At 37.9% G+C, this 72,089-nt stretch overlaps 4 protein-coding genes, 1 non-coding gene and 1 pseudogene across 10 annotated transcripts; 4 read left to right on the top strand and 2 right to left on the bottom strand.

The window, feature by feature from the left end:
- Positions 1–3,470: 3,470 nt before the first annotated feature.
- On the top strand, positions 3,471–9,082 carry LOC112195098 (malonyl-CoA decarboxylase, mitochondrial). Of its 3 annotated transcripts, none has more exons than XM_024335454.2 (8): positions 3,471–4,081; positions 4,148–4,218; positions 4,692–4,873; positions 4,944–5,072; positions 5,273–5,346; positions 8,351–8,435; positions 8,543–8,595; positions 8,670–9,082. In XM_024335454.2, the coding sequence occupies exons 2-7, from the start codon at positions 4,204–4,206 to the stop codon at positions 8,547–8,549; spliced, it is 492 nt and encodes a 163-aa protein (XP_024191222.1). In that variant the 5' UTR covers positions 3,471–4,081; positions 4,148–4,203; the 3' UTR covers positions 8,550–8,595; positions 8,670–9,082. The 3 variants fall into 3 exon arrangements, with proteins under 3 accessions (XP_024191222.1, XP_024191220.1, XP_024191223.1); XM_024335452.2 differs by having other exon boundaries at positions 3,472–3,705; positions 3,867–4,081; positions 8,543–9,080; XM_024335455.2 differs by lacking the exons at positions 8,351–8,435; positions 8,543–8,595; positions 8,670–9,082 and adding an exon at positions 6,926–7,685 and having other exon boundaries at positions 3,472–4,081.
- Positions 9,083–14,350: 5,268 nt separating this feature from the next.
- On the top strand, positions 14,351–20,789 carry LOC112194940. 4 transcript variants are annotated; one of them, XM_024335206.2, is made up of 5 exons: positions 14,351–14,669; positions 14,832–14,886; positions 14,980–15,744; positions 16,556–16,682; positions 16,806–17,234. In XM_024335206.2, the coding sequence occupies exons 3-5, from the start codon at positions 15,210–15,212 to the stop codon at positions 16,861–16,863; spliced, it is 720 nt and encodes a 239-aa protein (XP_024190974.1). In that variant the 5' UTR covers positions 14,351–14,669; positions 14,832–14,886; positions 14,980–15,209; the 3' UTR covers positions 16,864–17,234. The 4 variants fall into 4 exon arrangements, with proteins under 4 accessions (XP_024190974.1, XP_040372758.1, XP_040372759.1 ...); XM_040516824.1 differs by lacking the exons at positions 14,832–14,886; positions 16,806–17,234 and adding an exon at positions 20,747–20,789; XM_040516825.1 differs by lacking the exon at positions 14,832–14,886 and having other exon boundaries at positions 16,835–17,234.
- On the bottom strand, positions 14,425–14,497 carry TRNAA-AGC. Its single transcript has one exon. It is a non-coding gene; the product is annotated as a tRNA-Ala (tRNA).
- On the bottom strand, positions 17,412–19,279 carry LOC112192618 (aspartic proteinase nepenthesin-1-like). The gene is given in 2 exon segments (XM_024332419.2): positions 17,412–18,241; positions 18,244–19,279. Coding segments are annotated over 2 exon segments (1,392 nt in total). The 5' UTR covers positions 19,061–19,279; the 3' UTR covers positions 17,412–17,666.
- A 21,486-nt stretch (positions 20,790–42,275) lies between the features above and the next one.
- On the top strand, positions 42,276–45,468 carry LOC112194479 (annotated as a pseudogene).
- Positions 45,469–48,559: 3,091 nt separating this feature from the next.
- Positions 48,560–50,519, top strand: LOC112193531 (probable glycerol-3-phosphate acyltransferase 2). Its single transcript, XM_024333712.2, has 2 exons — positions 48,560–49,326; positions 49,516–50,519. The coding sequence occupies exons 1-2, from the start codon at positions 48,610–48,612 to the stop codon at positions 50,416–50,418; spliced, it is 1,620 nt and encodes a 539-aa protein (XP_024189480.1). The 5' UTR covers positions 48,560–48,609; the 3' UTR covers positions 50,419–50,519.
- The last annotated feature ends 21,570 nt before the right edge of the window (positions 50,520–72,089 follow it).

Here is a 72,089-nt window from a genome sequence, read left to right as displayed (position 1 = left end):
TAAAATGAGAATTGGAATTGGTCTATTCATTTCATTTCATAGTCTCTTTATATAGGGAGGGAGTTACAACGAAAATATCAATTATAATGATGACATTAAATGTTAATTGATCTGTAATCGATGCTAATTGATCGGTAATCGCTAATTCCTTAATTCCCTTTTCGTCAGTTACTTTGACGAAGACACATAATGTGTTTTTCCTTTAACACTTTCCCTTGTGCTAAGTCAAAGACGAAATGGTGCATGAGTTGTTGCCTAACTAAAAACCTTGCCAAATAACAATACAAACCTTGTGGGACAAAAAAATACACCTTGGTCGAAGGAAAAGAGCACAACGCACCCATTACATTGGAGAATAACATGTGTGTGTTAGACTCTCTCTGACGTCTACACCTCCCCCTGATCCTTACATTGATCAAGGGAGCTTGGAAAGTCTTCGCATTCCTATGCTTTTCACATGTTTCTCAAATATGGCCTTAGGCAATGATTTGGTGAATAAATCTGCAACATTCTCCTCAGACCTTACTTGATTCACTTGAATCTTAAGAAGAGCATGTTGTTGCTGATTGTAGAAAAACTTGGCAATATGTGTTTTGTATTATTTCACTTGATATATCCTAGCTTCATCTGTTCGATGCAAGCTGCATTATCTTTATAAATGCAAGTAGGCTATTCAATGGTAGAACTCAAATCACTAGTCCCTTGAATATGTGTAATGATAGCTCTTAACCATATACACTCACGAATCGCCTCATGTAGACCAATGATCTCTGAGTGGCTCGAGGAGGTAGCCATAAGGGTTTGCTTGGTTGATCTCCAAGATATCGTTGTGTTCCCAATGGTAAATATATAACCATTTTGGGAACGACCTTTATGTGGGTCAAAGAGGGACCCAGCATCAGCAAAACCAACCAAAACGTCATTTGACGTTTTGGTGTAGTGAGTGGCGCTTTCGCCATCAACATTTTCTTTAGGGATTGCAGTTCCATCTGCGGTCCCTCTTGTCTCTCTGTAGGGAAAGAACAATCCCTAGTCAATAGTTCTTTTTAGGTATTGGAAAATGTTTTTCATACCATTCCAGTGACGCTGCATTGGTGCTGAGCTAAATCTAGCTAACAAGTTCACTGAGAATGCAATGTCTGGTAGAATACATTAGGCTAAGTACAATAATGCGCCTATTGCACTTAGATAGGGAATTTCAGCTCCCAACACCTCTTCATAATCTTCCTTTGGACGAAATGGATATTTCTTTGCATCCAAACTTCGATCGATCATGGGAGTGCTAGCAGGATGCGCTTTGTCCATGTTAAATCGCCTGACTTTTAGACATACGCAGACTGGTGGATTAGTATTCCACAAACTCGGTGTTCTAGTTCAAGGCCTAGACAGAATCGAGTTTTCCCAAGATCCTTCATCTCAAATTTGGATTTCAAGTAGCTCACAGTTTCTCTTATTTCATCAAGAGTACCTATTATGTTCATATCATCGACATATACAACAACAATTGCAAATTCGGAACTTGTTTTCTTTATGAATACGCAGGGGTACAATTCATTGTTCTTATATCCCTTCCCAATCAAGTAGTCACTTAGACGGGTATACCATATCCTCCCGGATTGTTTCAATCCGTAAAGTGAGCGTTTCAATCTAATTGCAAACGCACTCCATGGTTTAGAGTCACTTGATTTGGGTAATGTAAGGCCATCAGACACTTTCATATATATATATATATATATATATATATCTCTCTCTCTCTCTCTCTCTCTCTCTCTCTCTTAATCAAGATCCCCATAGAAATATGTAGTAACAACATCTATAAGCTGCATTTCCAGTCATTCGGAAACTACCAAGCTAACTAAGTAGCAGAACGTTATAACGTCAATTACGGGAGAGTATGTCTCCTCGTAGTCAATTCCAGGGCGTTGTGAGAAACCTTGCGCTACAAGGTGAACTTTGTACCTCAGGACTTCATTCTTCTCATTACACTTTCTGACAAAGACCCATTTATGTCCTATAGGCTTTACACTTGGTGGGGTTAGCACTACAGGACCAAATACCTGTCTCTTTGCCAGAGAATCTAGTTCTGCCTGGATTGCTTCTTTCCATTTAGGAAAATCTGCTCTTTGTTGATATTCTGCAACAGAGCGTGGTTCGATATCATCGTGCTCTATGATTTCTTGAGCAACCGTATATGCAAATATATCATCAATGTGTATGGAAGATCTTTCCATCAACTCATACGCACTCTCATAATCCATTGAGATTTCTTTGTTCTCTGGAATCATTTCAAACATCGGAGCGTCCTCCAGTATTGATTCATGGACATAACTATAATCAAAGACAATCTTATGAGAGGGATTCTCTACATTGATGATTAATGGATCGGGTTTGTGCCTTACTCGCCCTCGTCTTCCTTGGGTAAGTGTCAATCGAACCAAGTGGCCTCCTCCTCTTCTTTTAGGGAGCCACTACCTCAACCACACCTCCACTAGGTGTGGTTGCAGCGTCTCTGTCTGCAACACCGTGCCCTTTGTTGGGGACTTCTAACCTTGCAGGCACATTTGCAACTGGTATATGTGATCTCGTCACTTTTGCGATATCAGTAAACACATCAGGCATCGAATCTGCTATGCTCTGAAGATCAATTATTCTTTTCACTTCACTTTCACATTGTGAAGTGTGGGGATCAAAATGAAACAGAGTGGGGACAAACTTCGACAATTCCCATCATTCCCTTGGAAAATCATTTTTCCTATCTCCCTCTAACGATGAGAAGACTGTCTTATCAAAGTGACAATCCGCAAATCTAGCAGTAAAGAGATCGCCTGTCAAGGGTTCCAAATAGCGGGTAATTGTTGGGGATTTGTATCCAACCACTACTACAAAAAGTTAATCACACAACACCAATCACACAACGGAACAGAAATCATCTGTTGTGTGTTTAAGTAAACTCTATTGTACAACGGTATTAGTGATGTTCCGTTGTATGAATGTCAACAAAGTGATAAATTTTTTATCAGAACTACATTGCACAACGGAATTAAGTATTGTCCGTTGTCTGAGTCTTAAAATATTTAGCGGCAGATTTTCCATCACTCTGGAGTCTTGGTTGCCTCTTGAAACACTAAAATTTGGGCTACCACGTACAACGGTATAACTATTTCTGTTGTGTGATTGAAAAATTGAGCACAAAATTTTGAGGAAGCTTGCTTGAATGTCTTCCACTAGGTACGCCAAGTGCAAGTTGTAGAAATTAGACAACAGATTTAAATTATTCTGTTGTGTGAAGTAGGAACATAGGCGACAACATTTTAAGCCAAATTGTTGTAGGCGGCATGTTTCCCTCCATGTTTTCACATTTTAATTTTACGTAGTGCACTCATACGACAGTTGGTGAGGTTTCTGTTGTGTGAGTAACTTTGAATCTTTTACTAGGTTTAATTGCCATGCCACAGCGTAAACAAAGAAAACAAAACCTAGCCTCTCAACCCTCTCGACCGGTCGACCCTCTCTTTCGACATCAATTTTACAACCGATAGCCTTCGTGAAACCTAGCCTCTCTCTCTCTCTCTCTCTCTCCATTGAGTCTAGCCATCTACAAGCATTTAACGATGGCCAGCAAGATCGGACTCTGTGACTCTACTAGTTCTCCAACTCATTCCAGGGGATCTCGAGCCTCTCGTCATCGCCGTCGAAGACCTCGAGGTGCAACAACAGATTCATTTTATCCGGTCATCGTCCAGGCTCCAACAGTTTGGGCTAAATGACAAGGCTCGCCGATGAAGGACGGCGAGAACGAGGCCTATTCTGGCTGTTGAGATCGGAGCTTTTTGGGTCTGATTTCGATTCTTTTTCTGCTCCTGCAGGTGGCGTTACCAATATGGACGACGGGAACATTCCGGGCCCAACTACCCAAACCCTAGCGCTCCCAATTCTTCTACCATAGATGGCGTAGCTGGCCTGGGCTACTTTGATTTGGCCAAGGAGGAGATCGCCAAGGCTGTTAGGGCTGAAGAATGGGGCTTAAGATCGGCGTTGACAACACATTTAAGATTAGTTTCTGCACTTCTTGCTCTTACAGGTAATTCTCTAATTTCTTCTCTGTTTTAGTGGGTTTGTTTTTGATTTTGACAGCCTGGCTTATCAGGGATCGACCTGGGAAAGTTTCTAATCAAACGTGTGATAACGCTGGTGAGGAAAGACATGCAACATATTTCTGTAAGTTCTGTCCTGTTCCTTTTACAAATTTGAAGAGTCAGACGCCCAGACTCGCAACGTAATCTCCCTACTTCACGGGCTTCATAAATTGTTTCATATTTAGACTTTTTGTTGGTGATACTAGCTTGTTGGTTAACTTCTGTTAGTGAAAATAATTACTTTAGTGGATGTTGATTAACTTATAGCTAAACATGTATAGGTGTATAGGTTGTGGTCACTGGTAATGCTTGGATTTGGTGTTTTTAATTTTAACTTGCCTACTGCCCTTAAAAATTGAAACTAACTCGAGAGCTTTTGACATTGCTTTTTCTTTTTGCCAACTTTCAAATTGATCTGTTTTTGTTTTACTAAATTCATCTTTTAACTACTCTTATTGAAGATGTCAAAGCAATAAATAGATAAGAGTTTTGAACATGTTTGGAAAACCAGTCATCATGGCTTTACTTTCTGACACATGCCGTCTTTAAAATCAGACATTTGCGACTCTCAGTCCCATTCCAGGGTACATGCAATGGCTCCTATCAAAATTGGCATCCCAGTCAAAACTTGCTAAAGGTGAAGACATGCCAAACTCGTTAGCTGATAGATCTGGTTCCACATTTTGGGAGAACATACTTGAACCAGAAGAGGAAAGAGCACTTATGGATGCTTCTATGTAAGCTTCTTATTCGCTTTGGTACATTGTGTTAGCATTTGGAATGCTTAATTACATTTTAATTGTGCAGGGAATTCACCACTGGGAAAAACAACATGGAAGTGATGCTCAATTTACTGACTTCAGCAAACCATGAATGGACAAAGTCTGATATATTGCTTTCAGTTCTAAAACCCCCTCTAATGCGATTGTGTGCCAGGTCTTAACTCTAGTTTCCTTCTCTTTTTTGTTGCTAAGCTAGTAAAGATGATGAGTCTGCTAAAATGAAATGGTTAACATTAAATATTATGTAATTGCTGATGACATCACCGAAATTACTTTTAAGAGTCTTGCACAATATTGTGATCTATGTTCTTTTGTGTAACACACTATTGACATATCTTTGTTTCTCTTACTAAGGGTACCTTCTGCAAGAGAAAAAGAGAGGCAAAGCTCTGGATTCTGTTGCAAATTTTCACTTACAGAAGGGAGCGGTATGTCATTTAACTCTAGTTTGCGCAACAGTCCTTATAGGAGCATATGTATATGTTTTATAGTTGGATGGACTGATTGAATTTTATATTAGATGCATAAATGATATATGTAGAACTAGGCAGTTCTCTGACCAATGCGAAGGGTCTGCTACCATAAAATGAACATGCAGAATATGTTTCCATGACAAGCTGTGATGCATATGTATGCATATTCCCCTTATATGTATTGTTTTGTTTTGGCCAGGCTGTGTTTGTATGTGTATAAATACATACATTCAGGGGTTATATTACTTATGATTTTAATTTGGGTTAATTACATATAAGTGCATATTTTAATGTTTTTTTTGCCATAAGGCCACCAACTGTTTTTTTCCCTCATAAGGCCACTAGATTAAAAAATGTGTTAAATTTTGGATATAAAAACCAACATATATACATAAATGCCACTAGAGTAAAAAGTCAACAATCATCCTCCCTCTCTTCTCCGGCGAGGTCTCCGGCCAACTCCGGCGGGTCTCCGGCCAACTCCGGCTAGTCTCCGGCCAACCCCTGTGAGTCTCCGGCTGACCTCCGGCGACCACAAAAGCTACTATCACTAACATCAAAAGCTACTGTCGCTGGCAACAAAAACTACTCTGGTGAAATTTCCGGCAACCTCCAGTGAGGTAGCAAAAGCTATTGTCATCAGCAACAAAAGCTACTGGCAACTTCCGGCGAGGTAACAAAAGCTACTATCATCAGCAACCAAAGCTACTATTACCAAAAAAAACTTTTCTCCCCAAAACCATAATCTACTATCCCCACCAACAAAAACTACTGTTACTAACACTAAAAGCTACTCTAACCAACAACAAATGTTACTCTCACAAATACCAGAAAACAACTCTCACCAGCACCAAAAGATACTCTCACAAACACCAAAAGTTACTGTCACCAATAACCAAAGCTACTATCACCAACACCAGTGAGCTACTCTTAAAGAGCTACTCCAGTAACAGAAGCTACTTTGACCATCAACAAAAGCTACCATCACAACACAAAAAGCTATTGTCACCAATAAGAAAAACAACTATCACTAATACTAAAAGCTATTATTAAAGACTTGCAATGCTCAAACCGAAGCTACGGTTAATGTGTTAAAAAAACACTACTCCAGTATAACAAAAACTACTGTTAATGTGTTAAAAAACTACTCCACTATAACACACTAAAACCAAAAGAAATCAAAACAATACAAACGAACAAAACCATCCCCCCATCATACAAGAGCACAACTCTGTGTCTCTCCCCTGCAAAATTCCACAACAGATGAATTCAAACAAATCCAAACCGATTCATTCCAATAAATCACAATCAAATCAAACCAAACACCGTCTAATTTTTTTCCGATAACAAAAATCAAGCTAGATGCCAGAAATACAAAATGAAAATCAAGCACCTGAAAACGTAAATAGAAAGAGAGAGCAACGGGTCAACAGATTGAGAAGAAGATTGGATTTAGATCTGAGAGCAATTTGCAGCTTCTGCTACTTCCATGGAGTTCCAGATGTACTTAACCACTCCGTTTTTGCCTTGCTAGGATTCAATGGAGCCGAGGCTTGGAGACGATAGAGTTGTGCCTTGGAGACGACGGAGCAGAGCTCATCATGACTCAATTTCGACGCCCGCCGCTCGCCGCCACAGGTTAAATTCTTCGATTAACCGGTAGAGAGAGATTCGTTTTCGATCGGAGCTTTGGGGTCGCCGCTGAGGAGTTTGGAGGCTTGACGATCGGAGCTTTACTCCCGAATCGATGACGGAGTTTTCGCGCACGGGAGGTTCTGTACTGCCGGAGCCGAACGAGTTGGTGTCGGAGGAAGGGTTTGCTGGAGAGAGAGAGATTTCTTTTCGATCGGAGCTTCGGGGCCGCCGCTGAGGAGTTTGGAGGCTTGACGATCGGAGCTTTACTCCGGAATCGATGACGGCGTTTTCGCGCAGGGAGGTTGTGTACTGCCGGAGCCGAACGAGTTGGTGTTGGAGAAAGGGTTTGCTAAGAGAGAGAGAGAGTAGAGAGAGAGAGAGAGATCTGTAGTCAAAGCAAGGGTTTGCTGGAGAGAGAGAGAGATATGTAATTTTCTAAAGCGATCCAATTGATTGATTTCGTTCGGTGAAAGGGCAATATGGTCAGATACGAAATATTTTGAAGAAGCAAGTGGCCTTATGTGTACAAGAACATATAGATGGCCTTATCACAAATTAAAGTTTCAAATTGACACTTGTGTGTAATTTTCTATTTTAATTTTTACTCTTTTACATGCTCTCAGCTGAAAAATAAAACCAAAGTCTGGTTGATGCGTGTCTCTATCTTACGCCTAAAAGTTTTTAATTTATGACATATTTGGCCAGCAAATGGGTATAACGAATACAAATTCTAGGCTCATGAAGTTTATAATATGTCATGTGTATGTGTCTGTTATTGGATACACATATGTTATTGTGCGATGCATAAGTTGGGCTTACACAGTTCAAATCATTATGCATCTATAGTTTCCTTCAATGCATATCCTCTGGTTTTTCCTTCTAAGAATTGTTATGATCAGCTGAAGGATGCATATGACTAATCATATGAATGAGTTTATTTTCATGGAATTATATTTGAAGACTATTTTTGACAATATGAAGTCCTTTAACGAAATTATATCATGAACTTGGATAAAGATATGTTCTATTCATTTTCCACTGTGCAGTAAATCAAGTTTAACCAAAAACTTCTCTCTACTATCATATGATTAATTCCTTCATGAAAACCTGTTCATTTACGAACATGATGCAATTTTGAATCATACACCTGTCAAGCTTTTGTTGTGAATTGCTTTTAATCTTGCATTGCCAGCATCCATCTGAGTTGATACCAGATCAACAATTGTGAAGCTCATAGTTCATAGAATTGTGATTTTCAGTTTCACTATATTATTACAGTATCAATTATCATCTACTAAATACTAATATTGAACAATCATTGCAGATTGGGCAAAATTGAAGATTATTCTCAGTCAAATTTCAGTACAGGGCATATCCATACTTCTACTGAACTTTCCCGATATGTTGAGGTAATTAGTTGTGTACTGAAGTGACACCTTACATGTACCATGAAAGATGCTTGGCATTTTCATTCAAACCAAAACTTACATGTTCCTGAATGTCTTTTTGCTTGCAGCCATTGAAGGAACCTCAAAATACAACCGAATAGCAGGATAGCAATGTATTAATGTATGTGTCCATGCTTTTAATTTCGTTGTTAATTTTCTGTAGTGGAAATTGATTTGTTTTAAATTGATGTACAGTTGTCACTGATTTTGTGCATGTGTATCTCGGAGAGGATGAAAAAGCATTAAAAATGAGGTTTTTAGGTGTCTAGGATCACTTTGAATTGGTATTGTAATGGATCATCTGCCAAAAGTTACAAACTGCATGGACCTAACTTTCTTTGTCTGTGCTTCTGTCATTTTTTTATACGCAAAAATATGATGCTGACCCAGCAGCAAAGTCAGTTGCTGCAACTATCCTTGGCATCTAAGTTGGGTGTGGATTCAGGTCTAAGATTCCATGTAGGAGATGAATCTTTAGTGGCAAGTATGAGAGAACTTTAGCAGCAAATATTTTTCTCTTGCGACGATTTGATTGTATCATCTTTTGCTATCTTTCAATATAATTAGTTAGAATGCAGCAGCCATCAAGCTAGCTGGAATGCTTTCTATTTTGGTTTTATGGTATGAATGGATACATGAATGCTACCTCTTTTCGTACATTAGATGGTTGAAATAGAGTATTTCAATGCCTAAATCTTATATTGTGCATTATTTTTGTGCAAATATCTCAGGTAAATAATTGAAAATAATCAAACAACAGGCAATTACATTATATTGTATGAATACGCATAAATCGTTAATCACACAACAAATCAATTTTAATCACACAACTGTACCTATAAAATTTCGTTGTCTCATTAATACTCACACAACAGAACAAATAGGTATCAGTTGTCCAATGTTAAATCACACAACGGTCCCTATAAAATTTTGTTGTCTCATTAGTACTCACACAACAATTGCCATATTTTTCTGTTGTGTGAGAAGTTAATGAACAATGGTCCTTACTTATTTCTGTTGTCTGACCACCATCGAAACAACAATTGAATGCGCCGCATCCAATTTCTGGCATTGGTATCCGCAGAATCAGTGCAACGATTATAATTGAAGCATTGTGTCTATGATATTCACACAACGGTGTTTCACCGTTGTGTGAGTGTGCTCATCACACAACATCGAGATAGACGACAGACATGGTCCAAATCACACAACAGATTTCCACCGTTGTGTGATGCAGTTTTTGTAGTAGTGAACATAAATACTTAATCATCTCTGAGGACCCATTTTGGTGCGTTGTGGGGGCGCAATAGGCACATATACTGCGCAACCAAATATGCGTAAGTTTGAAATGTCAGGCTCATATCCAGTTACCAACTGGTATGCAGAAAATGGTTGGCTAGCTGTGGGTATGAAATAAATAAGTAAACCTGCGTGCGATATTGCATAACCCCAGGTAGATATAGGCAAGTTGGTGCGCATAACCAATGCCCTAGCCACCATTTGTAGCCTTTTGATGGTGGCTTCTGCGAGACCATTTTATGTATGCACATGGGGTATAGGATGCTCTACATCGATCCCAATAGACATGCAATAATCATCAAATGCTTTTGATGTAAACTCTCCAGCGTTATCAAGCCTTATAGACTTGATCAGGGTGGTGAGCCCTTAAACGTATAATCTGTGCTAGGAGTTTTGCAAATGTAACATTTCTTGTTGACAATAAAACGACATGTGACCAGCATGTCGAATAGGTCCACAGATATCTCCTTATATCCTTTGTAAAAATGAAATGTTTTGTTTTGTGTCTTTAGCATAGGAAGGTCTCAATTCAGTTTTTGCTAAAGAGCAGGCTTTGCAAAACGAGTAATGTGCCTTTGAAATAGTCAATGAGGCATAATGGGAGGGAGGTAGTGCTTCTGGTACTTCAGAAGACAATGGCTGCTTTTGAGAAGTACTAGGACCGACACCTTGCAGTGTGGCGGATTTTTGTCCCATTTTATTTTTCACTCGAAAGAAGGGATGTCCGTGTGAGTTCTTTAAAATACAGATCATCATGTCACGACCAGGGTGCCCTAGGCGGTCATGTCAAAGCCTGTATGAGTCAGTGTCCCACATTTCATTGTTGGTGACAGCATAGGATTCAATGATCCGAATAGTAGTGAGGTACAGTCCACTAGATTGATTCATTAGTTTCTCTAAAATGCGTTTCCTTCCACATTCATTAGAGGTAATATAAAACTATTTAGTTCCATTCTCACAGTGTGTTTCTACATGATAACCGTTGGCACGAATATCTTTAAAACTTATCAAGGTTCGATTAGCTCTTGGTGCATACAGAGCGTCTGTGACATTAAACATTGTGCCATTAGGCAGTAAAAATTTGGCAATTTCTCGCCCTTTTATTACTTGTGATGATCCAATCATCGTAGTCATAGAGCAATTATAGGCTATTAATTCAATGAATAATTGCCTATTCCTTAATATGGTGTGGGTAGTCACACTATCAACTAAGCACTCAAGTTCTCCTCGATTCATTCTTTCAAATAAATGGGAGGTATTATTAATTAATTTAGAAAATATAACTCATATTTTTTAGAGTATTTCTATTTTAGTAGAATGATAATCTTTTCATTCTAATAATTTTTTCTCTAGATGTATTGCTTTACATCTTTATAGTGCTATTTCGAACCATGTAAGTATGTGTAGTAAGTAAAAATCAAATAAATTCAATGCTTTAGAATAAAATCTGAAATTTATTAATAAGCCAACGATAATCAAATCAAGGTCTTGTTCAGAAATCTAATTCATCAAACCATTCTTTAAGACCAAACAATAGTCTAATTAAAAATGAGGCATTATGCCTTCACAACTATCTTTGGAAAATAAAATAAATAAAGCAGATCAGTCAAAATCTAGTGCATCCATTGACTGAGCAAGTTTCTTGTTGCCATTAAAGTCTGCAATTGTGAGGTTGACTTCTAGGTCATGGCCTCCTTCTTCCATATAGTAGGCCTCTTGTTCTTTAGACTCCCTATACCTCTTGTAATTGGCTGCTACTCTATTGCTTGCTTGACAGTTCCTGTACCAATGCCTAATGACTCCACACCTATAGCATGGTTCATTGTCAACTCTTTCCTTTTTGACAGAAGGATTCTTAGGTGCCTTTTGCACCTTGTTTCCACGACCCCCACGTCCCTTTCCACGTGGTGCATTATTGCCACGTGGGTAGGGATCAACACGTCCAAACCCCTTTGCATTGGGTAACTTTCGTTGACTATAACTTTCACTACGAACTCCGATTTAAGCGTGCCACGTGTCCACAGACTCATTTTAACGTCATCTACAGCTCTCAATAAGAAAAATTTCCCGAATTTTCATTCTATAAAAAGCCAACTCCTCGGGCCCCGCAATAGCTAAATAGAAATTGAGAAAAATAAAACTTACAGTAAATGACTTGAATACAGTAAGGAGGTGAACTAAATACGTGGCATATGTTAAAGTAAAATGACAATTGGAATTGGTCTGCTCATTTCATTTCATAGCCCCTTTATATAGGGAGAGAATTACAACGGAAAGATCAATTACAATAATGATATTAATTACTGATTGGTCCGTAATCCATGCTGATTGATGGTGATTGCTAATTACTTGATTCCCTCTCCGTCTATCACTTTAACGAAGGCACATAATGTGTTTTTCCCTTAACAGCATATCAGTATTAGTGGGTTATAACCACAAAATTTTAGTTTATTTACTAAACTACTATTTGGTATACAGAAAAAAAAACTACATTAGTTTTGTACTATAATTTTCTTAAATTGTGACCTCTTCCCAATAGGTCTTTTCCATTTCAACTTTTCCTCAAACTTCCTCTTTTTCACATCAGTCACCTGGCCTCCACGGCTCCACATTTTGTTAAAATATTTAAAACCACCATCAAATATACTAGCAGCTCCATCGCCACCAACATCCACGGACGCCAACCATCGTTGATGGGCGATTCACCACATGCATGGAGATGATTCAATAACGACTCATGCATAATTCAATGTCTTTTTTTCCTTTGAATTATTCAATCATGTTAACATAATCTTTTAGTAATTTTTTTTCCCCTAAAAAAAAAAAATCTTTTATGTTAAAGGAAAAACATATTATGTGCCTTCGTCAAAGCGACTGAAGGAGATGGAATTAAGGAATGAACGATTACCATCAATCAGCACAATTACGGATCAATCAATATTTAATGTCATAATTATAATTGATATTTCCGTTGTAATTCTCTCCCTATATAAAGGGACTATGAAATGAAATGAGTAGACCAATTCCATCTCAATTTTACTTTTACACGTTATCAGCACGTTCAGAGCCAATAGCCAAGAAGAAAAAACTCTAGTTTTCTAGTTTCTTTCCGTCGAAAAAAAAAACCAAAACCCTAAGAAGAAAAAGTTTTTCTTCTTTTCTGCCGCCACCAAAAAAAAAAAAAAAATTTCCCTTGCCTCAGCCTTGCCCGGCGCTGCACACCCAGCCTCCCACCAGCAGCACATCCCGCTCCGTACCCTTGCAGCCCAGCGCAACGCAGAGCCGCGCAACCAACCCGCGCATCAGCCTGCAAGCCAGGCCACCTCCCAGCGCTGCATCATCGCGTCCTCCCACCTGCAGATCCCAGCTTGCAGCAGATCTTGCCTTGCAGTAGTCCCACGCGGCCCCAACCCCGTCTGCAGCAGCCCGAGCATCCGACAGCAAAATCTTGAGTTTATTTTGGATTTTTCCTTATCCAGTTGGTTATACAAACATATATTATTTTTGTGGGCATATTCAGTACCATGCAAGTGGTTGGGTGATTTTGACTTTCAATTGCATGTGTCCAGACGTGGGTTCGAGTCACCCAAATTGCAAAATCTTAAGTTTATTTTAGATTTTTCCATTTCAGTTGGCCAGGGTCATTTTGGGAATTTGACTTCCATGTGAGCCCCACTTTTGCTGAGTTGGAATGCCACATCAGCAGTTAACGGCAGAATTGACGGAATCCCGACGGAATGACTTATTAGATTAGAAATTGATATTGTAGGGGTGTTTTTGATGAAATTAAAAGTTGAGGGACTGAATCGATGTTGGACCCATACCACAGGGTACTAAATAGTATTTAGCCATTTTATTTTTTATTTTTGATTTTTTTGTTAATTTTTTGTTTTTGTTTTTCTTTTATTTGCGAATTGACCATTTTGTCTTTCTCAAATATTTCAGTTCAAATGTTTTTTAATTTTTGAGGGATATTTTGGTAAAATTTTTTCTGTTTTGGCTGACAAACTCTCTTCTCTTAATAATAGTATAGATATATAATATATATATATATATATATGTATGAGTAGTGTTCACCTGGTCAGTTGCTGACCAAAGAATTTATACTCAATAACCCTTAGATTTACATCTAAGGGTGGAAAACAAAACACCTAAACTTAATAATAATTCTCTCTGTCATTGGATTTACATCCAAGGGTGGTTGAGCATTATTTTCTTGGTCAATAACTGACCAGGTGAACATTTTTGTATATATATATATATATATATATATCTATTATATAAAACAAATTGTTGGGAATGATGGTTAAATTTTTGATACTCTTATTATACCCTTTATTGATTGAATTGTTTAAAAAATAAAAATGATATTACAAGGCTAAAATAGTAAATAAACAAAATTAGTTTATTCTTTTCAAGAAATTGCAAACATAAAATAAAGAAAAAAAAATGCAATGAAACTTTTGAGGGGTTTTTATTATAGGCCAAAAAGAAGAGGTTAGTTTTTTTTATTAACGGGGAATTATCTGTTTATTAATATAAGAAAACAGGAGATGCAGTAGTGGAGTCCAATTTGCGCCCCTCGTAGCCTAATTGGGTGATTGCTTACCACGTCCTTCCTCTTCAAACAAGAAGAATTAAAACAAAAAAATGGAGATGCGGGGTATCGATCCCCGTACCTCTCGCATGCTAAGCGAGCGCTCTACCATCTGAGCTACATCCCCATGATCGGTTACTTGAGTCATATGATTATTAATGGGTCAGAAATTAACTTTTAAACATCTCTGCTCTTTTCAAATTTTTGTTTTCCATTTGAGGAATATCGATCGATCATTGCGACTCTGTCCGAGAGTCTGAGATTACACACCGTTTTGGGATTCTTGACTTTGATCCAAGGTACCCAACTTCCTCCAAGTTTTCATTTCATGCTTTCTCTGGCTTTTTTTGTTTGTTCATTTTCTGCCGGCAAAAATTTATGCTTATATATTTCGACTTTGACGGTTGTATTATGCAATCTTCACCGGTTTTACGTACTGTTTCTCTTGTCGTTTTATATAGCCTTGTGGTTTATGGCATTGGTAACTACAACACTGTGTCAGCGGCATTTAGACTTGTGAGCATACATTAGCTCGGTTCTATACTTCTATAAAACCTATACGCTGTTTGTTTTTCCATTACCTTGAGCATTTCCATAAATTACTTGCAGATTTCCAAGGAAGAACACGTTTCTGGGTTCTTTGTACTAATTACATTGGGTCCTTGGGTTATGCTGGAAAAGGAGCCAAGTCTGTTTTACTTTGCAGCTCTTGATGGTTCAATGTGGTTCCTTCACAATTCTGGGCTTGTTATGATCAAAGACCTACATATTAAGGGATAGCCTAAAAGGGTTTTCTTAAGAGGTCATTTAAGATCAGTTGGTTTCTTTGAAAGATTCATATGGCTGCAGTTGAAAATTTAGACATTGAAAGTGGAGGCCATACTAGTCAAGAAGATGCAGGCTTGGAGCTTCTTTGGAGCAAGAGACTCAAAAACAAATTCTTGAATAGTAATTTGGGGGTGTATTTGAGTTCCAGTGAGTCAATTATGTGCAAATATGGCATTCAATCATCTAGGAGTTTGGAAAGATATGGCCAAGTTATGATTGAAAGTGGGGAGGTAAAGGTAGTAATGAATTCAGAAGAGAGTCGAGGGCATTTGAACCTTGCAGAGAAAACATATGAGAATGAGAGGCACAGGAATACCAACTCTAGGAATGCCCTGAAGCCACCGCGACCTCCTAAAGGTCCATCACTCGATGCTGCTGATCAGAAGTTGGTTTGGGAGATCGTGGAGCTTGCTAGGAGAAAGCGTGCAAGAATCCAACAAATTAAGGCAGCAAAGAAGACGAAAGCAACCAAGTCATCATCTGTGCAAAGTGGCATATCTGCCATGATCATCACACTATTGTTCTTCTGTGTCATAATATTTCAAGGTAGACTTTTCCCTTCTCTTTTCATCTTTTGTATGTGATGCCTTAATTGATCATCATTGCATTTGCATGTCTATGCCAGTTGGATCTGTTGATTAAGCTAATATATAGAATAGGACTTCCAAACAGTTTTTCCTGATTGATAAAATGGAAACATAATAATTGGTTTATAGTTTGGTTCCTGTTCATGAACATTGCATTGACAATATAGAACTCTCCATATGTCATCTACAATGTCAAAAATGAGGACATTTCATTCCAGGACTCTGTTCTGCAAACCAAAACAACCAAATTGGCCCTCCAACAAATAGGTGGTTAGTGGTCACTGTGAAGTTAGATATGGTTCCTTTGAACCAACTGCCCATCAATGACTAATAGACGTGTATTGAAAACTTTTAGGATTGGATTTTGATCAAGATATTTTGTTAGCAAGCTTTCGTATCAAGTAAGTGACTTGATCCAAACTCCAACTGAAATAGGTAAACTAAATGACAATTGGAACATCATTACTTGCTGAACGAAAACATTGAAAAAGATATCAAACCTACTGAAATGATATTGGTATTTGTTTATTGCCATGTCTATTGCTGGCTGAAAATTCCAATTTATTTATATCTAAAACAGTTTGTTTAGTTCATTATTTACAATATTATTTAGAGTGACAATTGTATCATGTATCATTTCTTGCTTGTGATAACTTCTGAGCTTCATTTTGTGGAACATTAATATTTTGCAGCTGCTGCACTTGATAACCTAATTTTAACACACTGCATGTCTGTAAATACATCTGAATGTTGTTGAAGTTTTGTTATAGGTGTAAGCTCCACAACTGTTCCAAATATGAATACACAAGGGTCTCCAGAGCCAGCAGTTGCAACAGCTGGAGATTTAATTTTTCTTCATTACTCCCAAAGCACGATACCTCGTTCTAGCTTTCAGAAGTGAGTATTACACTTCCCTACCTATCATGTTTTACCTTTATCTTGTCTTTCCTTGCTTCGTAACAAGATCTTGAAAAATGGTACCACTCTCTCTCAACCCCCCCCCCCCGGTGGGTGTTTCAGTTCTGTCAAAGACCTGGTTTCTCGTTCAGGTCCGGGTGAAAAGGTGATGAAGATGTAGGAGTTGCTGGCATTTTATTGTCATGTAAAATCATATTCTGTTCTCCATTTGGTAATACCGCATCACCATATGGCTGTCACTCTTTTGTACATTGAACAGCCCAAAACTCGAAGAGATTTTTGACATAGTTATCATGTACGGTAGCTTAGTTCAATTGGTTGATGAATGATTTTACCAAAGGAGAAGAGAGGCAAATCAAAAGGTGAAGAACAACAACATGGTGATTGTGCAACCGTCTAGAGGAGTCTAGTAAGAAATAGCTGAGATCAGAGCTATTCATGTCGGTTGTAAGTTCATACTCGTTCACATTCACTTAGTTAACTGCTTTGGACTTGCCCTTCAGGAGTTAAATTCCACAGTTGTTTACCTCAGTTGACGGTTCCCTGCATTAACAAATTATTTGTGTTCATGCTCTTTATCTCTTCGTTACGTCTATTGAATGGTCTATGAATTTCATCGAGTCTAATTTGAAAGATTTAAAAAATCAGCAATTCTGAAATGGCTAACACTCTGCAATCGTCTTGAGACACGTGAGATGGACACTCGCGGAGAAAGAGAGTAAAAATAAATATATATAGAGGTTCAGGTCGAACCAAAACAAATTGTATACATACGTGGTTGATTTACAAATTTATGTAATTAAGAGTTCAAGTCCTTAACCATATATGGATTCCGTACATGTTTATCCTAGATGTATAGATCAACCTTGCTTTTCTCCCCTACCAAAATAAAGAGAGGAATAAAATGATCGAAATTCATGACAATATAGCAAAACAACATGTATACACACACCAACAACTTCATCACAACTGGTCGCATTTTGTAGGAACAAACGAGATTGTTTCCTTGACTAGATCATGCAGAACCAACATATTCTGCTGCTGATAATTCCCAAACACAGACATATCCCCGGCGCTCCCAGCAGCCAAGCAAATGACTCCAACGTCCGAATCCGCAATCATATAATTCTCACTAGGCAGTTCCAAATCTGCATCCTTGAAATGAAATACCAGCTTGGGCACCTCTACTTTGGTAGCATCCTCTGGCAATTCGAAACACAGGTCTAGCCCTACCGTGTCGATCGCATCTTTCTCCCGAAGTTCCATCTGGGAAGTGAATTCTTTCACAACAGCATCGTAAGCATCCTCTGCAAGATAAGTAAGGGTTGTCCCAGAGTCTATGATTAGGCCACCGCCACCATCATCTCCTAGGGTGAATGTGTCTTTTGCGATAGGCAAGCGAGTGCCCCCTACGGTGATTCCTTCAAGGGAAAGATAGTAAAAGGTAGGCTGTGATGGGTTTTTGATCAAAGGGGTGGTTTTGATGTTTGCAACATCAGATGATGATGTACTGCTGTTCAAGCTTGCTAATGACCCATCAAAAGTGTGCTCGTACTTTGCGTGTCGTCTACGGAAGGAAGGCAATAGGAGAACTTGGGTTCCTTGAGCTGCGAAACCAAGGACAAGGTTCCGCGGCCCAACCCCACGAGCCCCGCGCCTTGGTTGAACCCGCCACCCTCGTTATCTCCCCCACATCCAAAACTAATTTTGGGAATGGAAACGTCGCTGGAGTCTTCGTCTCCGAAAGAGAACGTTTCGGTTGCGAGAATCCCATCCGTTGATGAAGAATCGCCGTAAGTGTAGTAATACTCACAGCTTTTGTTAGTGCATTTCGAGGAGGGCAGTGCATCACATAGCTCGCTTGTACATGACACCTTTGAGAAAGTAGAAGACTCTTTCGGGTTGAAAATCGGGGTTGGCTGCTTATAACATTGCTTGCATGGCTCGCACTGAGTCCATATAAGATCGCTCCCCGTGTCCACAATTGCTGAAAAGCTCTTTGCCGGAGTACCAACTGATAACGTCATCAAAAACTCTCCCAGGCCTGCATGAACCGGAGTTTCAACTTGGGTATGACTATCTGGTGATGTAGAGCTCTTGAGCTTCATTGCATTCAGCCTTTGCAGCCTCTTTCGTCCTCGCTTGATTCGGCGTTGAAGACGTTCGAGTCTGGTTAGGTTCTTTCCAGAATCCACGTGTTTGAGAGTCACCTTGAACCCACTTTGCACCTGTAAGCCATGGTCGTGGAGATCTAGAGCTCTTCTTGAAGTGGAACATGAAGGGTTAACAAACAGTGCACCCAGTACTCCCAGTGTTATTAATAGGAAACTCAACCATGAGAGAATCGCTGAAGCCATATCTCAATTGATTGAGAGAAATGAGACCGATCAATTAATCAGTAAGGTGCTGGTCGAAAATATAAGTAATGTGTTGTGGTTGAGATATCATTGATGTTGCGTCGTAGCTAATGCCGGGTCTTGCGTCTTGTTTTTTTATGGAAAGAAATATATGTGCAAAGCAGCACCAATATGAGCGAGAGAGATGGAGACAGATCAGGTGACTTCTCACCCTTTGGAGTTTGGACATATTTATTGTTAATTGTATTGGAGTACTCTCTTATATATGTTGGCCACCTATTTCGATGACTCTTGATCTCTTACCTCAGCAAGTATGGAGTATGATGATTGTGTTTCTGAAGATGATTACTAAAGCGCACACACTATCTGCTGGGACCCTAAAGTAGATGATCGATCTCTGAAGAATACAACTATGGACTTGCCGAAGCCGTACTCAAATATAGATCATTGTATGTACATGTCATTGCTTTCAATTTCTTCAAGTAATAATTACAGAGACGATAAATTGGTATAGAAGTGAAGAAACTAGGAATGATGTACTAGAGGGTTGGTGGGCTAACTCGTTTCGTATTGACTTGCAAAGAACTTGGAGAGTTGGGGCTGGTATGATTTGCACGCATGGGCAGAGAATGAAGAACAAGGTGGTTTTGATGTCTCATTATTGTTAGGTACGAAGGTTTTATCATTACTATCCGTCTCTCTCAATTATTTTTTTTGATTCCTTCTCTTCTTTTGTGTGTCCACTTACGTACCTAAGACCTAAGTAGTACCCAGTGTTCCGCTTTCTTTCCTCTCGCTCTGGGTAGTTTTCTCTCTTCTCCCGTGAGAGTCGGTTGAGAGAGACCGATATATGGACCAAATTCTTGCAACTTTGAGTCAAGAGAGTCAAACGTGTTGGGCAAAAGCAGGAAGCACCCATAGAGCAAGAGCCGATCAGGGCCTCACCTCAACCTCATAATATATTCCATGATTCAATTTGATGAGGATGAAACCATGGATTTAAGATATTCGAATGATGTTAAGGGTTGCTCTACTAGAGCATAATCTCTTACATCATTCTAATGCTCTACTAAAGCATATTGTAGCGCATTGTATTACCCTAGCTCGCAATTAAACCCTGTAAGCTTAATTGATTAATCGTTAATAGCAATGACAAGTAGGGGTTAGCAATGACAAGTAGGGGTTTCCTGCAGAGGATTGTATCTAAACGCAAGTCTTGACTCGATTTTATACTAAACTCTAAACTACACACCAAACTGAATGACATTAATTATTAAGCTAGAGTAAACAAAAAATTACGAAAATATATAGGCATAAAGTCGACACACTAAAATATATATGCACAAAACTTGGAGTTGATCGGGGATTTGAGCAGTTTTACGTACGTTCATTTTCAATTAGTTTACAACCTTCACATTATTTATGAAGTTGTAAATAACTTCTCTGCAATTGAAATTGGAAAAGGACTCCATCGGAGACTTGGAGTAAACTAGAAGAACATTCACCATCGAAGTAAATTCTAAGAAAAAGGTCACAAAAGTTGTCCAAACTTGGAAGCAAAAATAATGGTTGTAGTACCGGTTTCACACACTGGTTTTCCTCATCTTTAATTTGTATTGTAATAATAACCAAAAAATCAATTGTGATACAAGTGCATAAAGAAAACAATTTGTGGACGTCTTGCAGGCTGAAGACCAATACCAGCTTGCGATGAAAAGGAGGCCATTGCTGAAGAACAAGAATTTCTGGAATAACAAGAGCTTCTGTGATTCTCTCAATAACTCGCAACTATCTATGAGGCTAGATTACTTGAATGCTCGTAACAAGAGAGGTCACAAGGACCTTGTTTATATAGTGAACAGAGTAAGTAGAGTCCTCCCCATAAGAGGCTTATGTATTCCACTCAAACTGCTACACTATATATTTATCTGATGATATTTACTTGGTTACCAAGTTATTTGGACTTCTTCTTATGTTTGTGTGATTCTCATCACAAACACAATTATACAAAGACTAGGAATCATAGTTCATCTCGGAAAACTCATGCTGCAAGTTATAACACGTTGTCATATCCTAAGGAGAATTATATTCATGTTCAAATTTGTTCTTACAATCTCCCACTTGAACATTTATACAATTCACAATGACAAGAATGTTATCTAAATCAGTTTCAGTAATCCCTGAAGTGTGCACAGAGATGAAAAATGCTCCAAGAATCCAATCAAATCTCAGTCAATGCAAATACATGATGACAAACTGCAGGAAAAATAAAGTTTGGAAAACTTAAAGACCCTGCAATTACAGACACCATGTACCTACACCACATGAGACACAAATCATCACTTAATATATATATGATGCTAACATACAGAATCATCAATTGATGCATCAAAATATGGTCCTCACTATGGTTCAATGTGCCAGAACCTTATCGATCAGTCATTTAACACTTTAAATAACTCAACATAAACATTTGATTCAAGTTATACAATTTCCAGAATGTATACATAAATTGTAAGTATCACAAGAATCAAAACAGCAAACAAAAATACTGCAGTACGTAATTAATAATCTGATCAAAAAAGCAAATTAATAAAATTTTATTGCTGATAAAATTCAAATGATAACTAAAACAAAATCAGTTCTCAAGTACAAAATTAAACTAAAGAAAATCATAAACTCAGAATTTTGAAAACAAAATTTCCATGTCAAGAACTCCCACTCAAAAATGTAATACTCCCACTAAGTCTCTGCATCCAAAGTTGGTAGAATGCCAATGTTCTTGGCATGAGTATGAAAAGCCACAATGGTTAGAGGCTTAGTGAAGGGATCTGCCAACTGTTTTAAGGTATGTATTTTCACTATCTCCAGCTCCTTATGTTTGACTCTTTCTCTGACACTGTAGTACTTTAGGTCTATATGCTTAGAGTTGGTAGCCTCTTATTATTCTTCATAAAATACACTACAACAGAGTTGTCACAATAAATTCTCAAGGGCCTATCAATTATAGAGCTAACTAGTTTAGTCTGTTCCAGAAAATTTTTCAGCCATAAATCTTGACAAGTTGCCTCATAAATGGCAATATATTCTGCCATCATAGTTGAGGTGGCTGTCTGAGTTTGTTTGACACTTTTCCAGGCTATAGCACCACCAGCTAACATAAACACATATCATGAGGTTGACTTTCCAGAATCAGAGTATTGACCTGCAAAGTCTACATCCGAGTACCCTTCTACTTCAGGCTCATTAACTCTTCTATAAACCAAACAATAATTTTTGGTTTTCTGTAAATATCTCAAGACTTTCTTTCCTGCAATCCAGTGCTCATGGATTGGACTGAAACCTTGCTAAAATGCCTAGTACATAGGCTAAGTCTGTCCTTGTACAAACTTGAGCATACATGAGGCTACCTACAAGTCTGGAATACGGTTTATTCTTCATATCTTCTAACTCGAGTTCATTTCTAGGACAGTAACTCTTATTTAACTTGTCACCTTTAGACATTGGAACATGTCCTGAAGAACAATTTTGCATATCAAATCTCTTCAACAATTTGGAGATGTAACTTTGCTGAGATAGTCCCAGAAGATGTTTAGTTCTATCTCTGTGTATTTGTATTCCCAAGACATATGACGCTTCCCCCAAATCTTTCTATCAAACTTACAACTTCCACATAGATCGATTCATTTATCTATCCATATTGTGTGTGAGCAAAAAGGAGGAACACCTTACCTGCATAAAAGAACCATTATTCGCTGAATTTCCAAGGTCTGAACCTTTTATACCATAACTTGTCATCATTTAATCTACTCATAGTTGGAAATTTCTTTTAGTTAGCTAGATATGTCATTTACTTACTTAGGCTAGGGTTCCAATGTTTAGCGGAAGTCACAAATGGGTTTAGAGCTATTTTGTACAAATGTTTACGAGTATGGATTGACTCTTGTTGTAAAACAATAGTGAAAGAATTTGAGAGAGAGAGAGTTTAGACATAGAGAATAGAATGTGTATATTATTCATGTCACAATGAGGGTTATATAGGGCTACATCTTGTGTACAAAAGGTAGAACTTAATAGTTACACCAATCACTTATACAATTACGAGTCTGTTAATCACCAATTAGAAGTATGTCAATACCCAATCAATAGTGATCGCACACATCAAGCAATACCAATTGCATGAATAGCCATTATCATTTACAACACTCCTCCTTGGATATTCCATGTCAATAGTGTTTCCTCTGTTGTGCGCTTCAAAGTTGCCTCGTCAAAAACCTTGCCAAGTAATAAAAACCTTGTGGGAAAAAAAACAACCTCGGTCGAAGGAGAAAAAGAGCACAATGCGCGTGAGTGTGGAGTAGTCGTATCAGAACTTCAGAGATGAATGAAGTCTTCTCATCGAGATCATAAGTAGGTAGTATGTCTATGAGAGGGATGCATTAGATAGAGTTGCTACACCAAAACCTTACCCGGTAAACCCAGTGGGAGAAACCCGTGGTCGAAGGAAAAAGATGAGCAAATGCATATATATGTCGAATCAAAGCATCTTCAGGATGCAGTAAGTGGGGTGACCATGTCAAAGATGAGCCTCGTCAAAACCTTGCCAGGTAACAAAACTCAGTGGGACAAAATAATCCTTGATAAAGGACAAAAAGAGTACACGATGGTCAAGTGGGTATGCTTCAGGATACTCCCCCTGATTTCGACTCCCCCTGAAAATTACATGTTAGGTAATTCAGATAGTTTACGTAGACCAATACCTTGGACATGCTTCTGGAATGTAGACTTTGGTAGTGACTTGGTGAAGAGGTCTGCATGATTGTCTTCAGATCAAATATGCTTAACTTCAATCTTCTGATGCTCGTGTTGTTGCTGATTGAAAGGGAACTTTAGTGTAATCTGTTTGGTGTTGTATCTTTTGATGAAACCCATGTTTATCTACTCAATGTAAGCAACATTATCCTTGTAGATAATGGTCAGTTCATCAATGGTGGAATACAGTCCATATGTGCTACGAACATGCTTTTATGATGACTCTCAACCATATACAATCACGTACTACTTCGTGAAGGGCTAGAATCTCAGCATGATTCGAAGAGGTAGCAACAAGGGTCTGTTTCGTAGACCTCCAAGAAATTGCAGTATTCCCAATGGTAAAGATATAACCAGTTTGGAAACGCACCTTGTGTGGGTCTGTATCAGCATATCCAATAAGGCGATCATCATTTTGAGGATCAAGGGGGTTTGGTCCATTCCTTGATGCATAGGGAATAGAAGAAGCCCATGTCCACCGTACCTCTAAGGTGGCGAAAAATGTCTTTTATGCCATTCCAGTGGCAGCGTGTTGGTGCAGAGCTATGTCTATCTAACAAGTTCACATCGAATGAGATGTCCTATCTAGGGCATTAAGCCAAGTACAATAATGCGCCTATTGCACTTAGATATGAGACTTCTGGCACCAATATCTCTTCGTTATCATCTGCAGAATGATACGGTTCTCTCTAGACTTCGGATGACAATGGGTGTGCTTGCTTTTATCCTCATTAAAGCATCTTAACATCTTCTGGATGTAATTTGGTTGATGGACCAAAATTTTATCTGCACTGTCCTCGAGCTCCAGGTCGAGACAATAATTTGTTTTCCCAGGGCCATTCATCTCAAATTCCGACTTTAGGTGCTTTGCAATTTCCTTGATCTCTTCAGGAGTATCAATCAAATTCATGTCATTGACATAGACCGCTACAGTTCCAAACTAGGAATTTTTTCCTTAATAAACACGCATGGGCATAGTTTATTATTTACATATCCCATCCCGATTAAATATTCACTTAGACGGTTATACCACATCCGTCTAGATTATTTCAATCTATAAAGTGAAGGCCTCAAAACTAATGGAGCGTGTTCGGTGGTCTAGAACTATTTGCATTGGGTATATTAAGTCATTTAGGAACTTTTATGTATATCTCTGTATCGTGATCCCCATAGAGATAAGCTGTGACCACATTCATAAGCTGCATATTCAGTTTTTTTTAGAAACTACCAAACTAATAAGGTAGCAGAACGTTATGACGTTCATTACTGGAGAATACGTCTCCTCGTAATCAATCACAGGGCGTTGAGAAAATCTTTGCGCCATTAGATGAGGCTTGTGTATCACAATCTCGTTTTTCTCATTACGCTTCCTACAAATACCCATTTAAATTCTACAGGTTTAACATGGGGAGGCGTAGGAACAACAGGTCCAAACACCTTTCTCTTTGTCAAGGAATCTGATTTGCCATGGATTGCTTATTTCCTTTTTGGCCAGTCATCTCTTCGTTGATATTGATCAACAAAGTAATGTTCGAGATCATCGCGTATTATAATTTTGGTGGCCACCGCAAATACTAATATATCATCAATAATAATCTCATTCCGATTCCAAATCACACTAAATTTACTGCGATTTCTCTATTCTTTGGGAGTGGGTTCAAATGTTGGAGTGTCCCCCAACATCGTCTCTTCTAGGACATACCCATAATCCGGATTTATCTCATGAGATGAATCGGTTTGAGATTGCGATGTCAAAAGGATTCGTTTGTGCCGAGTTTACCCTCTTCTGGGGATAAGAATTCTTCGAACCTAATGGTCTACCTCACTTCTGGGCAGGGACATATGACTAGTTAGCCGCCATGGTTGTACCTCGTCCATCTGGGACGACACATCCTACAAGGACGTCTATCCTTGTAGGCACATTTGCAGTAGGTATATATGATCTCGTCACTTTAGCTAGATCAGAGAAAGTGTCTGGCATATTGTATTCTATACTTTATAGATCTAGAATTGTCCGCACTTCACTATTTCCGTGCGATTTAGGGATCAAGATGAGACATAGTGAGGACATGTCATGTTAATTCATGCCGTTCTTATCTCCCTATAGCGGCGAGAAGATTGTCTCATCAAAGTGACATTCAGTAAATCTAGCGGTAAAGAGATTGCCTGTCAAGGGCTCTAAAGAGCACATAATGGATGAGACTTATAATCGACCTGTATGCCCATCCTTTGTTGAGGACCCAATTTTGTAAGTTATGGCGGTACAATTGGCACGAGGACTGCATACCCAAATACGCGTAAGTGCGAAATGTCAGGTTCGTACCCAGTCATTAGCTGTAATGCGGAGTAAGGTTGGGTAGCAGTGGGCCTCAACGGGACCAACATGCCTACATGCAAGATTTCATAACCCCACGCAACTAGAAGCTTGGTGTACATTAGCAAAACTCTATCTGCGCGACCATCTTGGGTGTGAACATAGGGATCTATATGTTCAACATCAATCCCAAGGGATATGCAATAACCATTGAAAGACTTTGATGTAAACTCTCCAGCATTATCAAGTCTTATGGACTTTATGGGATAATCCTAGTGGTGAGCCCTCAATTTCATGATATGGGCGAGAGTTTAGCAAAAGTAGCATTTTCTTATGGACAGTAGTGTAATATGTGATCACTTTGTTGATACATCAACTAAAACCATTAATATTTAAGTGGTCCACATGGTGGTTGGATATGTCCACAAATTTCCCTTGTATTATGTGTAGAAAAATGGTGGTGTAGGTACTAGTCTTTGCATATGATAGTCTAGTATTAAATATTCTTAAGGAGTATGGAATAGTGTGTCATTATATACAAGACCCCTATTCAGAAGAGGATGCACCTACAATGAGTTGAGGACACAGTGCATCATACTTTGACCTGAGTGTCTCAAACGGTCATGCCATAGCAAATAGTTGCTTGAATTAGTTAGCTTCTAGCTAACAGATTTCAATTTCTCCAGTGTACGCTTCTGGCCACATACTTGGAGATTATGCAAAGATATTACACTCATTTTTCTCAGTGGTTTCAATGTGATAACAGTTGGTTCGAATATCCTTAATACTCAATAACGTTCTTCTGGAACGTGGAGATTATAAGGCCTCATTAATGGTAGATTCAGCACCATTGGACAACATACAGTGGGTTTTGCCATAACCCTTTATCAAGTTGGATTGGCCTAATACGGTTGTCACAGAGGTATGAATAGACAATAAGTTTGAAAAATATCTCCGATCTGGGAGTATGGTGTGCGTAATAGCACTTTTAACCAGATAACAAACTTCACCACAGAATATGCCTATTCATTTATTTAATTCAATGGATCACATGTATAAGTAAGTTTATTGAATTAAATATATTCGAACATAACCACATTTCCATAATCCAAAATGATTGAAAACATAAATCACCAAAATCTGAAGACTGAAACATCATTCATTAGATATGGCACATGGGGCCAATCATACCTATGTCTTCGAGTTTCTAATCCTCAGTATGTCTAGTAGTTGCTTGGAAGTCCATAATCTCTAGTGTGGTTTCCATAGGGATTGATCCTTCGATAAAGTTAGTCTCGAGTTTAGCAACTGGCGTGATACTCATTTACAACATGTGCTTCGAGACCAGTGGTCAATTCCTTCAGTGATAGCAAAGATCATGCTGATTCTGGTGGCAACTTTAGATAGTTTCTTCTGGAAACCTCCAACGCACCAAAGTCAAGCTTGTTGAGATTTGACATTTCTTACAGAAAATGAAGAAATAATCTTAGTGCTTTGGGTAATATCGTCCATAAGCAACTAATACGAACTTCAGGTTCTATAACATAGTATAAAAAATCAGATTAGACATGTTAAATGTACTGGTTTGATCATGTCTGGTGAATTTATGAAGGAAACTTCAAGTTTCTTAAATGGCATTATCGAAACTACGAGTTCGATATATGTATGAACTACTGGTTCATTTAGAACTTCTAGTTCATTAGGTACCTACATTTTCTACACATATATTCTAGTGAAAAAATTTAGACAAGTAACACAATAATATTGAATAGAGCAAATTGTAATAATATCTCACAAATTGGATAAATGGAAATCACAAATCAATTGAGATATTAATATAATAAATTAATTATCACACAATTATGTGAATAAATGCTTCTGGCAATTAATTACACATATTAGATATGGTAAATCTATTTACAATATCAAATCATTTTCCTTTTATTTTGGTTATACTGGACCAAAGAAAGAGTGGGCTTGATAGTGAAACCTACGGGGCTTAGTATGCGAGCTTGTGACCTAGGCTTTCACGCACTAGTCAAAGAGTATGTGAGGCCTGTTGGGCTGCTAGGTCCTGAAGAGGGAGAGTGGGCCTGCTGGGCTCAAACTGGTCTGCCAAGGAATGAAAAGTTATTACTCAACCCTTTCGGTAACTCCAATTAAATACGACCAGGTAAGGAAGGATGATGTTTAGGTGGAGCGAGGCTCACTTAAGTACACAGTCTCATCTGAACCTTACCTAGCCATCGCATCCAACTCGATGAGCCTAGTTTGAGAAGATTCATAACCTTTATCATGGAAACAAGTGGCGAGCTTCTATTCTGGCCTTGTAGCTTGGGCCTGAGCTTCTGGCTTGGGTTTGTTGTTGTGACTTTTGGGCTTGATTTTAGATTCTGACTCAGCCTCATTTAATATTCACAATTATAACATAACTAAATTCAATATATGTTATTAAATCGTAACGTAAATAAATTAATGCAGTAGTTATGTATCTAAGGAAATGGGTTCAAATCCCATTAATGCTTTTGGCATCTCGTATAGGTAATAAATTAGGTAAATGCTTCTAGCATAACGTTTATGTAATAATCGCATAATAAAAGCTTAGAATGCTTCTAGCATAAGGAATTATAATGGCATAATTCAAATTTGTGTAACTGAAAATTAAGACCATAATTATTTTATCATAATTCATGCAATAATTTAGCCCATAATACTTCTATCATAATGAATTATAATGGCATAATTCAACCCTAAATTACATACCATTAAATGTCATAATGAATTATAATAGACATAATTTCGATGATTATGCATGGATGTAACATTTGGTATAAACAACCAAATTAATTGTCATACCTTAGTGGTTACGCACGTTACATCTAGAATGCATGCATGCTCCTAAGTTTGGATGTTAGGAAAGACATGATGGTGAGCTTGAAGCTACTGATCCATGCGCCATTTGGTCTGCACTACTAGGCAGGTGGCGATGGCTAATTCTGGCGGCTATTGGCAGCTCCGATGATTTGTGATGTCATATTTTCCTTGTTCAATTCGATGCAGAATGGATGAATCTTTCACATGCAAGATAGTGATTCAGAATAGCAAGTTGAACAATCATCCTTCTTTTGTTGGCGATTCACAATCTTACAGATTTGGTTGACGATCCTCAATCTTATCTCAATGGTAGAACTATTTGTGTTGATAACGTGTTGTAAAACAATAGTGAAAGAATTTGAGAGAGAGAGAGAGAGAGAGAGAAAGAGTTTAGATGTAGAGAATAGAATGTGTATATTATTCATCTCACAATGAGGTTTATATAGGGCTACATCTTGTGTACAAAAAGTAAAACTTAATAGTTACACCAATCACTCATACAATTATGAGTCTGTCAATCGCCAATTAGAAGTATGTCAATCGCTAATCAATAGTGATCACACACATCAAGCAATTCCAATTGCATGAATAGCCATTATCATTTACAACAACTCTTTCTATATAAGGTGAGTTGGCTTGATATATGCTTGGCCTCAACGGTCCTCACACAGGTGCACAATTAGCCTGAGCTTGAAATTAATTTCAGTTGGATGGACAATGTTCTTACAATCAGCCTTGCTTGTAATAGTGCTGTGCTCCCATGTTAGAACTCGGAATTAGGTGGCACAGTCTTGGTGTCAAGAACTTTTTAGGCATAAATAGTAAGGCTCGGCATAAATGACCGAAAATCTGAAAAACAGCACTGATTCGGTCCCGGTTTTTTTGTGAAAATTGAGGGTTTTCAGGCTGGGTCAGGCCTAGTGTGCTTGTTTGCCGGTCCTGTCCTAGTCCTTGATTTTGGATGACTTTGTGGACTGAAAAATCCAAAGTGTTACACGTGTTTCCTATTTATAGGTCAGTTTTTTGAGTCTATGCTCTTCCCATAACATGACCACAGGTGATAAAAAATAATTATAAAATCGAATGCACTCATTCAGCTCTCCTCTCCTACTCAGCCTTTAGGTTGTGGCCGGCTGGACCTCTCCATTTCTCTGATAAAATATCCGGTCATCTTAGTATCCAAACCTACTCTCTGAATCGCCTGGTACGCAACTTGACATCCAGACTTCTGTAGTTAGATCTTCTTTATATGGTCCATAAATGTGCTTTAATTGTTATGGTATTTTGAATCTTTGATTGCAAAGTTCTTAATTTGAGCTGTCTGTTATGACTTCTGACTATGAAGATATCAAATTCATAGCTTGAATTATGTGCGTAGACGTTGTGGCACATATGTTTTGCTAGTGATTAGTGAAGCATCTCATAGACTCAGGTTGTGAATTTAAAGTAATGATGTAGATACCTCTTGCATTATGATGATTCGATGAATTTAAAGTCATGGATTATATATTTGCATATTTGCGAATTGGTTTTTGCTATCTTGAATTTTAAGAATATTGACTTGTTCTCGTTGAAACTCGAAACTGTGCTGATGAAACACTAACTCTTTTAATTTTTATAGACTTTTGAACAGGAGATTCGACTAGTTAAGTAATCAGCTCCTGCTCGGCTGCTCCTCTCTCTTCGATGTCAAGCTAATCGAATTCAAGCCACTCATACTTAGCTCTATCATCACTTGTTAGTTCTCATTCTCAAGGTCCAGAAGCTGATTGAGGTGGTGAGAATCATGAGATTGTTGCTGTCTCCCAACAAGGTGAGAATAAGGAACTAGAAGTTGCAATAGAAGGTCAAGAAGAAGGTGCACCAACTCAAGCATCCCAGGGTAAGCTGAAAAAGAGAAAGGCAAACTAAGAAGGCTATCCCAAAGTTGGGTGTGGGAGTATTATGATAAGTACGACAGTTCACTATTCAAAGAGAAAGATGGGATCAAAGAGCAAGTTGGATTTCAGAAACGCGCAAAATGCAAGTATTGTGGCATTGACCTTGGTGCTGATTCTTCTTTTAATGGTACCAGTACTTTGTGTTGACATGTAGAAAAGGTTTGTAAGAAGTATCCTAGTAGGGAGAATTTAGAAGACACACATCAAGTGTTAATTAATGAAGGACAAACTGAACCAGTACCTTAAATGTTAACAAAGGCTGGACACAAGAAGCTAGCTTGTGTCCAAGCTGCTTATGAAATGATAGTTAATTATAGATGAACTATCATTTAACCAAATTGAGAATGAAGGGTTTAGGTGGTTCTGCAAGGTACCTGTTTCTCCATTTGAGGTGCCTTCTAGGAGAAAAATAGTAAGATGTTTCTTGGAGATGTATGAGAGGAAGAAAGAGGAGCTTAGGATGCATTTAAGTAGCCACAAAGTGTGCTTAACTACATATACGTGGACATCTATACAGAACATCAACTACATGGTGTTAACAGCACACTTCATAGATTATGGTTGGAAATTTGCACAAGAGAATCCTGAATTGTTGTGTAATCCCCAATCACAAAGGGACAACAATAGGAAAGATTTTAGAAAATTGTTTGGTGCAGTGGAAGATAGATAAGGTTTTGACTGTGTCTGTTGATAATGCTAGTGCAAATAAGGTGGCAATAGATTATCTAAAAAGGAAAGTGGCAGGATGGAAGAACCCCCCAATGTTTGGTGGCAAGTTCATGCATGTGAGGTGTTTGGCTCACATCTTGAATATCATTGTTAGGGCTGGTTTGTTTATTATGGGCAGAAGCTGTGCAACAATTAGAAATGCTGTGAAATATATTAGAAGCAGTTCCAACAGATTAGACTGCTTTAAGTTATGCATTGAAAAGGAGGAGCTGGAAAGTCAAAAAATTCCTGTGTTGGATGTTCCATCATGTTGGAATTTGACATTTTTAATGCTTGACACAACTATAGAGTTGAGGATAACTTTTGATACGTTGTCTGAGGAGGAAGAGTAGAAGTATTTGGGGTACTTTGATGAAGATGAAAAGGTTGAGGAGCAAGGTTCTAAAAATCGTCAGGCACTAGTCGAGCGGTGGCTGATACGTCTAAAAGATGCACAACTTAAACCTTGCACTCAAATATCATCGTTGGTAATATAGTGATCAAGCAAGGGTCATTACCCGTTGAAGATTGTTCCTAAATTGCTAATCAGATGTCACAAACTACTCTACTATGCTACTGAATAGCTAACGAAAAGAAATTATTTAACTAACCTAGACTCAATATAATTTTCTGAAAATTTAACAGGACACTAAAGACACATATAACTACATGTACACAAAATTTCAGGAAAATTGAAGTTGATTTGTTACATGAAAAATTCACGTAAAACTGAACATAGAAGAGATAACAAAGCAGAAACAGATTTTATAACTTTAAAGCTATTGATAGAAACAAAGGTAAGGACTCATTCTCTATCAATAAACATACTCAGTCATATCAAAGCTCAGTTTTGGAATCCTAATTTTCAATTGAATTTACCCAAAATTAACTCACAAGCTCGAATTAACCCATTACCCTTTCTTAGTTCCTCGTTAAGTGAATACAAGCTCACCACTTAATCTATTTTCGATTATGCAACCTAGACAAGCTCACTAAGTTTAATTAACATATCAAAATCATTAAGCAAGAAAAGGGTTTTGATAAATCTAGGGTCACAATTACGTTGGTAGTCTTGCTAATCCCAGGGTTTGAGTCACATGTAATTCGAGAAAATATTTTGCTACTCAATTGGAATGAACGCACGACATATACGAATCTAGTGTTACTCCTAGAGTCCTAGCATTAGAACCATAACTTATTCATTTAGTTGCGCACCTATACAAACAAATAAAGATTCATCTTGTAAACATAGTGAAACAAACACTCAATTGACAATATAGAAAACCAAAAACTGAATTGTCATCAATATGAATTGAACAAGTTTGGGGCTTTAAAATCGCCCCTAGCTACAAAAGGATTTAGCTAGACATAGTCATGAAGAAAACAAAAACTAGAAGAAAGAAAGAGGAAGAGATGATGGCAGAAAGGATGTCGTTCTTTTTCCTCTTGTGCGGCACACCTACGTTGAAACTGAATGTCTCTCTCTCAAAATCTCCTCTCTAATCTCGCCCTGCTGTCCATTCTAGCCCCTGCTCTTACAAAGCTCCTACCACCAGTATTAAGGCTGGAAATATATTGCCAATGATTAGTGTGTTGCAGTCAAAGATTAGTGGACATAGAGCTTCAATTTGTCAAGATTAATTGCTGCAGTTGCTGTCAAAGACGTATATGTGCTGCAAATGCTGTCAAAGATTGTGTGCTACAGCTTTGCCAACTATCAGATTCTCGGACTACTCGACCTTGATGTACTAAATTGACCATAACTTCTTCTAGAAAAATGATATGGACAAACCGTTAAAAGTTTTGAAAACTAGATATCAAAGGCTTTCCAACCATATAAAGTTCACTATCTAGTTCATGCTGAGCTGTTCTCAGTTTCATGTTGAATTTGACTCATCTGCACAGGCATATGTATTGATTTAGCTTCCTTTCTTCTACTTTGCTCCATAACACCTACAAAACATAAAGGGTTAAATATTGCTTACTCCCTATACTTATAGGGTTTCATTGTTTCTGTCACTGACCTTCGAATTTCACCTAAAAGTCCCTGAACTCCCAATTTCCTCCCAATTGGTCCCTGCCGTCAAGTATCCGTCAAAAACTTTGTTATCTTCTCCTAAAAAGTCTATTATACCCTAAATTACTTTTAAAAAAAAATTCATTTTATTATTATTATTATTATTATTATTATTATTATTATTATTATTTATATTTTTTTCTTTTTACCTCTTCTTCTTCCGGCTCTCTCGCTTCCTTCTGTTCATCTCCTCATCAAGATGGTTCCAATCCACTGACCTTCAAGAGGTGAAATGAAAAAACGAAACAAAAGAGGGAGAAAAAAAATTAAAAAATAAATAAATGAGGGCATAATAGACATTTCAACAACTTTAACAGAAAATTTTGACAGCAGGGACCAATTGGGAGGAAATTGAGAGTTTAGGGACTTTTTAGGTGAAATTCGAAGGTCAAGGACTGAAACGATGAAACCCTATAAATATAGGGAGTAAACAGTATTTAATTCAAACATAAAAATAAAGTAAATTACTCAGATGGAAAACTAGCTAGGAAAACATGAAGAAATGAATATAAAATCATGTACATTTATGAGCTTATCAGTAGCCTAGGGACTAGCGCCTAGGAGTCTAGGTGGGAGCCTAGGCAATTTTGTACTTTTTAATTTTAATTTTATTTTTATAGCATCTATTTAAATATTGACTAATTAATAAATACTTAAAAATAATATCATGAGTTCATGACAATTATGAAAGGCGTTCTATTAGTCTACTAAAGAATTTTTTGTTAAGTTCTTAAGGGTCTTTTATGATGTCAAAATGAGAATCAGTGCAACCAAACACCTCACTACTCACAAGGCTTTTCATGACATTGTCACAATACAAGTTGAGATTGATGTATTCAGCTGAGATGAGTGATGGAAGTGAAACTGAAAAAATAATGGTTGAGATGGTAGTGAAGATGAGATCAAAATTTAGAAAGTATTGACGATATGAATTAGTTGTTGTTGGTAGCCTTTGTCTTGGATCCCCAGTTCAAGTTGAAAAATCTAAGTCATATTTGTATTGAAATGTTAAATTATGATGCTGAGACAATGAAAGCAAAGTACAATGAAGTTAAAGAGCTGTTGTTGTCCTTAACTGATTTGCATGCAACATCAAACAGTGCCTCTTCAAAAGTAGCAGTGCAACAGGTTATGTGGTTTTTAGCAGCATAAAAGCAACAACCACATCTTTGAAGTCCAAGAACAAGAAAATGTCTGGAAAAATGGCTAAGATGTTAAAAGCGTGGCAGAGAGCCCTAGCAGAATCTAAAGAAGTTGTTGCTGAGAGTGAAGTGGATAGATACCTCCTTGATCCAATGGAGAAGCCCAAAGAAGATGAAGAGTGGAAGCTGCTTACATGGTGGAAGATAAATGGCTGCATATCCAAACCTTGCTGCTGTTGCAAGGGAAGTACTTGCAATCCAAGTCAGCACAGTTGCATCTGAGTCTTACTTTAGTACTGGTGGGAGAGTCATTGACTCTTTTTAGGAGTTCTTTAACTCCTAAAAGTGTGAAGGCATTAATTTGTTTGCAAAATTGGATAAAAAAGAAAGATGATCAATCCAACAATAGAAGAGCTTGAATTTTATGAGAAAATGGAAAGAGGTACAACTACTTATTTTTTATGAATCTTTGTTCCCCCCCCCCTCATTTATGATACAATCGGAACAAGTGCCAATTTAAACCCTGAAAAGAAACATTGTTAGTATAGAATAAGCAGGGATCGTTCAAACCGAGGATTGAGGGTACAACATGCAACTAACGAAATCAAGGAAGCAGAGAATATACATCACACAAAACTATTAGAAACCATGTACAAGTTCACACGAAAATCACAAGCACAAACATGCATAAAATTCTGAACAACAAAGAACTAGAGAGAAAGATATATATTTCACACGAAAATAAGAGAGACAAACATGAAAGCAACGAAATATACAAGTATATATAGTCACACAATTCGACATTTAGAGAGAAATACAACATAGAATGGGTTTTGGAAATCCTAATCCTACTTATATACAATTTACAAGTCATAGTCACATTAGGAATCCATATACAACAAGGATTACTACTTCTACACTAATTAGGAAACCTAAAATAAGTAGGAAACAAAATCTCTAAAAAACACCAACAAGAATCCCTAAAAAACACAATTCCTAAAAAACACATAACAAACTCCTAAAAAGCACCAAAACAATTCCTACAAAACACCAACCACATGTTTCGGCAAAAATTAATTCAAAGAAAAATATTTTTGAATTATTTATATTATTTTCAGATTATCTAAAGTATTATTTACTGTTTACATGCATCCTGAAAACGTAAAACTGATTTATATATTTACAAGAACAAGAAAACGCAAGAACAAGGGGGTTTTGAAGAGCAAAATATAAATTTTCAGAAAATAATAAAGAATGAAAATGCTTTATATACATAGGTGGTAAAAGAAGAACTTTTCGAAAATAATTTATCAAGAACCATTCAAGATCAATTCATTCATGCAATCTTTTTATCTTATTAGTTACCATGGAACGTTATCAACCAAGAAACAAAGATCAAAGCAACCAATGTCCCTTATTTTACTTTCCTTTACACAATTGATCAAGCAAAGTACTCAAACAATATATTTCAAAAGCAAGTATCACACAATCAAAGTAATTTGTAATCTCATGTTTTCGAATCATTAAGTTCATGTGAAAGTTTGGTTAATAAATATGCAAATCCAAGTACTCAAAGCAAGTCAATTCAAAGTATACATAATCTGATTTTGACTTATGTCCTACGCCTTTACTACTCAATTGAATTAGGGTTACAAAGTATAAACCTAATTACTAGCTCCAATTATATGCAATCATTCTAAGTTTCTAACCAAAGAACAAGAACACATAAAAGATTTCAATCAAACAAAATCAGATCATCATTCCATGAATTTGGCAACTAAGAAGAATCAAGAACACATAAACCCATTAAGCATTGAAAAGAACATCAAAACTGAATCCAAAAATCAGATTGTACACTCATGGTTTCGGTTTTACACAAAAGAAATCAAAAGCAGAAATTCTATCTAAAAGAACACTAAACAGTGAAGAAAACATATGGAAGGTGGTATGAACAACCCTTAGTCACATCCCAAAGATCCAAAGCAGCTCCAAGGTGGTGGCGCAAGGTGGAATCCACGGCAAGGATGGAGGATGGCAGGGCTAGGAACTTGAAGATGTGAAAAACTTGAAAACTCAAGAGCACACAAGTGAGAACCGAAATTGTGGAGAAAGATTGTAACCTTGGGAAGTCAAATACATAAAGTATATATAGGGAGATGTCCCAAAGCCTCTCCCAATTCGTTCCTACTTGATTCTCAAAGTTAGTCTTGATTGGCAAAGTTACTTCTAATTTTCTGATTGGTTGACACATCCCTTGACCAATAAAATAATTCCACATCATCAAAGTAGCGTCACACATCCCAATCCGTGTCCTCTTTTCCTTTGTTGAAGTCTAGACGTCAAGAACTCCCTAGAAGCTTCAAGAATGTCACGGCAATTCTCAATCCTTTTCCATTTCGAATTCCAACTCCATTTTTCTTTCAAAACCGAATCCAACATGTATTCTTTCTTGTGTGCACGGCATGTGATGATTCAAGAGACTTCTAGATACTTCAAGGACATTCCTTGGCTTCTCCTAGTTTCCACAGGTCTCCTAGTGCAAGTAGAAATCCATATGTAATCAGGTTTCCTAGTTGAATACAAACTTCTTTCCCGAGATGCTTCTACACTCTTTCGGAACCTTCTTGAGTAATCCTTATCCAATAGGGATTCCTTGTCACACTAAGTTTCTTTATTTGAGTAGAATTGGGTTTCCTTGTTCAAGTAGAACTCCTAGTCCATGTTAGCTTCAGACTCCTACTCCAACTGGGATTCATTTTCCTTGTCAAACTGGGAGAACTTCCATTTCTTCATTTTTCTTCATTTGTGCCGCACTTATGCGTTCCTTAGTCATTTTTGAACTTTGAGACTCCATTTTACCTGTAAAAATACTAACTAAGTTAAACTGAACAAGTTAAAGGAAATAACTTAGCAAAATATAGGGTTTAAACATTATAAACGTCGCATTTTATGCTCCTATCAATTTACCATTATTTCACTTGTTAATTTGATGGCTGACGTTCTAACCATAATTTAAATGTCTCATTGTTTTTTGTAGATCATGTACAAGACAAGGGAAAACAAGTGGTGGTTGAAACTGAAGATGTTCCAGCAACTGCAGCTGGAATCTCAAAGTCTGCAAAAGTCTCCAAGAAAAGTGTGGTTGCAACTCCTTCAAAGACAAGTGCAGGTGGAACCTCAAAAGCTGATAAAATCAATAAAGTGGCATTAAAAAAATCTAAAGATACTTAATTAGTTAATTTATTAACTGTGAATGTGGTTTGAACTTTGAAACTTTCCGTATTGTACACTTAAAGTTCCATGCTTTCCGTTGGTCTAGGTTTTAGTACAGACCCCCCTCCTGCCCCCGCGAGGGATTTCATTCCTGACCTCAACACGAGTCCCCGCTCTCGAGGCTCTCATAATAGAGATAGAGGAGAATGTACTGTAAATCAGTAATCAATGTGTGACTTTGCCTATTTTGCTTCATGGCTTGTGTAAGAAAAAAAATGAAGAGCAGCTGCTTGGAAGTTGTGACCTTTGATGAAGTGTTTGATGATTTGATCTTGGAGTTGTTTTACTTTAATTTGTTTCAATCAGTTCAGTATTTCAGTTTAGTTTGTTTTCTTTATTTTTAATTTGTTTTGACAATTAGACTGGGAGAGTTGGTTACTGGTTAGTCACTCAGTTGGAGACTTGGACAATGATTGTTTAACCTTAACTTGTGGCTTTGCACTTAGCAGAATGGTTGTTTAATTTGAGAAAAGTGTTCAATTTGCATCCTTCTATTGCAATGGCTACCTAAATACACATAGGAGCTTGGTTCTGTCATAATGTGTTTCAAAAATCACGAAACCGTGGCAGTGCAATGGTTTCGATAGCCTTGACTAGAGATTATTGCACTTTCAAATGGGGGTTGTCAAATGGTTAGTTCGTAGTTTCTTATTTCTCATCCAAGTATCACTCTTGGTTGTATGCTTCATTTGCTCATTTTTTTTCCATCTTTTATGAGTTTTATCCCCATTTATATAATCAAATGATAAACAATAATACAATAATGAAGGGCATCTTTTCTTGATGCAGCAGTAAACCTTCTCCTTCAATGTAGTAATCTTTTGGAAAAGTAAATGCTGGGTTGGCAAAGAATGAAAAATCAGCATCGGGAGTATAGAGAAGACAATCCAATCCCAAAGCTTGCTTTAATTGCCTAACAACTGCAAACCAAACCCTTCTGATTAGTGTCGAAGAAGTGAAACATAAATTACAAGCTTTACGTCCCTAGCCAAGATTGAAGTTCATATAAAATTCTTTGTTATTGATTATATCGAAAACCATAATATAAATCTCATGAAGCAATAGTATTAGTGTCATCTTGTCAGACCCAACACCTCCGAAGTGCAAATTTGCATCACTGTCTGTCCAATTGGAATATCTCCATCTTGATTTACAAAGACTGATACTTTTTTTCATTAGAATCAATCCATTTGAACTTTTCTACCAATACACTGATTGATTTACCTCAATGATTTCACCCAGAATTAAAATCCATCATAATTAAAAAAGACAAAATTCAAAACAATAAGGAGAAAGTAAGATTTGAAATTCGAAGTGCTGCAATGCACAGTTGGAGCATTTCACATGTGCCGAAGGGGTTTATCTTGGGTCTAGGAAGCCTTTGGGTTCCCCTTGACAAAGTCAAAAAAGAAAAAAAGACCTGAAATTTGAAAAACAAAGTCTCTTTGCTACAGTCTCTTCGTAAATATCCTGAAATTCAAAAATCGATTAATTTTTAACACAAATCACAAAAATCCAATCTAAGTTGAATTAATTTTGAGAGGCGGAATAAGATCAGAGAAATTGCAAAATAGAAAACCTTTTATCAGGTTTAATGAAATAGAGACTCAAGGCTTACCGAGTTTTGATGAAGGCTGATCTTGATGGTAAAGTTAAAACTGTGTAAGAGCTAAAGTTGGTGCAGATAGATGGAGACGTGATAGTTTTGGTTATATACTCAGCTACTGCTGTTCGGTTTAGGAGGCAGAAGGGAGGAAGAGACACTATGCCAAAAAGGCCTTCAAACGACACACTTCAGACGACATAAGTATTGTTTTATGTCATCTGAGTTTTTCAGAAGACATAATTTTTTTTTCTGTTGTCTGAATATAGACTAAAACCATATTGGTTTAATTTGGAAAAATGGTGAGCATTCAGACAACACATTTTTGTCGTTGTAGAAGATGGTGATTTCCTATCTCAAATTTGGAGGGATATCCAAAAATTGATTAAGTACTTTTCCCTCTCAAATAGCCAAGCCCTAGTTGACTGAAAAATGTTGCAACATTTAGACAACATTTAAATGTTGTCTAAGTGTGAAGCTTGTTTTAAAATTTTTCAAGTTATTTTGACTTGTGCTTTTTGATATAGAGATAGACCTCGACACCTAATTAAAGCCATTTTCATCCTTCAACTCTCTCAGCTCGACCTAGTTAGAACCTGCGAAAACAAAACACTCAAACACCAGCCTCTCTTCTTCTCTCTCAACTCTCTCAGATCTCGATTCTCACTCTCTCCTTCATCTTCTCACTCTCTGGATTCTTTTTCTTTGTCTCTCCTTCTTCTTCTTAGTCTCTACTTCATCTTTTGCATCTGGATTAATGGAGCTCTCCAGCAACAAGTAGAGCTATTTTCGATTCGGATATTGGTAAACAATTTAGGGTTTCAATTGTTTTTTAGTTTAGGTTTTCGACTGGGTTCAATCTTCGATAGATTTTAGGGTTTTATCTGCAGATTTTGGGTTTGCTTATTATCCAAAATTTTGATTTTAGGGTTTGATTTCGATTAGGTTTTTCTTCTATTTGGGGATGGGGGGATTGAAATGGATATAGCTATATTGGGGTTTTGTCTTCAGTTTAGTGTTGTGGTTTTCCTTCGATTGAAATGGATTTATGTGTTGCGGTTTTGTTTTCCATGTTGTTTGACTAGAACTCTTCTTCTTTCAATTAAAACTGATTTGGGTTTTGGGTTTTTGAGTTTGGATAATTGTTCTTCTGTTTTGTAACATGTTTCTTCTGTTTTGTTGGCCTTGATAGGGAAACACAATCAACAGACTGGTATTGGTATGTTTCTTTCACCTGATGATACATTAATCTTAAAGACTAATCCAGGATCTAAATGGGCAAGTTTTGTATTAAAGCAGATATTTGTTTGTCTAAACGATTGTGGAATTTCCAATCTGGACCTTAACTTTACCAGTTTTAGTAGGCATAGATTAGGCTCTGCAGTTATTCATCTCCTTTCATATAATTTACATGCTTTCCTAACTTATAGGACACAAGAACTATTTTTGGGTACAATTAGGCAAAAGTTATTGTTTAGTTCTAACTTTAATACATCTGTTACTTGTATAAAAGGAAAACAGTATGAAATCTATGTCTTTGTGCAAGACTTTCCTCTCTTTTAGAAATGTAACCTTCACACATGGTCTTCGCAGGGAATCAACTTGGTGTGATATCTCGTACCCGATTTTGGAGCCTATTTGATTTTCTATCTATGAGTTAGACCTTTTTATATACTTAATTCTTATTCTTTTCTTCCCACAGTTAGTTCTGTTATATATATATATATATAGTTATTAGATAATGGTTTTAGTTTATCACTTTGGTTCTATTGCTTTCTTTTCAATTTGGGAAGATAAGAATGCTAGTTGCCAACTAAAGTGAGGCAAGGAGACGGGAAAGAAAAAAAAAAAAAAAAGAGAAACAGGGAGAAGAAGGGAAGAAACAAAAGAAGAAGAAGAAGAAGAAGAAGAAGAAGGGGGAGTCGGATCGAATAAAAAGAAAGAGAATAGAGATGAAGGAAGAGAAAAGAAAGAGAAAAGAGGGAGGAGGAGAAAAGCAAGGCAATCAGGGAGAAAGAAGAAGAAGAAGGGAAACATATGTATTGTGGTAAGCTTCTATTTAAGTTATAATTTTGTGTATGAAAACTTTTAGAATATTTGCTGGCATAGAAATATCTTGTTTCCAACATGCTATGTTTTGCTATGTTTGGCTCACTTATAGGCAAATACTATAATCTCGAAAACTATATATTACTGTGGCTGTACTTCCAATTGCTTGAAAAAAGTATTTGATGAATTGGTTTAGCAAAGCTGACTGTCTTACAGGATTAAAATTCTTCACACTAAATGACTACAGCATCCAATTTGTCTTTTACTTCATCTATATCAGCAACTTTTCTAGTATCTACTACGTTTTCAAATGTGAAGACTTCTGCATGTTTGACTCTTTTATTTTTCTTTTCATGGAAATATAGTGGACTAGTGGGAAATTCTTAACTTTAATCTTGCAAGACGAGTTGATTGACATGACTATCATGATTGTTTTAATGATAATAGTCATAGGTTATATATGCGTCTTTGGAATTGGGCTTTTGGGAGCCTCTCTTTTTGAGTTCTTTCTCCACACTCTGTCATTCCCTATTAAGTGGACTAAAACGTACCATACTTTCTCTAACCCTGCCACTTCTTAATTATACTTTACAAAACTCACGAAATTGTGAAATTTGTTATGGTTTCTTGTAAGAGGTTGGATCACTGTTCTAGAGCTATATCCTGGCTTCTCTCTATATCGCGGGTTATATGAGTTTGCTCAATACTCCTTCAATGGCAATTATATGAGGACTGATGGGATGCGGTGGCGAGATTTGAGTGACAGAGAGAATGGATGAAAGAGGTCTAGCTTATCATGGCTGTCGAGTGGTTTGTGGTGCTTTTTCTTGCATATTACCTAGATCAAGCTGTATCATCATTAGGAAGTTTGAAATATCATTTTATTTTCTTTCAAAATGGAAGGAAGAAACTGTGGAGTGCTTTGGCAGTCCACTTTCAATGACTTAATTGTGGATTGCAATGTAAAAAGTGTTGAAATGTGGAGTGCCAAAATCACTTCTTGTTAGGATTACTATGATTTTTTTTTTCCAGCTGAAGCAAATAAGGGGCCTTCTCTTATCAGTGATTGTTATATGATCTAACAATAGTTCATAAGTTTAGAACCCTTTGCATATCTCATGTTGTTTAATGTTTACGTTTATAAATTTTTAGTGGATATTTTCTTGATGCATGTGTTCTGGATAGTTATGATTTTTCATCTTACTGGAAACATATATAAAGCTTTCGCTTCCTTTCCAGATGGAGAAAGTCAATAAGTTGCTACTAGAACCGGATACAAGTCATGCAATTATTTGCAAAAATCTCAAAAAGGTTTATCCTGGAAGAGACGAAAACCCTGAGAAATTTGCCGTGAGAGGGATGTCTCTTGCTTTGTCTTGAGGGGAGTGCTTTGGTATGCTTGGCCATAATTTTGCTGGGAAGACTTCTTTTATTAATATGGTGAGTATACTGATTGAACCTTCTCCATTAACTTACAATAAATGAAAATGTTCCTTCTACATATTTGTTTTCCCTGTTTTCTGGTGGAATCAGTATTCATTACCACTTTACATCTAGCTGGAAACTTCGTATAGAAAATAATGTTATATTGCTCCAATATATAGCAGAAATGTTTATTGGAGATTTATAATTTCAAAACATGAGTGAATAACTTGGGTCACTTTAGCCCGAGATATAGCTATTTACATCTGCTTCACTCTACTCACTCTGCTTTGGTAGTGCTCTGTCTGTTGAGTTAATATTTCTGGGTTTTGTTCTCCCCTGTGGATGTTGTCCTGTGACTTATACATTCTTACATGTTATTGCCCTTGTGATTCTTTGGGTTTATGGCATCTCTATGTCTTTCAACAGATGATTGGTCTGACAAAGTCAACCTTTGGCACAGCTTTTGTTCAAGGTCTGGACATCAACACTCGGATGAAATATATACTAGCATGGGAGTCTGTCCATAGCATGAGTAAGCCATGATACATGCCTGATTTATCAAGAAGGCATAAATTTCCTTTCTGGTCTTTCCCTTTATAAATTTAGAATTTAAGTAACTTCTTGAGTTTGGGACATTTTGCAGCCTACTATGGGAAACCCTGACTGGAAGGGAGCATCTGCTTTTTTATGGAAGACTTAAGAACCCCAAAGGTTCTGGATTAAGACAAGTAAGTCATTACATACATTTATTTATTTTGTGCTTACAGATTAAGCTTATCTGCTTTTCCTTATTTTTTGTCTAAATTTTGTTTCTCTATGCAGTGGAAGAATTTTGTTTCTTTGCAATTTCACTGATAGGTGATCCTAAAGTATATATGTGTTGATCACTTTTTAGCTGCTCTAGCTGTGTGACAATTTTCCTGGACATGTAAATTTCTTGATATGCTATTTTCTGCATTCATTTGCAAACTCTATGTAGGTTGTTTTTATGGATGAGCCTAGCACTGGACTCGATCCAACTTCTAGACATAATCTATATGGGCAGAACAAGATTGTGCGATCATCCTAACAAGTACTCTCTCTCTCTCTCTCTCTCTCTCTCTCTCTCTCTCGTTTTACCTTTATTAGAAGTGCTTATGTTGTTTACGTGGACTCTACTTATGCAGATAGCCACAGATAGCAGATAATAAGTTGGATTGATGGCACAGGACATCTATCAACTACATTTGACTTCACAATCAAGGGAGTTTTTTAGGTATCATCCATTTTCAATCGGTCTGAGGTGTTTGACTCCTAGCTGACTGCTACACCCATATATGCACACATAAAATCTATCTCTTGAGTGGACTTCTACATTTGTTCTTTTTTGACCATTGGATATGAGTCCTGGCCATTATAACCATTAGTATCCAGTAATTTATACCAAGTTTCCAAACATTTTTGTTATGAATTTGTTTATTTCTATATAAGAAACTAAAATAGGCAACTATTACATCAAAATATCTTCTCATCTAAGCACATGAGTACCCCAAGTATGCTTGGTCATGTTATATTAGTTCATTTCTACAAGACTGGCATCTTAATTGAGATTTCTTTTTAACATGTTATGTTTGTTTCTCCCCTATTTTGGTGATAATCATGCATGTTTCTGTGTAGGAAGCTGTCAAGGACAATTATGGAGATTATGTGATCCCCAAGGGAAGCCACCAGGTGTAATACAGTAGTACAGCTAGCTAGTTCCTATATTTAACTTGTGTCTAGTAGAATTCTTCCTTCATTAAGAATGTGGACTTGTTTGCAGATTCAAATTAGTAGATATGGGCCATTTTGAACTGGTCGACGCGTTGACTTTTCAACCTTGACATTTCTTGACTACGAGTCACTTGCTCTAAGTGTCACCGGGTTGTATTTCCGGTGGCAGCATACTGGGAAAACTGATAGTATTGGTAACTCATGACTCCGCGTGAGCATTGTCTTTCCGGTTTGTCACCATAATTGTAAAGCGAATGGAGTAGCCTGTAGAGCACTCTTCGCTAAAGGGTGCATGTTAGAATGCATATTTTTAGGTGAGATGCCTGTTATTATCTCAGGTGGTTCTCTTGAGACTTATTGTAATTTGGGGTTAAGGCACTATGTCTCCCCCATGTATTCTACGGTTTCATTAATGGATAAGGCGTGAGGGCATGAGGGCAGCCGCACTAGCCATTTTTTCCAAAAAAAAAAAAGGGAAATGATCATTTACCCAATTTTAGCTTAAAAATTGCCCACTTGCTCCACTAAGAGTTTTTTATCCCTATTTACCCCTAACACTCTAAGAGATTATTTCCCTATTACCCAATTAATTCGTTTTTATTTATTTTTGGGACTTTTTTGCCCTCTCTTTCTTTCTCACTTAGAGAGAGAAGTCGTCGGATACCTTGCCGGACTCCGGTGACCAGTAGCCAGCCGCTGACTCTAGTGACGGGAATCCGGCGGCCGGTTACAGGAATCCGGAAACCGGTGACCGAAATCCAGCGACCAGAATCCCGAATCCGGCTACCGAACTAGTGTTCGGATTTCCGGTGTCTGGATTTATTGCCCCCTAATAATACTTAGTCACCATATTATTGCCCCCCAATAACTATATTATTGCTCCAAATAATCATATTATTGCCTCCTAGTAATCATATTATTGCCTCCTAATAATCATATTATTGCCCCTAATAATCATATTATTACATTCCAATAATCATATTATTGCCCTTACGTGAATTGCATAAACACCCAAAACCAAAATGAACACGCTACATACGCATTTGATCAATTTATATGTTCAATTGTACACGTTACTTTTTTTCTCTTTTTTTTCCTTCCCCATTCTTGGAGCTCACAGTATACCAAAAAAAAAAATTATCACAGTATACCCCAAAAAAAAAAAAAATTCTATGGGCACCCACGGAGTGTGACGCCTATGCAGGAGCGGTCGGGAGGTGGTTGTGTAAGGGGAGCGGAGTCGAATCGGGCTGGGATCAGAGTCGGATAGGCGTTGGGGTTGAGTTGTGGCAGTGGGCCTTGGATCGGTGGATCTGTGGTTTGGGTGTTGGCGACGCCGGAGGTGGATCGATCAAGGTGTTGGCCCGAAGCCGAAAGTGGGGTGCCAGAGCAGCCATGGCAGAGAGAGAGAGAGAGAGAGAGTCTGGTTCGGGTGACGGCGGCGCTCAGAGGTTGAGTTCGAATCCGGATCCAGTGCTCCGATCTTGGGGCTGGCTTGGAGGACCCATGACGGTTAATTATCGTCTCTGATGGCAGTGGAGACTTGATGGAGGTGGTGGCCCGAAGCTGGAGGTGGGGTGCCGGAGCAGCCATGGCAGAGAGAGAGAGAGCGAAGCCGGAGGTGGGGCGCGGCACAGAGAGAGAGAGAGTCTGAGAGGAAAGAGTTAAATAATAGGGGCAAAACTGTTACTAGATGTTAGATTGGGTAAATGGGGTTAAAAAACTCTTAGTGGAGTAAGTGGGCAATGTTCATGCTGAAATTGAGTAAGTGGTCACGGCCCAAAAAAAGAAGGATAAGTATGTTTATTAGGTGTATAAATAAACTTTTTAGAGGTGGTAATTGAGATCAAAGTTTTTATAGCGACCTTAAAATAAATTTGTAATGAGTGGTAATGCTTAATTAGGTTTTGGCCTAAAAAATTTACTCTGAAATACTGTGTATGACCTAGTCATCGGCTACTCATTCATGATGTAATCAATTTTCCACAAAAAAAAAAAAAAAAAAAAAAAAAAAAAAAAAAAAAAGATTAAGATCTTTTTAAAAATAAATACATACAACTATCTACATTCTCAAAAAAAAAAAAAAAACATACAACTATTTAAATAGGTACTAACGATTTTTATGACCAAAATTCTGAAGTAAACTTTTAGGAATGCATGGATTTCTAGGGTCGTCTAGGCCAGCGCAACACGCTATAATTGTTAGAGAACTACAATTCTATATTCTAGTTTGTTATTGTTTAAATGTTGATTGTGATGTATCGCAAACTTCGTCCTTGTGTTTTCATTGTTATTGAGGTTAATATACCCATTAATTCATGAAAACAACCTGCAAGTAGATCGTAGCCAAGTTGATAGATGATCGAGTACCAGTTCCTAATTCGTGAAAGTAGCTAAGTAGGATGTAGACTAAAATTAAGAGCTTTTGGTGAGTGGCTCCGGAGCCCAATTTTTTTTTTGTTTGATAAGAAGAATGAAATACACACTCTCTAATTTATAATTAACACTCATTCTTTCCTATTTTAATTGAAATACTAATAAAGTATAAAATTTAAGTTAGGAAAAGATAAAATTTAGTTACCATAAAAAGAAACATAGAGTGTAGATTGTAAAATGGAGAGTGTGAATTCGACTCCCTTTAACCCCGTTTCTTGAATGCAAGGATCAAAGATTACTAATAAGCTTTAGTTGGTGATCAAACTTAAAAGGAAAGTATAGCTGTACGTAATAATCCCTTCTAAAACTATTTGCGTTTTGTTATTTTTTTTCTAGAGGAAGAAATATCAAGCGTATTGAAATTTAACCATTAGAAATGCCATCAATCTTGAAATATTATATTAGAATTAAAATATGGAGATAGAGAACCCGGTGAAGCTTGCTGATCATTCGAACGAGCTAATTGAGCTAGCGATGAGTTGAGACAGAGTCAACCCTGTAATAGATCAGTTGTTGGAAAAACGGCCCCGGCATTATAGAGATGTGATCCGCAAGAACTAATTGATCGTTTGCTTCACCAGTGTTGTTGAATTGATCGGTTCCGGAAATAACCCAAGATAGCTAGAGCTATCCGGGCTGAAACGAATAGCACATTGACCGGCGAGTGCTACAGAACGAGTCGTAACAATGGACACTTGGAGAAAGGTACCACCAACACCCACAAACTTGCACATCAACATCGATCCCTAACCATATGACTTCAAATATCAGCAGCTTGGTTACTTGAGGGGTAAGCTCCATCAATGTTGACCTTTGACCAGCCCTCATAATGGAGGTTTTCAACGCAGCAAGTGTTGGCCTGCTACCATGAAGCTGCATGGACAACTCTGGCTAGCAGATTTATATATATGTTTTGGCATTTTTATTTTTTTTTGGGTTATTGATGTAAGATAGAACGCTATTATTAATTAGTTAGTTGCAATAAAATGAATGCTTAAGGGTATATTAATTCGTTAGTTGTAATAAAAGGAAAGCTTGAGGGTATAGTTGTATCCCCTACTTTATAAAAATAGCTTTTTCTGGTTCTAAGGTCACATATATGCGACCTCTAATATTGGAGCTAGAAACATTAATCTAAATCAAAATGCCCAAGCCCTTTTTCTTCAAGCCATTTTTCTTTCTATATCGCATTTTCTTTCGGAAATCCAAACGTTTTCAGAGAAGTGCAAGCAACAGCCATGCAAGCCAGTCCAAAAGTCATATACACGCATTTGATAATTTTGCCCATAGATACCCAGACCTCAAGAACCTATCTCTCATCATCTTCAACATGGAAGAAGCTTTGCTGAAATCCTCTTCTTTGTTCCCCTACTTCATGCTTGTGGCTTTTGAGGCTGGAAGTCTATTAAGGGCCTTTGTTCTTTTTCTTTTGTACCCTCTTATGTTCTTGGTCAGTGAAGAAGTAGGGTTGAAAATCATGGTCATGGTCTGCTTCTTTGGGATTAAGAAGGAGAGCTTCAGAATTGGAAGAGCTGTGTTGCCTAAGTTCTTCTTAGAAGATGTTGGGTTGGAAAGCTTTGAGGTGCTTCAGAGAGCTGGGAAAAAGAAAGTTGGCGTCAGTAATCTTCCTCAAGTTTTGATCGAGACCTTCTTGAAAGACTATCTGGAGATTGATGTGGTGATTGGGAGGGAGCTAAAGGTGTTTGGTGGATACTTTTTGGGTCTCATGGAAGAAAAGAAGAATACTAATTTGACTATCCTGGAAGAACGTGGTGGACACGACAAAATGGGTAGCTCGGATATAATTGGCATTACTTCCTTCAATCAATGCCTTGATGACCCAATATTCTCTTATTGCAAGGTACATACACACATCCAATTATTCAAAATTCTCATGGAAGCTGATTGATATTGATTCACTGATCACACACTGTTTCCTTGACACAAGTGCATGGATGATTTTAATCTTAAACCCTAATCATTTTGATGTAAATTTCTTGTAGATTAATTTTAATGTTAATTAAAATTGCTCGATGTCTTTTTACCGCAGGATGTTTACCGAGTGAGAAGCTCTGATAAGAGGAGCTGGAAGAACCTGCCCAAAGAGAAGTACCCAAAGAAACTCATCTTCCATGATGGCAGACTCGCTCTCAAACCAACGCCACTAGAAACTGTAGCAATCTTCATGTGGGCCCCAGTTGGGTTTGTACTTGCAGTCGTCAGAATCCTCCTCGGCATATCGCTTCCCTACGAAGTGTCGTCTCCTCTGCTCGCCTTCACAGGACTGCGGCTGACGGTTAGGACGCCACAAACTGAAAGCCTCGTTCAAAAGGACCCTCGACTTCCAAACGATAAGCCCAAAGGCGTCCTCTACGTTTGTAACCATAGAACACTACTAGACCCTCTGTACTTATGTTTCGCAATGGGGAAAAATCTCCATGCGGTTACGTACAGTCTAAGCAAAATGTCGGAGATACTAGCTCCGATCAAGACCGTCCGATTAGCAAGAAATCGACAGCAAGATCAGGATATGATGAAAAGGTTGTTGAGTCAAGGGGACCTGGTGGTTTGCCCCGAAGGAACGACATGTCGTGAGCCCTACCTACTCAGGTTCAGCCCGTTGTTTTCAGAAATAAGTGACGAAATTGTTCCCGTTGCGGTTGACTCCCACGTTAGCATGTTTCACGGTACGACGGCTGGTGGACTCAAGAGTCTGGATCCGGTCTTCTTCCTCCTCAACCCTTCACCGATCTACACCGTGCAGTTGCTGGAGAAGGTGTCATCGGAAGTGTCCTCGTGTCGTGATGGGTCGACGTCGAGGTTTGATGTGGCTAACTACGTACAAAGGGAGCTTGGTAAGGTTTTGGGGTTTGAATGTACAAAGCTTACAAGGAGAGAGAAGTACTTGATTTTGGCAGGAAATGAAGGCAAAGCTGGTTGTAAAACTGCATGAAGAAAATTATGAGCATGACTTTTGGGGGTCGGGGAATTCTTTCCCGTCCAGCTCAAGCACGACAAATTTTATATATATATATTTTTTCTGTTTTTCGTGTATACAATTTTTTTTTTTTTTGTCAAAAGCATAATATCGTTTTTGTTTTTAATTTTCAACTGAAAAAAAAAATATACTTCTTATAGGTTGCTTCCCTACTAAATTAACAAGCTTGTAGGTAGCCCTGTAAATATATCAAGTTTGGAGCGGAGCGACCTAAAACTAAATCAGTATACTAATTAACAACTAAAATCAACCTGACCTGATAACCTCACGGGTTGTTAATAGCTCAATCTAAATCCGTATCCGGCTAATTAATGGATATATAATTAGAAAAACAGACCAGATCATTAACGGATTGGATCAAACTAAATCCGTGTTTGATCCATTAAATAAACAGATTAACGAAACCAAACCATTATCGGATCAACAGATCAAATTTTCAATCTAAACCCATTTAATAACCACAGGCCATATTGCCCTACTTGATTAGCATCTTATAGTTCCTATATTGTGCACCTTTCCAACCTACAATACACGTGTTAGGTGGAGCTTCTAGGTAAAGTTAATAGCATTGGTAAATTAATCTAAAATCAAAGGACTGATTAAATTATCCTACATTATGTTTTTGGTTAGGTCCCTTTTAGCTGAAGCTTATCTTCTAATTTTCATGTTTTGCAATATGCTTTCTAAGATCATTTGTATTTTCACTTTAACAGTGCTTAACTGCTCACAAATAAATAAGAACACAGTTATGCAAATCGATTTTGCCGAAACCAAATTTAAATAAAATCTACAAGAATATATTGACATGCATGTATTAATGTATATTAGGAGTCACTTGAATGAGCCGTTGCGAATTCTGGAAGGGACAATTTTTGTAGATGTGAAGAAGTAGCTTTTGTATTTTAATTTTATAATCAAATTTTATATTATGTGTACTAAACTGTTATGCACAAGTTTTGATAACAAATCACAATTGCAAAGTTCATAATACTAGGATTGAAATGAAACTAATCCTAAATTAACATAATTGAAATCCTATATGGTGCATGCCTTGTATGCATGCGTGTCTAAATCGCCACACGTTTTACACATTCAACCATCCAAGTATGGACCAAAACGACTTTGATCAGTGTTGAAGAAGAACGAGGGCAATAAAGGCTTTTAAATCGGACTAGATCATTACTTTCTCTATGTTCGCAATTAAATTTGGCAAGGCCCACCGTGGCAAATATATGGTTCCGACCCACAAGGCATAATGAATTATCGCGGCATATTTACAAAGTTAGCTATCAATTTTATTATTGCAGAAGATAACGCATTCAGATAACCGTTACTAAATTTGGAGAAATCAAAGGACCCACGAGGCTTAATGAATAACGGCAGTTAAATAACGGCGATGTATTAAAGATACGTAAAAGTTGACTGCCAATTTCATGGGAAAAGATAACAAGTAAAAAGGCCATTACCAAAGCTTGGAGCAATCAACTGTAATGTGCGCGCGTTAAGGGGTTTTGTTGCTGGAATCATCAGTTACTGAATTTGATTACCCATGAAAGCATAGATGGCGTTATAGAGACCAGAAACAATAAGTAGTGTTTTATTTCAATGCGGTCTCAGCTGTTAAGGCTGAGATTATGTCTTTTTCTTCATTCGGTAGTTTAATCCTTCATTATAAAAAGGATCATTGTTAGAGGTGCTCGACCAAACACTCTACGCGACTTCATACTTTTATCTCAATACATTTCAACATTTCAACACCAATTATCAGTTTTTACATGTTTTATCTTATCGCTTTTCTTTACCAGTATTTATCTTTCCTGCACTTTACATTATTGTTCTTTACATTCTAGCCATTTATTTTTTTTCTTGTTACTTTGCTGAACTTTATTTCCCGTGGTTTACACTCCTGCTCTTTACATTACTTGCACTTTCTTTTATGTTATTTATTTGTTGTTGTTTACATTGCATTATTTACTTTATGCAAATATTAAGAAAATCATGAAAAGAATGACAGGATCCGCCCCGGATTTCACCTGAAATCCAAAGTGGACCTGCGGGGCCCACCTTAAAAGAAATTTTGCCAAAAATTTCGCAGAACTTCCCCTAAAATGGACAATCCAAAACCTGTAGAAAGAAAATTTACACTTCTAAATCACCCATCCTTATTCTCCTGGAGCCACCCTGCTCCCCCAAACAACATCAACCAAAATCATATGACACAAAACACAACTTAAATAACAATAATTTCCTCAGGTAATCAGAGCAAATCTAATAGCAAGGGTGGTTAAGGAAAACCTAAATCAAATAAAAACGCGGAAGCCACGCTGTTGTCTATGCCTCAACTCCAATGTACGCCCGACCTCAACTAATTTCGCTTGCAGACTGGGCATTTGAAACCGAAGGGCCCAGGGGAAAGTAATTGAAAAACACGTTAGTGTGAGTGGACAAAAATAAATAATTTAATATGAATAAAACAAAATAAAACTTCATACTTTCCCACATTTTTTCGATATATATAAAATCCGGATGCATGCAACATTTATAAAACACTTAAGAAAGTAATCCGAAAAACGTTGAACTCCAGAAAACCGACTAGCCCCGCTAGCCACAACAACAGAGTAAAAGATTGAAATTTCAATACTCGAAAATATAAGACCAGCCCCGCTGGTTAAGAAAACTCAGACTAGTCCCCGCTAGTCAAAAATAGTATAAGTAGGGGAAGATGATAGCCATACGAATGAGCCTCCCAGGCTCGGGTGATAGCCTCTCAGGCTAAAATACTCCCATTACTCCCGTAATATACTCTTACGCCACTAAGTGTAGCGATAGGATACCGGGCTACAGAATTACTGTCACAGAGACAGTAACCTGCGCCACAAAGGCGGAGGGCTACGGTGATCCCATCACCGCGCCACAAAGGCGGAAAAATCAATGCTAGCATGATAAAATCACCCCTCAGTATGGCACAGGGAAACATAACCGAAAATCCAGTAAATCCAAAATACATAAGGCTTCCCCCATCTCTCGTAAAAGAATTTCCAACGACGTGTCCCACACGCCAAAAGTATCTCCAAATCAATAGCAAAAAGGCGAGAAATAATAATAAATCGTAATCCCCGTAAACCGAAACAAAACCAATTCTAAAATCATCATCAAGGCATTCCCAATGCCAAAATCGAAAGTCGATAAATCAATAGGAAAGATCAATAACACAACGGCGTGTCCCACACGCCAAAATATTCTCGGGTCAATAATGAATAAGCAAGGAAGTTCAATAATGAACTAATATTTCATTTTGGAAAATACCATGGAAAATACTTTGTTGAAAAACAACATAATTCAAAGTTTCGAATCCGGGCATAACAAAATTAATATCCAAAAATCACAACCGGAATAATTCATAATCACTTCGTGAAACTCATCAATGAAAGTAATTCCTCGTGATAAATCAAAATCAGGAATCCGAAAACAATTATATGCTCAAAATGTAATATAATAAATAACTAGAGCATTACTTTAAGAAATAAATGCATGCATCATTATTTAAAAACAAAAGTCCACTCACAGTACTATTCCGACGATCACGCATTCGAGTTCCGTCACCGAGCAATAGCTCGGTACGTCATCCTGTACACGATTATATTCCGTGAATAATTATTCAACAATTTAATACGATTCCTAAAACCAATTCCTCATAATTACATCTCCCATTCTTCTCGGATTCAGCCCAAATTATACCACTAATACCAATTCGTTAATTTAAAGGTTCCAAGGCAGAACCGAGAGATATCCGACGGTCGGATTCTCGTAATTCGATAATTGAAATCCTAAACTTCAAAAATTCATAATTAATTCCAAGTTTCCCCAAAAATTATCAAACTTCACATATAAGCACTACAACATATATACAATTTAATGGGCTAAAAACCGAAATTAAAACACTGCCCTACACGCCTCCACGCGCCACCAACAGTGGCAGCGCGTGTGTTGCGGCTGAAATAGCCTCACAATTTAACCCTGCAAAATGTAGTTGTCAGTATAGGATAAGCAGGGATCGTTCAGTCCGGGGATTGTAGGGTACACCTACACAAAAAGGTCAATTAACAAATAAAAGAATAAAATGGGGGGTTTTGGAATTTGGTTTCTAATCTACTAAAAATAAAAACAAAACAAATAAAACTATATACAATGATCGACTTCCCTAACCTTGACCAATACTACTCAGAAATTACTAAGTGTAAAAACAGAAAATTCATTTCAACATGCTACAAAAATGTGCCCACCTTAAATGCCTAGATAAGAGCCAAAATGAAAAGCCTCAGCGGATCAATCCATTTATCTGATTCGTTCTAATGTAGGTTTGGATCGGAAAAGTCCTTACCAAGCCTAATACTACTAACTTTCGAAAACACTCAGCGTAATTCTCTTAACTAGTAGTATTATCTATCCCTCGAATCAACTCACACGTGCAAATTAACCATTACACATAGAATTTAACACGTAATTTCCAGAATCGTTTAATCATTAAAGCATGATTTTTACCACTTTTTAGAACTAATTGCTACTTGTTTAACTCAGCGTCTTAACAAATAACAATTACTCTTGGCAAATTAAGCAAACACACAAAAACTCTCACCGTTATTCTAGCATGCAAACTTATGAACCTAACTCTGAAAATTACCAAAACACATAAAAGGGCACAAGATTGTAACATGCATCATAAAAGAATTCTCGAAATTAACTCAATAATAAACTGAAAATCTCAAAAATATTAATAAAAATATTCTGAAAATTCCGTGTCTCCAATTACACAACTCGCAAATTGAAACACACAAAACCGGAATAAAAAATATAAGTAGAGTCATAGTTACACTTTGAAGCTTTCCTCAGCGGCTTAGCAACAAGGTGATGAACTCGTCTCTGCTATGGTGGTGGAGCGTCCTTGACTCAGCGCCTTAGAGCTTTGTAGATTGATGGATGGATGGTGTTCGCGGTCTTGTAAGATATGGAGGTTTAAGGAGTGAATTGGGTAGAGTCTCGAAAAAGTTTTTGGCCAGGAAGTGATAGGAAATGAATTATCTTGGCTGGGAAGTGATCTTGGCTGGGAAGTGATGCAAATTCAGTTCTGGACGTTGCCTATTTATAGGGGAGCATTGGTTGGCTTTCCCAACTGAAACGTCTTCTTTATGGCCTTAACTCCTCTCATAATGGGGCAATTCCTTTAATTTCCAAGCTGAAACATCTTTCTCTTATTTATTTTTCCAGCTGAAACATCTTTTTCTTTTATTCCTCAACTGAAAACGTCTTTTCTCCTTTATTCCCCAACTGAAAACGTCTTTCTCTTATTTATTTTCCAACTGAAACATCTTTTTCTTTTATTCCTCAACTGAAAACATCTTTTCTCCTTTATTTCCCTTCTTCATTGCTTGGTCAAATATCTTAATGCTTTATTTTATGACTCCATCATTGCTGTTTCCAAGAGTTCAACCAGGCAACGTTTCCTACAACAAGCAGGAGAATATCAGAATTTTCTAGAGAAAATAAAATGTAAAGACCGCAAAAACAGTCGACAGTGAGGAATCCTGATCTAGCTAGGATTTTTCATGAATTTTACTTTTTCCGCTTATTTCACTACAAACACTCAACAAGACTCTAAAAACGACTCAATGAGTCATAACACTAAACTTAAGGGAGAAACAAGGTTAAAATGGGGCACATATTCAATAATAACGTCACACTTTTTGCTCCTATCAACTACCCCACACTTAGCTTTTGCTAGTCCCTTTGCAAAACAAAACTCAACAAAAAAAACAAGTAAATGACTCTACTTCCCCTAACTGTTGTCTCAGAGACTCCAAACTCATGGCTTTCACGTTAAACACTTAATCAAAATTGCATAGATAATTCCATGGTTAATAAACCTGTGACATTCATATGACTAAGCAAGATATGGAGAACTTAAGTTATACAGTGAATGATAGCATGTTTCGAACAAGTCCAATCCAAACTCACAGGGCATACTCTCGATTTTTCTCTCAGAAATGGCTATGCTTAAAAGCTTCACTCTCAAGTATATGCAAGAGAATAAATTGTAAGGCAACAAACAGCTTGCATATTTCATCAATAAAAGCATTTTGTGAAGATTTATTAAAGACCTCATGAAATGACTAAGTGCACAAATGAACCTAAACCATAAGCTCGACTGCGTAACTGACTCCACTAACCAAAGACTGCCCATCTCAAGGATCAAGTCAGCACTTAAAACAGGTTGTAATGGGCTAAGCTAGGGTTTTCGAAATGAAGATTAAGGATACAAAAATCCTAAGGACCTAGCAGAGCATATAAGGACCACCTTATATCACCATTTTTGTGGGCCAATTATCATTGTTTTGGGCCCAACCTTCACTCTAACGAACATGGGAATGGACAAAGGCATAATTTTCAACTTTGAGCCTTCTACAAATTTGAAAGTCCAAAACCACAGTTCAACAATTTCCCAAGAGTTTTCTTTTCAATTTGTCTCCTCTTTTGCCGTTTTTCTTTCTTTCTTTTTTTTTTCATTTTTTTTTCATTTTCTTTCATTCATTTTTCACGGCAATCTTCTTTCCTTTTCTTGGTTTTTCCCCACCCCACACTTGTCTTTCATCGTCACCCCTACACACTATGTCATGCTCTACTAAGTCCCTAAGACAAGGGTAGAGATATCCTGTACTAAGCTCATGGTAGGGTAGTGAGGGTGATGAAACAAAGGTTTTCAACATAGGCTCAAAGGGGTTCATTCTAAGGAGTCCCACGACGGGCACAATTGGGGATACATGCTTGTTTGGCTATGGTGGTTACCCTAATGCCTTCTATCCTATCCAGGATCAGGGCATATTATGGCATACAAGTTTTGACAGTCACAACAGCTGAGTTCTAGTACTCTCTAGTCCATTAAAATCTATGGCACATGATCATTGGATTTCAAAGAATGATGAGGTTTTGCAAATACAGCCATGAAATTCTAGAATTATCAATTAAGCACTCAAAAAGAAAGTATTTTAGCTCAACAGCTCACTTAAGGTCAAATGAATCAGACTTAATCCTAGCATGCTTAATGAACCAAGTTACAATCCTATCTCAAATCTTCATACAAGCATTACAATGTCGATTAACCACAGAATTCAATTAAGTCCTATTTCGATTGTGAAAACCTTCAGCCATGAATTCAGAGACATGTTCATCCTAGACGTTAGGGGCATCCTAAGACTCAAGCAAACAAAACAAAAAAAAAAGACACTAAAAAAAAACCATAGAATTTTTTTTTTTTTTTTTTTTTAGGGAAGGGTAAAATAAACAAACAATAAACAAAGACACAAGTACAATTCAACCTAAGCAAGTGAAGGGATAGAAATTTCAAACTCTCGTTGATGGCTCCTTCACAGCTTCGGTTGAAATGGGTTGCCTCCCATGCAGCGCTTAATATTTATAGTCCTTCAGCCTGGACTTTTCTCCTTGTTCACACATGCTCATTCCTTGGGTGCCTCCTGGAGGGGTATCTCTTCCAATGTGTGCTCCACAAAGGACTCACCAGATCAAGTGTTAGTAACATATACAAGGTTAGGAATACAAACATTATGTCTTTCCTTAACTTTCTAAGTTATTTTTATATTTACATACTTAGGTACTGGAATAGAGGACCCAGTTTGTGTATTGGAACTATAGAACAGCTACCCTCGACAAAGTCATGTTTAATCCAATATACCTTAAGCATGTCACACAACATTTTTTTTTTTTCTTAGTTTGTTATAAACATAGTTAATATCTCAATTGATTCCAAGTTGTAAGTCGAACCCAATAGAAACCACTACTATCGGTGAGATACGATATAGGGATAGTCGCCTAGACATAAGTCTCTTTCCTTTGTTTCAGAAGGCTAAATGGCCAGATTAAGAGGTAAGTGAGAGGGAGGACTCATTTTGGTGATACTACGGAGGCTACTCCCTCATTGAGGTTTAGGCCCCTATCGGCTACTCCCACATAGTGGTTTAGGCTCATTCTATAGTATCTCTGAGATCCAATTGAACCCATCACCCAAGGTCTCAACCTAAGACACCATCCGTATGCGCCCCTTACTCAGCTGGGAAATTAACTTATGTGTTAGACCGTTCTCCAAGTGTTAATAAAGGCCGCCCTCAACCTCAAGAGACCTAAGCAAGGTACTAATGAAGGGTTTAGACCAATATTAACAAAAGGGCCCTTGTCTACTCATACGATTTTACACACTTACAACAATTAAGTATTTAGCAAAATTCACAACCTAAGTATATTAATCTAAGTAAACCACATTCAATTTACAATATGGTTAAAAAAAAAAAAACAACTTCTACAAATTGTACAACAATGATAAAAGACATGCTTAATTTTGTAACACTCATAAAACTTAAACTAAATCACAATTAAAGGTTGGCCTAACCGAAATCGCAATTTGTCACCATTCCACAAGTGTAGTACAAAACTTAGCATGCATTCTATATACAACAAAATCGATGACACTTTAAGTGCAAGGGATTTTAACAATCCCCGGCAACGGCGCCAAAAATTGTTGCGGCTGAAATAGCCTCACAATTTAACCCTGCAAAATGTAGTTGTCAGTATAGGATAAGCAGGGATCGTTCAGTCCGGGGATTGTAGGGTACACCTACACAAAAAGGTCAATTAACAAATAAAAGAATAAAATGGGGGGTTTTGGAATTTGGTTTCTAATCTACTAAAAATAAAAACAAAACAAATAAAACTATATACAATGATCAACTTCCCTAACCTTGACCAATACTACTCAGAAATTACTAAGTGTAAAAACAGAAAATTCATTTCAACATGCTACAAAAATGTGCCCACCTTAAATGCCTAGATAAGAGCCAAAATGAAAAGCCTCAGCGGATCAATCCATTTATCTGATTCGTTCTAATGTAGGTTTGGATCGGAAAAGTCCTTACCAAGCCTAATACTACTAACTGTCGAAAGCACTCAGCGTAATTCTCTTAACTAGTAGTATTATCTATCCCTCGAATCAACTCACACGTGCAAATTAACCATTACACATAGAATTTAACACGTAATTTCCAGAATCGTTTAATCATTAAAGGATGATTTTTACCACTTTTTAGAACTAATTGCTACTTGTTTAACTCAGCGTCTTAACAAATAACAATTACTCTTGGCAAATTAAGCAAACACACAAAAACTCTCACCGTTATTCTAGCATGCAAACTTATGAACCTAACTCTGAAAATTACCAAAACACATAAAAGGGCACAAGATTGTAACATGCATCATAAAAGAATTCTCGAAATTAACTCAATAATAAACTGAAAATCTCAAAAATATTAATAAAAATATTCTGAAAATTCCGTGTCTCCAATTACACAACTCGCAAATTGAAACACACAAAACCGGAATAAAAAATATAAGTAGAGTCATAGTTACACTTTGAAGCTTTCCTCAGCGGCTTAGCAACAAGGTGATGAACTCGTCTCTGCTATGGTGGTGGAGCGTCCTTGACTCAGCGCCTTAGAGCTTTGTAGATTGATGGATGGATGGTGTTCGCGGTCTTGTAAGATATGGAGGTTTAAGGAGTGAATTGGGTAGAGTCTCGAAAAAGTTTTTGGCCAGGAAGTGATAGGAAATGAATTATCTTGGCTGGGAAGTGATCTTGGCTGGGAAGTGATGCAAATTCAGTTCTGGACGTTGCCTATTTATAGGGGAGCATTGGTTGGCTTTCCCAACTGAAACGTCTTCTTTATGGCCTTAACTCCTCTCATAATGGGGCAATTCCTTTAATTTCCAAGCTGAAACATCTTTCTCTTATTTATTTTTCCAGCTGAAACATCTTTTTCTTTTATTCCTCAACTGAAAACGTCTTTTCTCCTTTATTCCCCAACTGAAAACGTCTTTCTCTTATTTATTTTCCAACTGAAACATCTTTTTCTTTTATTCCTCAACTGAAAACATCTTTTCTCCTTTATTTCCCTTCTTCATTGCTTGGTCAAATATCTTAATGCTTTATTTTATGACTCCATCATTGCTGTTTCCAAGAGTTCAACCAGGCAACGTTTCCTACAACAAGCAGGAGAATATCAGAATTTTCTAGAGAAAATAAAATGTAAAGACCGCAAAAACAGTCGACAGTGAGGAATCCTGATCTAGCTAGGATTTTTCATGAATTTTACTTTTTCCGCTTATTTCACTACAAACACTCAACAAGACTCTAAAAACGACTCAATGAGTCATAACACTAAACTTAAGGGAGAAACAAGGTTAAAATGGGGCACATATTCAATAATAACGTCACACTTTTTGCTCCTATCAGCGTGGACCCCACGCACCACCGGAAACCACCTCCGATGGCCACCAAAATTTGGCAGTACCATCTACTCAACAAATCCAACCTCTTTCTCAACTACAACAAGTTCCAATTTTACCTGGAAGAGCTCCAATTTGGCCGGTGAAAAATTCCAGAAATTCCAAGAACCCTAGAAATTGAAATTGTTAATTCGACCTCTACACTGCAAATTGAAATGAAAGACCTTAGGGGAAATGATCTATGTCAAAAACCGAACCTTCGACGCCAATTTGGTGGCCGGAGACTGCCGGAATCGGAAAATATCGGCGTTGACTCAAAACTACTACAGTGACCATCCTCTTCTTCTCGTTGCTGCACCTTCCACAGTTCATATCAAGCTACGAAACGAACCAGAAATGAAGAGAAGGAAGAGAGCTTTCCAATGACATCTTATACGTCAAAATCTGTCGCCGGATGGAGGAGTTATGGCCGGAAGAAGGTGAAGAGGTCGGAGAGGAAGAGAGAATCGGGGAGAGAGAAGGGAGAGGGCTCAGTAAGTTTCCGAAAATGGAAACTTACCACAGCAACTCGGCTATTTATAGAAAATTACCATGAACAGTAACTTTAGTATTTTGGCCATAACTTTCGCATACGAACTCCGATTTTTACGTACCACATATGCACGCGCTCGGTTTAACGTCCTCTATAACTTTCATGAAGAACATTTTCTCAAATTTTGACCCGAACAAAAAGTCATATTTTAGGGCCACTAAAAGTATCGAAACGACAGTAAAAGTGAAAGTAGTTGTCGTTTACCGTCCAAATGACTAGTAAACGGGTAAGTGAAGATACGGGATGTTACAAAGAATCATCACCACCTCACTTTCACCATCAATCACCGAATTACACAACACGGAGACTGTGGCTAAATAAGGCTGATCCGTGCTAAAGTCCTTGCATTCAAGGCAGAGAGAACCCCGCGGCCGAACTTGATCCTTTGTCGGCGCACAATCAATTGGTCAAAAGTCAAATCGGTGCAAGATCTACAAACAGAACAAAACCTCGCTTCCCCCCCCCCCCGGCCGTGAGTTGGCACGCCTGCGCACGCGTTACCAAGCCAGAAGGACACGTGTGAGCTAAAGATGCCCTCGGCCCAGTGACATATGGCCAATACAATTTTTGAGCGAACATCTTTTGGACTAATAAGCATCCCTAGAAAACAAATGTAATGCTGGGACACGATATCGAGTCGATAAGGGAACTTGATCATTAGGAGGTGGGTATGGCTTCGTATAAGTAGGTCTATCTACCTTCTGACGCAAATCACCTGCCATGCCTTCTACGAAGTTCTAAACTTCATTGAAGAGCACAAGTCTATTATGCTCGCCATGTCTAGGTTGCAATAGTTGTTGCTGGTTCTGAACAGGCTGCCATTGAATTCCAAGATCCCCATGATATGTTGGATTGTGATGCAGGGGAATTTTTTAACCATACCTCTGACTCGCCGCTTGGGATAGCCATGGCTGCGGACCAGTAGTATGTTGCTACTCAAATACGTGTTGATTGAGAGGGTAAACGTGACATGCAACATTATTTTGGTTGAGGGCTTGATGAGCTACGTGGTTCTAAGGCTATGGAAACTGGTATATAAGATTCTGATTGCCTGTATTGTCCACCAGAAAAAGCTTGTTGAGCTAACACTTGTTGAGCTGACTGCTCCTAACTTAGAGGATGAACGGTCGTGGTTGGTCTTATAGGCATTGATGCAGACTTTCCAGTTAGAGGTGGTACTTGTTGCTTCTGATTGCTCTACCCTTGCTCAAAAGACCAAGTCCAGCTGCCTTTGATTGTTGTGGGGCATTTGTGTTCCAGATCCAGTTTGAAACCAGCGCAACTAAGCATTCATCATCTCTAATTGGACTCCCATATTTTTGTTGAGTTGGCCAAAACTATTATCAAAATTTCGGCCTAGCTGGCCGATCCCATTGTCAATTTTGACCCAAGCCATTATCCAAATTGTGGCCAAGTCGAACAAAATAATTCTCAAGTCTTCGACCTAGCCGGCCGATTCCATCGTTAATGTTGTCGACGTCATTGTTAAGATCTTGCCAGGATACATCAGTTACAACTATTGTTGGTGTAGTTGTAGGTGTTGGTTCACATAATGGCTTAAATCCTGATGGCATGCTCCAAGGAGTCAGACCTATACTAACTACTGCAAACGCATTAAATGGTTCGTACATTGGATTATAGCTTGGAGAGAATTTCCAAGGGAATGATCCGGTAGTGGCTGTAGTTACTGGCACACTGACTGATTCGTAAGGAGCTGTATATCCTAGTGGTAGACCCTATGGATATGCTAAAGGAACATACAGCCGACTACTAGCTGGGGTTGTAAAATCATCTCTATTTGTTGTCCCCAAGGTATGGACAATATCTGACTATTGCTGCTGACTAAAAGATGGATGACCCGCTGTAGTGGAGGCTGACACTACTGTGGCGGTCGTGGTAACTGATGATGTAGGATGTGCCAGAATTCCTCTTGTCGTAGAGATCCCGCTTGACATTGAAACTGATGGTTGGACTAATGTCATTAGGAGACTTGACATTGGTACAATGGGATCTCTTGAGGCAACTGTTTGGACAAGAAAAAGAGGTATGGCCTTGTTGCTTACACCTGTAACAACGATTCCCTCTAGATTTGGCGTAGGGATCCGATAACATTCATCTAGTGTGGTCCTGCCAAAAATATTCGCTCAAAAATCTTCTCAGCCACAGGTCACTGGCCCAAGGGCTTCTTTGGCTTACAACTGTCCTTCTGGATTGGTGACATGTGTGCCGGTGTTCCAACTTGCGGCCTAGAGACCAAGCGAAGTTTTATTCTGTTTGTAGATCTTGAGCCGATCTGACTTCTAATAAATTGATTGTGGGGTTCTCTCTACCTTGGATGCAAGGATTTTACCATGGATCGGCCTTACCAGTAGGAGGCTTTGTGCTATGTAACTCGGTGAGTGAAAGTGAAAGTGCGAGTGACTATTGATAAGTTTATCGGATGCAAATATTCACAAGTTATAGTAAAGACAAAATCAAAGTGCAAGGTGTTACCCTGATGACTTGATTCAATATGGGTACGAACAAAGAAACGCATGAATGTCAAAAAACTCGTTTACTAGATTCAAGCGCTCTATTGATGTCTTTTTTTTTTTTAATGATTTTCTTAATAAGTGCAAGAATGTAAATAACATAAAATAAAGGATTAAATACTGTTTAGTTCCTATACTTATAGGGTTTCATCGTTTCAGTCCCTGACCTTCAAATTTCACCTAAAAAGTCTCTGAACTCCCAATTTCCTCCCAATTAGTCCCTATCGTCAAACATTCGTCAAATACTCCGTTATCTTGCTAACGTGGCAGTTGTTTTCCTCTTAAAAAGTCTATTATACCCTCAAGGCCTCAATTACTTTAAATAAAATCTCTCTCTCTCTCTCTGTTTTTTTTTCTTTTTTTTTCTCTTCTTCTTCTTCTTCTTCTTCTTCTTACCTCTTCTTCTTCCGGCTCTCTCCTCCTCCTCTGGTTCCAATCCACAGACCTTCAATATCTGCAGGCTCTATTATTGGCCACATTTGGCAGCACCCACACACAATCAATCAAACCCTAATTCAGTAACAATTGGTTCAGAGCCCCGAGCGACGAAATCGACACATCCGGACTCGAATCAAACCTCACCTGATCTGCGTTCTTGTTGAGAGCTCCGAGTCCTAATGCCGCCGGTACCGCCACCACCTCTGCCAACCCTTCAACCTCCTGTAGAGGCACTTTTGATTGGAGTTGTATGACAGTGGATATTCATGGGTAAGGATCCAAAACTTTGCCCCTTTGTCTGAGTCAGCGAAGACTAGGCCAGCAAACTTCAAAGGACCTAAGAATCCTAGGAATCTTGTTGTTGTGTTCTTCCCGAAAGCTCCTTGTTTATGCACGGCAGTGAATTGATCATTTCAAAAGAGGCTTGGCAAGATGCATATGGTGTGGGAGCTAGAAAAGCATGATTTGTAGTGAAGATGAGAGATTTACAGCAGCCATGAAAGCTTGGATTCGGATTGTGGTTGATGAGTTTTTGGATTGGAAATGGGTTTTTAGGATAGGTGTTGGAGGAAATTGCTTGGTTTTGTTTCTGTGTTTGCCTACATGTTTCTGGAATAAGTATTGCGGAATTGCTTGGGTTTGCTTTGCATGTGGATTTCTTTGGGGTTGCTTCTGTATTCCCCTCTTGTAGCAGCAAGAACTCTGAATTTATAAGAGTTGAGTCATGATGCCTCATTACTCTTGCTGCCTTTGGCATATGGTTGTGATCATAATCCCTAAGATTTGCTGTTGGGATTCCTATCTAGGATTTCTGTAGTGAAATCTGCTGCTGGAATTACTATTGCAGGATTCCCGCTGCTTAAATCTACTCGTAAGATTGCAATCCCAGAATTTTTGCTGTGCTGCTGGGATTATGTTCCTCTATGGGATTATGTTATGCTGCTGGGATCAAGAATCCTATGTTTAACATTTACTATTTTATTTGGTTTTAAAGGATTTGGGCTTGGGCTTTTGGGCTCTCTCTCTTCTTCACTTACCCATGTTAGGATTAGACTCGGCTTGAATTTTGGTTCCCAAGTCCAAAATTACTAGTGTCTAAAACTAACAATGGGTTCATACTTTTTCATAACCTTCCACACCACACCCAATCTTGTAAGCCCCAAGTGCATGAATATGGCTTGGGTCCACGTGCGTGGCATGATGTTTGCGGGTGTAATTCGCCTCGAAATATGAATTGGGCTTAAGGCATGAATTGGGCTTGTTAGCTGGATCTTTGGGTGTCAACATTAGCCCCCTTGATTATGTAGGTCGTGCAAACATGTTGCGGGCTACATAATCAAATCCGAAGACTCATTGCGTGATATATTGGCTTGCAAATCCTCTGAATATGAGCTACGACTTATTCAGCTTGAAAAACAAATGCTTTTTATCGTCGGACTCCCAGAAGAAAAGAGTCCAACCTCCAATCACCTTTCTTTTAGGAAAGTGGTCTTGGCTCGTGAAACTCATTATGCCTTTCTCATCTTTTGGTTTCACAAGATGTCTTTCTTCTCAAAAGTCAGTTTTTTTAATTTTGAGGGAAAGGAGCTTGTCTTGCTTCACAATTTTTTGATATGAGAAATCATGTTCACGACCTCCTTATTCTCCTGCAGAACATATTGATTGCGTCAAGCATGTGGTAGAGTATCTTTAGGCTTCTTGATCAGATTTTGCGCCTGGGAAAAAGGAATGGAATGAAGATTGCTCTATAGGCTTGCTAGGTCGAACTTTCTTCTGCTGGGTATAGGCTTCTCATTCCCCCCTTATCCCAATCTTTCTCCCTTTTTCTATTTTAGCAATGACAATAGCTGTGTTATAGCGTATTTTGGTTCTTGCGTTATCAATTTGCTACTGTTATTGCTTGTTGCTTCAGCGACATTAATTTGTTGCTGTGATTGATTTGTTGCGTTTCGCGTATTTTAGTTTTTGCATCAATTTGCTGCCGTGATTGCTTGTTGCTTCAGCGATATTGATTTGCTGCTGTGATGTGAATTTGTTCAACAATGTTGGCAACTGACTGAATGAGAATAACTCTTGATACTGCATTTGAATTTCTTGTCATCAAGCCCTACCACTTAAATATACCATCTTAGGAACAAAATTGTGAACCGGTTTGCTGGAAATCTGAAAATTTTATGCTTCCTCTAACACTTTGCTGATTCACTTCACTCTTATGTATGACTGAATTGCTTACTTTGATTATAGGCATCACTTTGTATAGTATGCTTTGCTGTGGCTTGTATTTTTTAATGTCGTGATTGCAATGAAGCATGATACAGCATAGTATTAAATTGGCTTGATTTACCCTATAAATCTTGTTGCTTAGCTTAGCTTGGCCATGGTGGTTTTAGTTTTGCTTGGTTCTTTGGAGTACGAATGGCATGTAGCTTGGCATATATAAAAATCATATTATCATTGACTTTGTTTAACAATACCGAGGATGAATTGCTTGACTTGCTCAGCCTATAGCTTTTGCTTGATAGAAGTCTGTCCTTAGCTTCCAGATAATATTTTTTTTTTAATACAACTTCAAGTTAGTATGAAAAGTCTTTCTTTGCATGGCTGATTTTTGTTTTTACTTTTGTTTGCTTAGAGGCATGTAGTAGCTTTGCTTGGGTGTGTGCTTTGGTAGCTTGAGCTTGTGGCCATCTTAGTATTTTTAGAGGGAGTCAGTATTAAAAAGAATGAGCTTGGTTGCTTCGCATGGCCCTCATATGTTCTATGGTAGATGCATGACCTTAAGACAGGAGCTTGGCATGGCTTGTGTATGCATGTCTAATGCTTGTACTCTTAAATTACTTTTGCTTAGCATAAGCTTGTTTAAATATTGGCGTGTTTCTCTTGGTTGTGGATCTGCTTGGCTTGAGCATGAGCTTAGCATGAGCAAGTGTTGGGCATGATGTTTGAGTGGCATGAGCACAAACTTGGCATTAGCATGGATTTGGCATGACATATTTGTTCATAGAGTTAGGCTAATATGCCATGTATTAAACATGAAATTTCTCGTGATTGCCACCTCATATAGGGTTTAGACATATTTGGCCTCAGATTTCATTGATTTCTTGTTTGCCTCTACACCTTATGCTAGATCCATCTCAGCAATGATTTTTTTTTTTTCTAGAAAATCAGGTATGATTTTCTGTGTGATGCTTCAAGAGAGAAATTAATAGGTTGGGTTCAAGATTTTGGGCTTTTAATTAGAACTTGATATAAACGGGACATTTAAATGGTAATACTTAATGTGAAGAATGGGCACTAAATTTGGTGATAGATTGGATATGTAGATGCTTGATGTTGAAGTATGACTGTAGATGCTTGTGTAGAGTAGTGAAGGCTTAGAGTATGACTTTGGTTGCTAAATTTTGTATGGGTAACAATATTTGGATCTGTATATGCATGGGTGTTAGAGCAAAAATCTATGGCGGGTTGGAACTTGAGTTGAGAGTATGCTTGATGTTGAAATCATAGCATGTGAAAGTTTGTATAATGCTTGTTGGATCGTAAATGCTTGTGCTTATGACTTTTCCACATTTTTTTTTGGTTCAAATGAGATACTTTGTGCTTGAACTCTGACTTGATAAAATTGATTACGGCAGCTTTTGTTTCAGCAGTGGAGTAGTAGAGGCCAATGACACAGGATATGAGAGTATCAATTCTGATGATAAACTAAATGTCAATAAATGGTGGAAGCTTGGAACACAGCAATGAAGTGAGTTTTAACCTGATCACGGAAACTAATTTTTTTTTTTTTTTGCTTAAATTGCTTAGCTTGCTTTTCCTTCATTGTCACAGATTTGCATGATCATGTGCCTGACTAGCATATCTGAGTCACATACATTTTTTTGCTATATCTTGCTTGGTGTTATCTTCTACATCAATAGATGCTTTCATGTAGAATTTTCATTTATATAAGATTTCTTTGTGGCTTGACTTTGGCTTGCTTACTTATTTGAGCATGCTCTCTGTGGATTTGTATGACTTATAGTAGCTGTGGTAACGCACTGATCACACACAACCTTGACTTTATTGCGATGGTGCTAGCTTTGTCATTGCTTTAATTGGCTGCTAGGAATTAGCATAATAGGCTAAATCGCTGCATTGTGGTTCTTCATTATATCCAGGTAAGCATCAATATAAGAATCTTCTCGTGAGATATGCTTGCATTTGATTGTTTAAAGTTGTATTCTTAAATGCAATTGAAACATCGGTTGGTCTTTTCTCCTGGTGGTGAACTCTTTATGCTTGCTGTTGGGTTTTGAATTTGCTCAATAATCACCATGATTGATTGAATGTATATGAATATGGATATTGCTTGTCAAGAATTGAATTTAACAGTGATATAACATGAATTTACATGGCATGTTTTGTTGGGGCTTGTTTTAATTGCTGCAGTTATCACATACTTTGTTTTGTTGCTGGGATTGTAATGTAACCTGCCTTTATGAGCCTGTTGAGACAGAAAATTTACAGGTTTAATTTTCAAATGGGGTCCTTATTCTTATAATTTTGTTAAGTGCTTTGACAAATAAAAGCACAACACTTTTAGTAAGAAGTGGTCAAACGGGATGAAATCTGCAGACGCATATAGCCTTGGGACACTCTCAACAAATTCGGTGGCTTAGGCCATTCAAAAATTCAAATTGCTATATGCTCAAGATACAAAGAAAATATGATCAAACTGGACTCTATTATATTCAACAACTTCGAGGAAGACTGGTGTTGGATAATCTCTACCTAGCCTCTTGCACATTCAAAAGTAGGTCAAGGTTGTTTGTTCAAATAAAGAAGTAACCCCAAGCTTTACGGTGGTTGGTCATCTTATTTGAATTAGAGAGTCATCCACATATTGATAAGGATTGATTCAAATTTGAATTAAACCAATCCTCATGACCAGCTGATCATTAAGTCTATAAAAGAAGGCTTACAACAAAGAGACGGGATGAGGAGAAATAAAGAGAGCATAACAGAAATACGCAGCAGGGGGGCTAGAGCAGAAAAGTACATAGAGGAGAGCAGGAAAAAAAGAAATACAGAAATACAGAGCAAGAGAAAAAGACGCAGCAAAGCAATAGAGAAGAGATAGAGAAGGAAGGTCCAAGTTCCGCTACCAGAGGAAGAAAAGAAAAGTTGCAGGTATACAGCTGCATCCATGGTTATTTTTCTCTTATGAAATTTCCTAGACGATGCTCATAACAGGAAAAGAAGTCTGCTTCCCTGCCTTCAATTGATCCAGAAGAGAATGACCATCTCGTATGGAGTTTGCAAACTCTGATGGGCCATTCATGAACAACCACAACCATTGGAGTTTTTCCAGCCTCTCTAAGACGATGTTTAACTCATTGAAACAATATGGTTGTTCACGAATAGCCTCGTTTCAATGCTCGAAGCTCCGCCGAAATGGTGTTTCTTGCAGCTCTTAGGTGCTCTCCAATGCTTAACGCATCGAAACGATACAGTTGTTCATGAACAGCCTTGTTTCAATGCTCAAATCTCCCTTGAAATGGTGTTGCTCACGCATGACTCAAGCTCCTCCTAAGATGACATTGCCGTGGTCCTCCTACCAAAATTTTAGGAGAATGAAACAAGCAGAGGAATGGAAGTGCTTGCAACTCTTCAATTGTGAATGAGAGAAAATAATAAAGTGCTATAGCACTCTTTTCTCTATTCAAAGTAAAAGAGACGGTGTACTTGACATGGTTTCAAATTTCTCCTACAAGTATTGAACAGAGCCATCACACCTCCTTCAGGGAAAGAATTCAAGCTCTCTAATTCTTGTTTGGCATGTGGTACCAACTTGAAAAATCAAACGGTGGAGAAGTAACTAAGGCCTGCATACAAAAGACAAATGCTTTGAAATCAATATAAAAGCAATTAAAAAATGTATGGCTACAAGTTAATTAACAAAGACAATGTCCAGATGCTTGCAAGTCTTTATAATTAAACTTTTGCTTTTGCTTTGTTTCTTGAGGCGGTGACTTAATAATGGAAGAAGACAAAACAGAGGCCGACTTAATTGGTGGAAGAGAACTCCAGAATGATAGGAGGTTCTCACCGAATGCTCGAAGAACAGCCAAAAGATCAATGAGTATGTGGTTTGCGACAGAGAGCATTAACAAGTGAAAACAAGAAAAGGTCAATTGTCAACTACATGCAAGATGATGAGTTTGAGCGGCAAATTTTGTCCTAACCAAACTTGCTCAGCCAAAAGATAATCATACAAGCATTAATATTAATGCTACCCATTCATATCTCCACACGAACATGGTGTATTCTTTGATAAAAGCTCAAGTCAAAGTGGCAGCATTTTGAAGGCTTCCGGGACAAGGATCCAGGACTTCTCAAAGGTTGATATGGGACAGAACAGTTAATGGATTTACAAAATATATGTCCATTAATTTCCAAGTCCAGCGACAAAGTTTCATGGAACAGGGGATACCATAGAAGTTAAAATTAATTTCAGAAGAAAGCGAAGAGTTTCCAGGATTCTCAAAATTCCGAGTCATTGGGCCTCCTACAAAAGAAAAGGAAGCAAGCCCAGTTTACAGGGTTCACTTCAAATCTTGAGCTCAGAATTGAAAACCCGATTCGTCAAAATGACATGCAATGACTCGACGTAAAGCTCAACTCTTCGCAATGGGTGTCCAAATCACTTATTTACTTGAGCCCATTTACTTTGAAGCTCGAGCCCAGTTTATGTGTTCGTCGACAAGAGCAGAGGCAACATATAGCCCATTTTCAAACCTTGGGCCCACTGCAAAGCTTGGTACATCGGGTCCCCGGATCAAGTCAAAGGACACTCTAACAAATTGGGTGTCCAAAAGAAATACATTTGACGGGTTCAAAAAAAATACATACACCCGTCAAACCCAAAAGTTGGTGCAAAATCAGAAATACAAACTCAAGAACTACAACGGTTTGATCCCTCCCCGAGGGTATGTAGGCAATCTAGCGACCTCCTAGATGCAACCACAATTCCAAATAAAATCCATGACTCCCTGGTTCATCCAATCCGAATCCCTGACCTCATCAGTCAAATTCTGCCAAACACCAGGAAACGTCACGGCCTTTCTAAATAAAATCCCTGACTCCCTGGTTCATCCAATCCGAATCCCTGACCGCATCAGTCAAATTTCGCGAAACACCAGGAAACGTCATAGCCTCCCCAAACAAATCTAATCCCTGGTTCACTCACACCAAATTCGTCCAAACACTATTCTTATTCCAAAAAGCAATACCCTCCAATGGGTCATTCACCCATTGGAAATCTTGAACTACGAATGGCTTGATCCCTCTCAAAGGGTACATAGGCAACCCATTCAAATATCTGGGTGCAGCCGCAAAAACAAATAGACAAACACACATCCACAATTGGTTTCTTCATAAATGGAATCAAAGGGTATTTTCCTGTAACAAGGGAACATAATTAAGAGACACATTCTGTCTTGAATGGGTCGAACCCGAAATAATTAAAACTCTATTCACTAAATGAATACGAGTGAAATTATGTTGGGTGACATTTACGCTCACAGTGTGCAGATTTTCTCTCAACAGAGCCCTTTTTTGCAAGCCGTTTGTGAGCCTCTTCTATTTTACTGCTATAATTGTGAAAATGAATGGTATAGCATGGCGTTGCTTGGCTTGGCATATGTAAGTTTCTTAGTTTGGCCTGATCATGTTACTGA

This window comes from Rosa chinensis, chromosome 3 (assembly GCF_002994745.2).
Source record: "Rosa chinensis cultivar Old Blush chromosome 3, RchiOBHm-V2, whole genome shotgun sequence".
In the NCBI taxonomy this organism is placed as follows: Eukaryota; Viridiplantae; Streptophyta; class Magnoliopsida; order Rosales; family Rosaceae; genus Rosa; species Rosa chinensis.
The sequence above is the reverse complement of the archived record's forward strand: the minus strand, read 5'-3'. Positions and strand labels throughout refer to the sequence as shown.

Excerpts from the sequence above, each read along its gene's own strand:
- LOC112195098 (XM_024335454.2), top strand. Across the intron at positions 4,874-4,943 it reads GCACTTATGGATGCTTCTAT|GGAATTCACCACTGGGAAAA; the intron begins GTAAGCTTCTTA and ends TTAATTGTGCAG. Across the intron at positions 5,073-5,272 it reads CTAATGCGATTGTGTGCCAG|GGTACCTTCTGCAAGAGAAA; the intron begins GTCTTAACTCTA and ends TCTCTTACTAAG.
- LOC112193531 (XM_024333712.2), top strand. The coding sequence starts at position 48,610 with ATGCCCAAGCCCTTTTTCTTCAAGCCATTTTTCTTTCTATATCGCATT. Across the intron at positions 49,327-49,515 it reads CAATATTCTCTTATTGCAAG|GATGTTTACCGAGTGAGAAG; the intron begins GTACATACACAC and ends TTTTTACCGCAG.
- LOC112194940 (XM_024335205.2), top strand. The coding sequence starts at position 15,210 with ATGGCTGCAGTTGAAAATTTAGACATTGAAAGTGGAGGCCATACTAGT. Across the intron at positions 15,745-16,555 it reads CTGTGTCATAATATTTCAAG|GTGTAAGCTCCACAACTGTT; the intron begins GTAGACTTTTCC and ends GTTTTGTTATAG. Across the intron at positions 16,683-16,805 it reads CCTCGTTCTAGCTTTCAGAA|TTCTGTCAAAGACCTGGTTT; the intron begins GTGAGTATTACA and ends TGGGTGTTTCAG.